The sequence below is a fragment of the Cebidichthys violaceus genome, unplaced genomic scaffold, assembly GCF_023349555.1.
Source record: "Cebidichthys violaceus isolate CVI_PGR_0920_01 unplaced genomic scaffold, fCebVio1.0.p SCAF_30, whole genome shotgun sequence".
NCBI classification, from domain to species: domain Eukaryota; kingdom Metazoa; phylum Chordata; class Actinopteri; order Perciformes; family Stichaeidae; genus Cebidichthys; species Cebidichthys violaceus.
Window position 1 is genome coordinate 1,727,548 of NW_027176484.1, and position 72,089 is coordinate 1,799,636.

Genomic DNA, 72,089 nt, shown 5'->3' on the forward strand with positions numbered 1-72,089 from the left:
AAATGTCGCTCGGCTTGTGGTGCTCAAAGCACCACGAAGAGACAGAACGTTTTTCAGCCGAGTGCCATCTCGTCCTATTATACTGGAGACAAGGCAGACAACTCTACGGCCGATATCACACCAGAACCATCCAGACTGATTAATAGCACCGTGATTTCGGGGTGAACTGTCCTTTTAAGTAAAAGTAATACTCTGTTACAAGTATTCTGCAAATATATTAGTATCAACATATACACAAAGTAGAGTACAGTAAAGTAAAAGCATTCTTTCATTATGCAACATGGCCCAATTCAGAATAATATAAGTTATATAATTGGATTATAATTAATGATGCATTCATGTGTTTGTTACTTTAATGGTGCAGCTGGAAAATGTGGAGCAACTGAAGTAACAGATCAAATAATCTGTTGACAATTTGTATTTTGATCTGAATCTGCAAAGTAATTAGGATACTAAATAAATGTAGTAGGCCTAGAGTAGAAGAATAAAGTATTGGAAAATGAAAAAAAAAAATCAAGTAAACTTTTAGGAGAGAGATGTGGAGCCGACCGAGGTTGAAGCAGACAGGAATCCAACAAGAAACAGACACAAATTAGTAGGTTACAAGGATAGAAGGAAGTCAACTTACTAAGTTTAGCCTGAGTGGGTGAGGTAATGATCTGGTGAGCACTGGGAGGAAAGCCGGGGTTGATGTAACTGTGGAGTTGATGAGTAGATCTCTGACAGGTGAGAACAGAGAGAGCTGATGACCTGATGGATCCAAGGATTCACGGATAATTCACTGTCGTAATGCAACACACGGAATGCAGTAAAATACATGACAAACAAAACAAAAACAGAAGTGCATTCCTGTGCATTTTTTTTTTTAATTTGCATTAACAGCAACAAAAAGATTTCTCTGGCATTAAAAAACTCAACATCGGGGAAACTTCATCCATCAACTTTGACTGTGTGTTTGAGCACCGAGCATCTTTTGAGCCCACCTCCTCTGCGCTCTGGCTGCCCGTCAAGTGAAAGCTTGATGACAGGTGTGGAGGCAGACGGGGCCCAGGAAGACAAGCCGGACTCCGAAACCATGTGGCCTGAGGGGCCGAACCGAAGCCTGGGGTCAGGGGCCGATAGAGGGGGGCGGGTCCGGGAGGCGAAGCCGACGCAGGAAGTGTCTTAGCACTTGCATTCTCTCTACCGACCAGCAGGGGGCGACTCCTCTGGTCGCAAAGAGAAGTCCGGTCGTATGAGAAAACAGCCCTACAGTCCACAGACCAACGGGTGACGTCACGACGACTACGTCCACTTCTGATGTACATCGTCTACGTCTACGATCTTTTCTTTAAAAATCTGTTTTTGTAGCCAGCCTGGTTCTGTGCTGCAGGGGCTCGCACCAACACACTTATCCCTCAAAACATAATGACATTACTTTTTACGAAAGGTATCATACATGAACCGTTGTGAGGATACGTTTGCACAGGGCAACACCGATGTCGGCTCACCGATGTGTATTTGATGGAGGCTAATTGTATAACTGTGGTTCGCGTTGATGTTTGTTTTCTATCGGCTGCTTACAGACACGCTGCTCTGATTTAGAGGCATGTCTGTCTACCTGATCAATCATAATCAAATAGTCATCGGTCTCCTGCAACTAAGAGGAAATATGTCTTCAGCTGCTCAGTCCGTCCGTCTGCCATTTGATGCTGGGCGGGTTGTGTACGGTGGGTTTATCCGAGCTAAAGGAGGCTAAAAGGAGACACCGGGTGAGAACACTCCCTATTCATTTATTTATAAGGATTTAGTTTGGACGAGGAGTCCTACGTCAGCTAACTTTAGCTCGTGTGTGGGTGATGCCAGAGGCTGTTCTGGACCCAGCAGCTCCCCGACGGTACCGACATACTGTACCTGTGTTGGGATGCGTTTAGTCGGGGTTGGAATACAAAAGCTGCACTTTTTTGGGGTTGCTGATACCTCCAAAAAAAAAAACGACGCAGCTCAACGATGAGCTGTGGAGGAGTTGGAAGAAAGTGTGTTAGGATTTACCCCTGAGAGGTTTCAGTGGATGAGAAAAGGGCCTTGCTCAAGGGCACATGAGTCTTAGATTTTGTGGGAAGAAAGAAAGACTGATCCCCCCCCCACCCCCTTATCTCTGCAGACTCGGACCCAGAGGACGGATCCAACAACAGCCTGCTTAAAAGTCTCTGCAAAGCCTCGAAGTAAACTTTCTGCGATTTGTATTCATCATATTAAAATAATGTGCACAGCTGTCCAAGAAGACCTCCGTCTAATTCTGATTTACAGTCTGTCTAGGACTATTCAGCCACAAATTCTATGATTTATGAATTATGAACAGTAGGGCCCTCTTCTAGCAAGAAAATACAAACAGGAAACTCTAGCAGGGGGGCGACTTTTCCCTCAAAGATGCCCCTTCAATCGATAAGTGGCATCACTCAACAGGTGGTTTTAGTCAGGCTGAGACGGCGTCCTGCAGCGCTCGCACTCCAGATAAGATCCATCGCTGGACTACAAGGGCCACGGAGTCTGAGTCTGCACTGAAGCTAAATTCAATAAATCATTTTGCACCTCGACAGTTGAAGTGTCTCCAGGTTTAGCTTCTGTTCTCTGCAGCAGCCTTCGAACGAAAAAAGTGGAAAAAAAAACAACTGAATATATTCAAGTTATTTTTCATGTTCACTGATTTGGTATTCGGTGTAGAAAGAAACTGCATGATGCACGAGGATTATCTTCCTAAAATGACCTGATAATACATGCAGAGTGATATGTGGGAATGTGTGCTTGTGTTGAATAAAATTAAGAAAAGATGTACAAAGGTCGAAGGACGGCGATAGCAGATTATTCAGTTTGAATAATTAGATAAAAAAAATATATTATTAATCAGAAAAATGTGAAGATATTAATTTGTTTCGAGGAAAGAATGCCGGTTCTTCTGTTTTAATGTCGGCCCTGTGCAGCTCTGCAAGTGGAAACTGGTTCAAATGAAGAAACTGTGGAGATGCATTACAGCCCGTAGCCACTCTCAAGTTTCACTGAGCTGCTGCAGCAGAGGTTTTGGGAAAACAGCCCGAATCCTGTTTGACAGCTCTGCGGCAACTACTTAAAAAAAAAACGGAGCTCAGAACCCAAAAGGAAGAAAAAAAACTCTCCATTTTCTTTTCTTTTTTCACTTAATAGCCTGGAGAGTAAAGCGAGGGGTGACGTCTGAGGACCTTCAGAGTGAGTCATATCTCCGACTCTGATGGAGAGAGAGAGAGAGAGAGAGAGAGAGAGAGAGAGAGAGAGAGAGAGAGAGAGAGAGAGAGATGTAGACAATATAGAGAGGAGATAAACACAAGGCAGTTAAACAGAAAGAGAGAGGCCAATACGATAACTCTTCAAGTTCAAAAAAACAGAATGGGATTTTCCGTCTTTCAAAATCAACTAATACAGAAGCTCAGTAATAGAATATAAACTACAAAGAGGAGGAGGCAAGAGTCATCTTTGTGTGGGATTTATTTTTAATTCAAGTTGTTTTACAGACGAGGTTGTACCTGGTGGGTCAGAGGTGAACGTGAAAACAACGTTAGCTTTATAACGTTTGACCGGCTACGGCTCGGTCTACAGAAGACTTTTCTCCGAGGTCTCCGGTTCTGATGAGTGAAGCAGATGCAGAAGTTTCTTTAAAGCTGCATTCTCTCTAGTGTCCACCAGGGGGCGACTCCTCTGGTTGTATAGAAGTCTAGTCTAAAATGACTCTACTTCTCTCTTGATTTATTCCCTCAGTAAACATTGTAAACATGAGTTTATGGTCTCAATCTCTAGTTTACAGTCTTCTTCAATACAGCATGATGTTCGTTTAGTAAATTAAGGTCCCACTGGTAACCCTAACCCAGAGACGTATACAATGGCACTCCTCCACCAAATACGGGCACTTTCGCGCATTAGTTGCGTAAAAAAAACAACATGGCGACGGCCGTAATCCAAGATGGTGACGGCAAAATCACCAAACTCGAGGCTTCAAAACATCAGTCCACGAAGCAATGGATGACGTCACGGTGACTACGTGCACTCCTTAGATATATACTAGTTAATGGTTTGAATATATTAGTCCTGGGCTTTTATTGTGAAGGCTAGAACGAAAGGCTTTGATGCGCTGCTGTTGTTGGAGGAATAAAGTTGTTGCCGTCTTGGTGCAAACTACTCTCAGATTTCGAGTGACGGTTAAAATCTGACATGAAAAAAACACGGTAGAAAGCTAACGTGTTAGCTAGCTAACACGTTAGCTGTCAAATGAGAAGAAAAATGTAAACATAATGCTTCATCTACGCACTCGCCGGGTGAAGCGAATGACACAAATTAAGCCTCAATTACCGGGCTTCCCGCTCTTTTCTAGCAGTCATTTTGAAAAAGCTGCCGCACGGATGTCTGATGGTGCGACGTCACAATTTGCGTAAACTTGGTGGGAACACAACAAAGAGCACTGATGGTTGTTGCGCTTGTTTCTGATGGACGTAGTTCAATGAAGGATGAAAAAAAAGGAGAGCTTGAGAAAAGTTTAAACTCTGCATGAATGTGGAGGTTCCAGACGTCGGTTTGAAGCGTACTGACCCCTTTAACCTGCTGCTGTAACAGACGGCACTCTTCTGGTTTCAGGATTTAATTCAGCTGTTTGATCCGGACTGCAGGGATTCACTCCCGTTGGTGTTGAGCGGGGGGGGTTGAGGTCAGGTTACTTCATCCCAAACAGGGAAAACCATTTCTTTATGGAGCTGGCTTTGTGCACGGGGTCCTTTTCCTGTTGAAACAGGAAAAGGACAAACAACTGGAAGCACACTGTCGTCTAAAATATCACTGTTTTCTGCAGAATTAAGATTCCCCCCTTTTCACTTTAAAAGTGGTGGCGCCCAAACAACCCAAAACTAAGTGGAAACAATCCTCTAATCTAACAGACGAACAGGTGGCCAAAGCTTTGAAATCTGACATGTGAAAGTTGCATTCACAACGTAACTTTTTAATACCAAACTTTCTAATTAATATGCGCATTGAGTTCAGAGAGAAAGACAGAAAAGGGAAACCACAAACACCTCCTGCTCGATTCGGCCGAGTGGCACTCATGGGTGCAAAGTAATAAGAATTGATTTTTTTTTTTGCTTCAGACGTCCAGCGGCTTTTTTATGAATCTGGTTGTGTGGAGGCAGATCTCTATTACGCTGTGGCTCTCCAGAGACTCTCTCAATCAGAGATTCTCTCAATAACAGCAGAGAAACAGCCCGACGGACAGACTGTGATAGTTGTGCTGCTCCTATACTTCCTTTGTAGAGTTTCATGGGACTATTTGGAGGCAGAACATCTAAACCACAACGTTTTACCTAAAAGAAACAAAAATGGTGCCAATGCTGCAATCAAACAACTTGTTTTTTCAAGTCTTTTTATTATTAGACGATGAACGATGTCGTGCAACAAAGGTCCCCTCCAACCGGAGACGATCACACGGTCAGCGCTCTCTGAAATCTTTCTAACCTTTCAATAAGCCAATTTCACCACAACAGAAATTGAATGAGACATATCGGGACGGGCACCGCGATGACTGTATCAATACGTTTCTTATCAATACCGCCCGTAATGGGATTAAAGAACAGGCCTGCCAGGGGCCAAACATGTTAGGGGGCCGCTGGGCTTGAGCCTCTGTCTGAAGTTACTACCATTTCTCGTTTGGGAAGACACAAATGCTAAATATTTCGCATTTTCGAGTCAACCTCCGTTTCTGGAAGGTGAAGCCAATGCTGAAGTGCATTCTCTCTAGTGTCCATCAGGGGGCGACTCCTCTGGTTGTATAGAAGTCTAGTCTAAAATGACTCTACTTCTCTCTTGATTTATTCCCTCAGTAAACATTGTAGACATGAGTTTATGGTCTCAATCTCTAGTTTACAGTCTTCTTCAATACAGCATGATGTTCATTTAGTACATTATGGTCCATTTAGAGTCAAACAGACCATAAAGCAGGGTATGCTTTAGGGGCGGGGCTACCTTGTGATTGACAGGTCAGAGACGTTAAGAGCATCTCTACGTCGATCCTCCTCAGTCCAAATACGGTCACTTCTGTTCAATAGTTGCAAAAAACCAAGATGGCGACGGGCAAAAAGCCGAGCTAGAGGCTTCAAAACATCAGTTCACAACCAAATGGGTGACGTCAGGTCGACGAGGTCCACTTCTTATGAACAGTCTATGGTCACGTCCTCGGTGTGTAAAGGCCTTTTCGCAGCATTAAGTCAATATTCTTCAGGGTTTATATGGAACAAAATCCTATAAATAAAAACAATATAATACGATCTCGAGCTCGAGATTTTGGTAATTTCTTCTCAGTGTTTACTGTGACATTCGGGAGAGTTGGTGGAGACCAAACCAGAGCTAAAAGGAGCGTGAATATTGTACACCAATCTAAATGAAAGCTAATGTTGCTCCATATAATATATCCAGCATATTACCTTAATAAGGTAACAAAGTATATGTCAGTGTTTTTTTCATGTTTTTAAGTAACTGAACAAAACAACCAAACTAATTTCCCTTGTTTAAAATATAGCAAAAAAACTGAAAATGATGTTCACTTTCTTTAAATATGCATCCGTTACTTCAAAATCCACAGAAACTTCTACACATCGGCATGAATTACATTCACCACACGGCACTTAAAACAGGTAATTTTGAAAGCTGCTTCGCCTTTTTCTTCTTCCTAAAGAACACCAGGAGCGAATGCCAGCAGTCGAGTTTTCATTAAAACTTAATTATGACCGTTGTGTTAACAGCAAGCCAAATTAATCAGAGCACACGGGGCCAAAATGGCTCTTAAGTTACCACACGACCGGCTGCTGACGAACAATGTGGAACAATTACAAGGCTATTTTTTGTTAAATGGAGTTCGGCGCGGCGCTCACTCCACATCCAAACACACCGGGGCTACATTACATCACTCAGCAAACTTCACAGATAAAACTGAGGGCAAATTAAACTTAAGATTCCGTAAACACGCACGGTCTGTTTATTCAATAGCTGTTATTCATTTTTCCTCTGAAGGCGTTTTCATTGCTTTAGAGGAAATACATAAAGTGTTGACTGTGTGCAGGAAGCTGTGAATTCTTGGTCGGTGTCATTTTATTCTGTTAACCTCCAGAGGATAAACTGGCTTAATGCAGAAGATCTTCCAAACTCTGACGGCTTAAGTGTTTGTGTTCTTTACCTTGAGCATCACCAACAGTTTGTGTCAGCAGTTACTGAGACATGTTGTCATCTAAGTGAGGGGCGGGACTTGTACTCCTCTAGCTGTCATGTAGGAATATATATTTTATTGTAATTATAACCAGCGGCTCATAACATCTAATGAGTTCTGTTCTGTGGAGGTGGTTCAAAGGCGATGCGGGGGTACGCAGAGAATAATAAAGAAATGCAGACGAGGTCGGTCTCTGAGGCCGAAGTTACATTTTTCTTTTCTTTTTTTTTAATGTGTCTTTTGTGATCCGATGCGCCAGCTGAACACATTTCATTTCCTGTAAAGTTTTCACAATAAAAGTTGCCCGTTATTTCTGCGGCTGACTCTTACAGTGTTAGTAGACTTGTTTTATTGGAGAATAGCCGCCAACAAAGCTGTTTATTCTGTGACCAACATGTTAAAATTCCTATGTTTTTCAAAATAAAAGTCCCCCGTTATTTTTGCGGCTTACTCTTCCTCCTTACATAATCACTAGACTTGTTTTATTGAAGAATAGCTGCTAACAAAGCTGCGCTAATTGGATGATGAACACATTCCATTTCTTGCAATTTCTTTCAAAATAAAAGTTGTTACTTTTTCTTCTTACTCTTCCTTCCTACAGATTTAGTAGACTTGTTTTATTGAAGAATAGCCGGCAACAAAGCTGTTTATTCTGTGACTAACATCTTAAATTTTCTGTTTTTCAAAATAAAAGTCCCCAGTTATTTTTGCTGCTCAGTCTTCCTTCCTGCAGTTGTAGTAGACTTGTTTTATTAAATAGAAGCTAACAAAACTCTGCTTATTTGGATGGATCAACACATTTAATTCCCGATAAATTCTTCACAATAAAAGTCCCCCGTTATGTTTGGTGCTTACTCTTCCTCCCTGTAGTATTAGCAGACTTGTGAAAACATTTTTCCTACAAATTCTTCACAATAAAAGCCCCCAGCAATTTTGTTTATTTGAAAGGTTTTTATATTGAAGCCGGAAAAACAGGAAATATTGGGTTTTTTGTCAGTAGTAACTGAAAATGAGCCAAAACACCTCAGCATGTGGTCTGACTGATTGAATCCCAATACGAGCAAAATACGATCTCGGAGAACTTGACAGTTGATGCGTCCGGCATGATTGGACAAAAAAAGACGAGTGTAAACTGAAGTTAACCGAGATGTAGTGAACGTGATGAATTGATGAAATGTGTCCTGTAGAAGCCACCGCACTAGCCTGTGTTTATCTCAACTGTCTGCGCCACAGAGCAGAGTCCGTCCCCCTCCTCCTGTAGGATCAGCAGCTCCCCTACTGTCTGATGCCCGTGGACCACAATGCACTGCTCTGCACCCTCCGATATGACCACCTCCACCAGCTCCTGTCCCGTCCCCGCAGGCAGCGAGCTGTCGGCGGACAGGCCGTCTGCGTGGACGTAGACGACATGTTGGACGTTACCCGAAGCCTCCTCGTCTCCTCCCGTCCCCGAGGTCTTAGTTTCCTTCCTCGCCTCCTTTTCCTCCACTTTTCCTCGTCCTTTTTTCCGCCTCGCTTGACCCGCCTCCTTCTCTCCTTCCCCCCGAGGAAGCGAGCTCTTCTTGGGTCGGCCTCTGATCGGCTTCTGGTGACCGGCACCAGAAGAAGCCGCCTCCTCCTGCGCCTCCCCCTCCGTCTCCTCTCCGTATCCTTCCTCCGACTCCGCCTTCGCCTTCGCCTCCTCCCGAGTTGCTCCCTCGGCCCTGTGCTGAGCTTGGTGCCTCAGCAGACTCTGTCTCACGGTGTATGAAGCGCCGCAGTGGCAGCCGTACGGCTTCTCCATCAGGTGGGACGACTTTATGTGTCTCCGCAGCTTCGTGGCCAAAGTGTAGCCTGAGAGAAAAACATATAAACATATTCCAGACATTGGACAACAATGAAGCTCTGCGCCTCAGAGAGAGAAGATGCATCATGCTCTGATACACACGATTCTTGTTGGTGAATTAATTGTTAGTTTGGATGAATGAGAAAACTACAGAACATCCTTTCAGTTAAATTGTTTGTGCACGAATCGTGCTATAAAAACCGTAAAATGCCATCTGTGCCCGTTAGTCAGTCACGAGTGATGGAATGCCTCCCGGTCTAAAAGGAGTTCATCAATAATGAAGTTTTCTAAAAAGTTTTCAACCTCGTAATCGGCCGTTTGTCGTCTGCAGAAAAGAACGTCTGAGACAAACCACGACCCCGAGGGGCTTTTTCATTCTACGCTTTTGTCTCAGCTGCAGTTACGGATCTATTTCACACTTAACTAAACGTTAACCGTGACTTAACTCTCTTATTTTAATGACGTGTTACGATCTCACACGTGAAACAGCCGATGACGTGATTCAGATTTGTTGATTTTCTCGGTTTTTAACGCCTTTGATTTTACACATCAACGTATGTCTACAGGTGTTGGGGGAGTCCTACTGCATATATTCTAAAGCCAGTGAGGCGGTACAGAATGTCATGTTTTATTACGTCATCGCCCTAAAAAAAAAAATATGAAATATAGATTCTTTGTTATTGTGTGGTGAAATCATAAAATATCTTTTTGTTCAATACATTTAGACTTTACAACACTCTGGAGTTATTGGAAATGTTTTGATCAGTGGAGCCTGATCTTTATCTGCAGCTGTGCAGAAATACCTGGTTGTGCAGCATTTGAATGTAGATTCAGAGTTCAGATGTCAGTGTTGTGACTGAAGCTTCGAACTGCTCAGTACGGCAATAAACGATATAAAACCAGAGAGAGCAAGTTTAAGACAAGTTTAAAATAAAACTACTATTACTGCCTCGAGGTTGTTTGCCTCCGCCGAACAGTCATGCAACAGTTTACAGCCGTGTCTGTCCAAAATGTCATCCCTTCATCATTTTATTCGTGTGAAATTGTCACAATTAGCAAATGAATTCTTGAGTGTTTTTGTGCGGGTCACAGGGACCTTTGAGCGCCAGGTTCTACTCAGTTCATCCTGAAGTCACAGTGGACGTTTGCGCCAAATTTGAAGAAATTCCCTCCAGGTGTTGCTGAGATATCGCGTTCACGAGAAAAAACCCTGAAAACGTGAGAGACGACATCTCTGGTGCTACCGCGTCGCTTTAGATTTAGTGCCGTCTGGTGAGTAGTGACTTCTCACTACTGCTATTCAAAAACGGGAGCGACTGGACATTGTTGTGCTGTGAAAAGCTGTGAAAACACAGAAATGTTCCAGCTTGTTGTTTGCAGCTTTAAAGCCACTTTGAGTTTGAATTTGAAAACTTTCTAACTTGGCCATCAAAAAAGTGGCCCGCTGCCACAATCCCAGCGATAAGGGCCGTGGTGCTGAGGGGATTTGGCATCCCAAATGGGGGAAGAGAGATTAAAGCACTCGTCCCCCACAGCCAATTTCCTCCCTTGATTTTTCTTCCTCATAATCTTAATGACTTTTAAATTACGCTATCGCGCTCTAACCTTTTCCACAGACGGGGCAGCGATGGGGTCTCTCTCCGGTGTGCAGCCTCTCGTGGGACTTCAGGCTGTGCGGGTCCCTCAGTGATTTCCCGCAGTAGCTGCAGAGGAAACCTCCTCCCGTGTGGGAAAACATGTGGCGACGGAGGTCCGGTTTCTGGGAGAAGCTCTGGTCACACTCGCCGCAGGGATACGGCTTCTCCCCGTTGTGAGTTCTCAAGTGGGACTCCAGGTTCCCTGAGAGACGGACAGAGAGGGGAGCGAGGCGCAGTGAGTATGCATTCGTCCGTGTGAAAAGACTTGTCACTTTGACAAATGAAAACATAAAGTGATGGGAATGGATCACAGCAGGAGACCGGATCGTCTTAGAGCTGCAAAAACAACGGTGCAATAGTCTCTCGCTGAAGATAATCACGTCGAGTTCGCCCACATTCTGTTTTCTGTCTTCCACAGTTAAAGGGATGCTTTGACATTTGGGGGAAATGTGTTTATTTTCTCCCTGTCAGGTGAGAAGATCAACTTCCTCTTTGTGTGTTTGGTAAAGAGGTGACTCTGGGAGGTGATTAGCTTCAGGAGAAAGAGGAGCTAGCCTAGCTCTGTCAAAGGTGACCTTTAACAAATCCAAAGCTTTCTTATTTAGATGTTTGCGTTTGCTTCAGCTCGCCCCGACAAGATGAAACGTAACGAACAAGACATCTCTCCAGATGTTAGAAGAGGTTTCTCTTTTAGTGTCGCGTAGCCGACTATCTTTTAAACTATCTAAGAACCAAAGATGGCATCCAGAACCAATCGGTGAGAACCAATACGAGTACCCTGAAAGTGACACAGAGTATTGAAGAAGACTTGAAACTAGAGATTGAGACCATAAACTCATGTTTACAATGTTTACTGAGGGAATAAATCAAGAGAGAAGTAGAGTCATTTTAGACTAGACTTCTATACAACCAGAGGAGTCGCCCCCTGATGGACACTAGAGAGAATGCAGCTTCAACACATGAAGCATCGGCTTCACTCGGCAGAACTGGAGGTTGTCGCCTGGTTTTAAGTCTGTCGTCTCTTTCATGTAAATTTTTTTTATGTTGTTTTTAACTTTCTGCCGTTTTGTTTATCAATGCTGTTATTTGTGTTTTTATGTGGTGGCTGTCGTTTGTTGAGCTTCTGGACATCATCGTCTTTCACTCGGCTTCAATGATTTTTCGGTAGAATTCGCCGGTTTGTTTAAACCCGACGGGCATCGCGAACGTGAACGCTTCCACCGTGATCCCCAGGCTGGAAAGACAAACCAGAATCCAACTCTGGAGGGAAAAGCTTGAGAATGAAAACCTTCCCCCCTGGACCAGAAGCACCTCAGAACGAGAACGGGACGACGGAAAGCTGCTCTGGTCAGACGGGGCTACGAGACTGAATGTGGAGAAGCAGAGCACGCTACGGAGCGCTGCCTTGTCTGCCCTCTGCTACCCTAACCCTTACTCAAAAGACCTTGCAGTGTTCAGTAGAAATGTGTAAAGAAACGGCAAAACTGTCACACAACCATCACGCTCCAGTGAAACGAAGAGAAGACGATGCGGTGGCCGTGTGGGACAGGACCGCTTTGTAAATGTAATTCAAAAGCTCAATGGGATTATTCTGGCTAAATAAAGGTTCAATGGAATACAGACACGCTCTGCAGTTCAGTTGAGCTCAAATGATTCATCACTTCATACGTTCATTTTGCATCAACGTATCAGAGCAGCCTGCTGGCCCTTCAACAAAGAACTGACCGAGCCGTTTTAACGGCTTCGTTGCAGCTCCGGGATCGGTCTCGGGGGGGGGGGGGGGGGGGGGGGGGGTTTACCTTTCTGACTGAAGCACTTCCCACAGTGCTGACAGACGTGAGGTTTCTCTCCCGTGTGGAGCTTCATGTGGTTCCTCAGAGAGCCGGAGTTAGCCAGCAGCTTTGGGCAAACTGTACACTGCACCTGAGGCAGGAGGAGAGGAAAAAAACTAAATCAAAAAGTCTTTTTCTTTCTCTCTTTTTTTGAATGCTGCCAAGTTCAAACTGCTGTTCCAGGAAGAGAAAAAAAAAAAAAAAAACAAGACCTGCATGCTAATTTAAAGATGTTAAGTGACAGATTTTGAAATCGGGCTGAGCGGTGCAGAGACAGAAACACCATCTTCTTTAGAAACTGCGTTTCAAATTGTGAAATAGCTGCCGGGAAGGTGAAGAGGAGAAATGCTGCACATGAATGAAAAATGAATGAATTAGGCTGCCCACTGTCCTTCTTATTAAAAACAGAAAATAACTTGAAAATGTCACCACACACGAGTGAACAAGCACTTAAAGTGAACCGGTGGTGGTTTTTAATGTAAACAAGCAAAAGTTATATTAGTATTTACTGTAAATCTCCAGACGTCATCGTGTGTTTCCTTCCTCATCAAACACTGATGGAGATGATTTTTAAATCCAGCAGTTTAAAGCAAACTGTTGATTTATTATATATTATACTATAGTTATTCTATATTATACTACATTTTACTTTATTATATTATTATTTAATTATAACACCCATACAATACTGCATTATATATATATATTAAATATTATAGATATTACTATCTTTACAATATCTTACATTTCATAATACATCATAATTTGACATATTATACTATATTATGTTAATATGTTACAGATCTTAAAGCGGTCAATAACAAATTTTTTAAAAACCTGATTAATTAATTAATTATAATTATTTATCTAAAAATATAAATTTTCCTGCACAAACACAAATCAAACATTTAAATTTAGTCCATTACATTTTGACAATCCGTCGGCTCTGTTTAATGTATAATGCGGCACAAAACATTAAATATTAAATAAAGTTATTATAAATTGAGTATTCAAATATCCTCCCTATATTCTTACAGCACACTCACCTGTTTGTAAGAAATTATAAACTCTAGCATTTTTTTGAAAAATGTAAAAGCGGAACTTCAGCGACCACTGAAGTTTGAATTTCACCAGACAGACGTGTTTCCACCGTTAGCTAGCTAGCGTTAGCGTTAGCTCGGATGCAGTGACACAAAGCGAATCGTTTTTGCAACGACAGGGAGACGAACTGCGGCGGTGAAAGCTCTTAATCGCGTGGTGAGGACATGTGAATACATTACATTTTGATTCATAACGGCAGTGACGGGTGAGGTTAAGCAGAATATTTATATTGGTAATTACAGCAGACAGACAGATATTTGATTCTCTATCTTTTATGTTTTTTTGTTCCCTCGTGTATTTAGGAAGCAGTCAGAAGTGGGTCTTAAATTACAAAAGATAGATGCTGGTTTTTGAGGCCCTACACGGTCCGATATCGCTCCTATATATAATAATATATAATTTATATGTTCTTAATGGTTTTAACTCACAGCTCTTATTAATTCTTACATGTCAGTTGCTGATCTATATATGTATATATATCATTTTTATTATTTTATCCAATATACATAATAATATATAATTTATATCCGTACGTCTTAATGGTTTTAACTCACACGTATCCTTTATGCGTCTGTTTTAATTGTGTTCACTTATGTTTTTACTCTCCCCACATTGTGGTCGCTCACGAAATGTTATTTAAATAAAGTTTTGCTTCTTGTATTAACATCATCAGTCTGATGCACACTTTTAACATAGACTTGTTGAAGCTGCTGCTCTTAAACAAATCACTTTACCAATTGTGGTCTCTAAATACTCTTGTATAGTTTTTTTCTATTTTTTTATTACAGTCTCTATTTTTATACACCTATTCATAATTTATTTTAATTTCTCTGTTTTTTGGTACTGTTTCTGTCAAAATCCACTTTTGACAGAAAGGGGGGGGGGGGGGGGGGGGGGGGGAGAAGTGGTTGTAAAGAAGTGACTGACCAAAGGTCCTACAGTTTACGAGGTTAGGAGAAGCAGATCAGGTGTAATTGTATTTGCTTTTGTTAGAGATTAAATACCTTTTGATTGGAACTTGAACCAGCTATTCGGCTTTATTTTGTTGACGGACCAGGAGCGAGGAATGGGGGGGGGGGGGGGGGGCTCTCTCGTTAACGAGAAAGTCTGACCACGACACTCCACTAGAGGTCTGAAGCTCTAAACCTTTACCAGCGCGGTGAACTGGCACCACACCTCCTTACCTTCGGCGGCTGAGCGTAAATCCTCCTGCTGCAGTGAAGCAGGCGGTGGATGCGCAGCGAGGGCCGGCGAGCGAAGGCCTTGCCGCAGTGCTCGCAGACGTAGGGTTTCTCCCCGGTGTGAAGGACCAGGTGCTCCTTCAGGTCCCGCTTCAGCCCGTAGGTCTTCTCACAGTGAGGGCAGGAGAACGGACGCTCGCCGCGGTGACTCATCTGCAGATAACGCCGTTATGTTATTATGATACGCGTTATCGCTACTGTTGCTTCTCACCGGGATGAGCAGATTGCTACTCTGCGAGATGACTAAGCTCGCGGTCGTCAAGGGAGCATTGAGTAAAAGAGAAAACAACGCCACCGGTGACGTTTTGTTGTTTGTCTGAGGCCATTTAGCTGTCAAGTCCTTGTTGGGTTTTTTGTTCTTTTTTTCCTCGGCGAAACACTGAGCTAAGAGGATAATAAAATCATCTTTTGAAAAAGAAGATAAAGAGCAGCCGAGAAAGAGGGAGGAAAACAACAAATATCATCTGACAACGTCGGTGTAAGTGTTACCAAATTAATAACAGGGAATGTCAGCGCACAGATGGTAAGAATGTTTGTGGTAATTTAGAAAGAAATGTCTTCATTACAGTTGTTCCACCTGAGAGCATTGACAAGTTCATTTGTATTAATTGCAGAATGTCCTGCTCAGTATAGTCTTGGAAACAAAGTTAAGGGATTCACATAAACAATGTTTGTTTGTGTGTTTATGTGAAAAATATAATAAATAAATAAATAAATAAAAATAAAAGAAGAGAAAGGCCTTTACACATTGCTTTTCAAATGTACAAAATGTTCATATTAGGCAAAATGTGTCAACTGATGCATACATTTGCAATTACCTTTTGATGACTTTCTTTAACAAGCCAACATTTAGTCCTTTTAATCGTAATTTGTTACGAACGTGCTGATTGTACTCTGCAAGCAAAACCTAAAGTGCGGTCTCTGGTAGAGACCTGTCAATCACAGTAAGCCCCGCCCCTAAAGCAGCCCCTGCTTTATGGTCTGTTTGACTCTAAATGTTCCATAATGTACTAAATGAACATCATGCTGTATTGAAGAAGACTGTAAACTAGAGATTGAGACCATAAATCATGTTTACAATGTTTACTGAGGGAATAAATCAAGAGAGAAGTAGAGTCATTTTAGACTAGACTTCTATACAACCAGAGGAGTCGCCCCCTGATGGACACTAGAGAGAATGCAGGTTTTATGATCCAATCTTTTGATTAACTTTTGGACTGAGGAAAGAAAGAGGTTTTTCTCACATCCTGTACTGTACCTGATGGGCCCTGAAGCTTTCTGCAGAGGTGTAGTTCTTCCCACACTCTTGGCAGCTGAAGGGTTTCTCCTCCGTGTGGCTGAACTGGTGCTTCTTCAGGTGACCGATCTGGTAGAACTTCTTCCCACAGCTGGAGCACCTGTACCGCCTCTCTCTGATCTTCGGATCCCACGAGAGAACCGCCTCCTTGGCAAGGACCTCGTCGAGCCCTGAGGTCCTCCTCTCGGGAACCGCCTCGTCTGGAGGAGACGCGGCGGCGGCGTCCTCGGCGGTGCTCCGGCTCCGTCCCTCCGTCTGTTGCTTCCCGCGGCCGCTCAGACAGTGAACGCGTCGCGGTTTCGCAGCCAGGCGTGAGCTGCAGCGGACGGGGCGGTCTGTGGGTTCACGGTGGGTCTGTCTGTCCACAGCAGCCGGGACACCACATGAGCCGTCTGTCTGTCTGATATTGTCCGTACGACTGTCCGGGGTTTCATCGACTCTCCTGTTCCTCTGGTGTGTGATCCGATGACTCCTCTTGATGCACCTGTGCCGTTCCTCCTCCTCCTCCTCGTCCTCCTCTTCCTCTTGTGTGTCCTCCGTCTCTTGAATGACAGAAACGTAGGCGGCTAAAGTCTCCACCGCGAAATCTGTCCAACGAAAGAAAGAAAAATGACAGTGAAGCCGTGTGAAACGGTTGAGTTGATTTGAGAGACGATGTATCGGCAACAACTTTGATAATCGATTAATCATTGAAGTCGTTTTTTCATGCATCAATTGCAAAACTTGATCAGCTTACAGCTTCTCAAATGACAAGATTTGCCAATTTTCTAGGTTTCACAGCTTCGTAAAGTGAATATTTTGTGTTTTTTGGACTCTTGGTGGGAGAAAGTAGCTTTAAGTGTTTACCCAGGATGAAGTCTCTCTCTCTCTCGCTCTCTCTCTCTCGTTCTTTCATTACTTTGAATTCATTTTAAAGCTTCTTTTTATCTCCTCCTTGTTGTACTTCTTGCCTCTACTGCAGCTTTCTCTTTCTCCCTCCGAAATATAATTAATATTTTCAAGCACGACGACGTAATTTCCCTGCAGGGATCAATTGTTTCTTATCTTATTATCTCTCATTTAGCATCCGCTATTGTTTTTGGAAATGCTTTCATGATTTATAGGCTGAAGCTCGTTGAAATCGTCACTGCAGAAGAGCAAGAGTTTAATAAGACGGAGACCCGCTCTGCTGCTGCTGCTGCTGCTGCTGCTGCTCGGTGGCTGAAGGTCCTCCTTAATGTCCCATCAATCACGGCACATGAATGCTGCTGAAGGGTGAGCGGAGCACATTATTCCTACATGACAAACGTGCTTCAATGATTCGGTTTTTCTTTGTTCAGAGACGATTCATCCTCTGATTAATGAGCTCCAGCCTTCGGGAGCATCTCAGCTGATGGGAGAGGTTCTTCTTCACAGAGCTCTCCGATCGCTCATCTGCTGTGATCTTTGTGTTAACACGCAGGTCATTTCACTTCACTGTAACCATAACACTGGATGGTCAATGTTGCTTCCTCTGAACTCCACCGGAGTCAACGGCCCTCTAGCTCCTCCAGGTGGAGAGCGTGAGAGCGAGAGAATCAGTAATCACACTTTTAGGATGCCAGACGGTGAGAAGAGGAGGACAATTCTGGATTCAATTTACATTAAAAGCATCGTTCAGCTCGTTGGACCTCATGAAAGTATTCTTATCTTAACTTTCTGTTAGGTTGTTTTTTGTAAAGAGACGGAAATATCCCCCAGGAGAGAGGCAAGAGGACTGACGTTCCTCTGGTGGAGACAAACACGAAGACTTTAATACATCAAACGCGTGGGATCCTACAATTAAAAATAATATAAAGTATTTACGCTCTCAAGCTGAGAGAGACTTTAGAAATACAAACATTTTAAGTGTTCCTTGTGACAGGAGAAAGCTCCATTACTTCATGAGATGAGAGCTTTATCATGTCATTATAAGGGCGGATTTAGTTAGCTGAGATGAAGTTAAATGATAATGCTGATTTACTGTACAGCCTGAAGGCCTTTGGACACCGAGTCCGTATTGTTTTGTCCGCAATTGTTGCACTTTTCCATGTGAATGTCCTCAGGCCTGGTCCCTTGGTTTGGTAACACTGAGCTTTTGGGACAATGTTGGATAAATAGATTCCGGCGTTATAATGTTTCATGTTTTATGATTTGTCTGTCTGCCTGTAAACGTCACCTGTGTGTCCGGTGGAGTCGTGTTCGTCTGCTGCCTGACTTTTTCCCACCGTGTCTCCTTCTCCTTCTCCTCCTCCTCCTCCTCCTCCTTCTCCTCCTTCTCCTCCTTCTCCTCCTTCTCCTCCTCCTCCTCCTCCTCCTCCTCCTCCTCCGTACAACAGCAGCTCTGTTCCCGGCCGGATGTCCCGACACACGCGCAGACACGCCTCCGCACACCCGGCCGCACACGCCTCTCCACAGGCGCACTGCTCCGACACGTTCTGCTGCGCTGTGCTTCGCGCCCTGCAGGCAAATCTGAGGGGGGAAATGAACGCAAAAGGAGAGACGTTAAACTGAATGTAAACGTGGTGCACATGTTGATGTGTATGTAATCACAGTCTAGGGTATTTGTATTGGATAGAATGGGGTCTGACGTGAAGAAGGTCAACAGAACAGAAAAGACCTGAGTGCATTGATGCAGATGAAGTCAAATATGACGAGGAGACAATGGACTACATGATCATATTAACAGGTGTTAAAACTCATTGCAGAAAATTATTTGTTTCCCAGTTTCCACTCCCTTATGTTGTATTTTGCATTTTAAAAGTACTCCATGGAACTTTCATTTTGTCATCCCTGTGGACTAAAGTGGTCGTGTTTCACCAGAGTCCCTTTAGAAAACCTCTCATTTTACTGCAGCAGGGTCTGACAGCCTGCTCCTCTCAGTCCTGGTTCTGGTTCTCCCGTGCCTCCCTTCCCTCCAGCTGGGCCAGCAATACGTCCTGGGTCTCCAGCAGCGTGGTGTCGGTGTCGGCTCCCAGAGAGGAGAAACTCTGCTCCTGGAGGAGGAGGAGGAGGAGGAGGAGGAGGAGGAGGAAGAGGAGGAGGAGACGCTGCTGCTGCTGAGCTCTCCTCCTCCCTCCGGAGCTCCAGACTGCAGGTCCAAGGCTGCAGGTGAAGCCGGATCTGAGTCCGTCCACGGTGGACCGGTCTCTGCTGGAGTCTGAGCTGAAGGAGTTCCTGGTGAACCTGCATGACGTCATCTGGTTTCACCAGAATCCGACCCGGTGGCACTGATGACGAGCTTTAAGAACAACTCTATAGAAACAGACCATCTTCTCTCTGATGGTCTCTTTAGTGATGGAGGTCTGATAGAGGATCAGGACTAAACAGAGACTGGTTCAGGACCAGTTAAAAGTTCCTCACAGTCACTGTAAAATAAATACATCAAACCAATCCATGTGCTGATTTGCTATTAAAAAAAGGCTTAAAAATAACTACAAATCAGCTTCAGAGGACAAAGAGCTTCAGTTTCTTTTGTGTGAAGCAGTGAGTCAACTTACTTGATCCAGACGGCTCTTTGTATTAAAGTGTCTTCTTTATTTGCTGCTATTTCCATCAGTGCCTGCAAAACACAACATAGAAGTTTACAAATGTATTATATATATATATATATATATATATATATATATATATATATATATATACACACACACACGGCTGTCAATCAAAATCTGTGCATTCGATTCACCTTCTCTGCATCTGTGCTGTCGGTCTGACGTGTTTCGGATCCGGGGTCCGTCGTGGGTTCTCCGTCTCGGCTGCAGGCCCACTCCGTGTCCCCGTCCCTCCCCAGCAGGGATCCGGCCTCCAGCGAGCGGCCGACCCACCACAGCCCCACCGTGCCCCCGCAGAGCCGCGAGGGCCCCACGGCGAAGCCCCGGGGAAGCAGCGCGGAGAGAAAAGAGGCCAGAGCGGACGGGACGGAGGGGGGAGCGGCACTGTCCATCGACCTGTACAGACAAGCAGAAAGCACAGGAGAGGCAGAGCATGAAGACTCAACATGGTGACGCTACTACCAGCTGAAATCACACTTTGAACACACTTTCTACAAAGTAACAGAAGGTCTGACACTCACCGCAACGCCCTTTAACTACAACATGTCAACGCTTGGTGAACTTCAAGCTGTTTTTACATCTACAATGTCAGATTTATGCAATATTCTTTTTTTTATATCCTGGACATTTTGTCACATTTTTGTCAGATGTCTTTCTTCTTCTTTAGCCAGACACACACACACACACACACACACACACACACACACACACACACACACTCATCAATCTTCCTTAAAATAAAGTCGAGGTACTAATGAAGAGAATCATGTGCAGTAAAGCTCAGGTGTATGCTTTGTAGATGCACGTATGAAGGAGACGAGGACAACAACGCTGGACAAAAAAAGGTATATAATAGACACATGTGTGAAGAAATAAATGCACATATAAATATGATATAAATCTATATAAAAAACTTTAAAATGTAAATAAAACGTCTATATACAAGCAAAGTGCTCTGCAAGCTGTAAACTATACAAATACATATTTATCTATTTACTATAGAAAGTACGATTTATATTGACAGTGACAGATGATATATAAATATGATGTTTTTTTATACATTTTTAAATTTAAATTAGCTAGGTTATTTTACAACAATTTCAAATAATAGTCACGTAACACGCGTTGTTATGAATCGGGGTGTTACAGCTGTCTTACATTAAACTGTATGAACACATCTTCTTCGAGAAAGGCGTCTTCATGCTAACGCAGGAATAACGCTTTAGTGGCCAACATCTTTCTCCGTTAATCACAACATCACGCCACGTGCGTTTCAACACTTACCAAAGCTAACGGTGACACCGTCGATAGTTTCCAGCAACCTTTAACGGAGCGTTATGTTAGCATTGGTTAGCTAACTGGCTCTCGTTTTGCAAAAAAAGACGGTTTTTTATATAAATCACGGTAATAATCACAGTAACTGTGTTACATACTTCCGACGTGCCGGAGTGTTTTTGTATCGGATTGTTTATTGTCATACAACTTTAATTATTCCCAACGTTAACTCAGGGAAAGCCATCGTTATCCAGCTGGAAGAGGCTCCGACGGAAGTCCCCCGTGTTTAGTGGTCCAACCGGAAACAGAGCTGTGGTGTCTTTGGTTCCTGCAAACAGTCAATCGTTTGAGTTTTTAGTCATAATTGTACCTGATGTGAATGTTTATTTATTTATACATGTGTTGATATTGACTACATATATGAAACGTCTCTTAAAGGTCCATTGAGTGATTTCCATTTGGCTAAATGAAGCTCAAACACACCAACAAACAAACAAAGTGCTGCCACTAACCACAGAAGAAGAGGATGTGGACAATGTATTTACTATTAATATAAAATGTAATATAAAATAGACGTTAAAGTTCATGAACACACTTGCCTTGGCCCCTGCCTGAAAATGACTTTCCCAAAATGAATAGAGAGTATCTTTGCAACTACAATTTACTTGAATAATCTTGGTGTCATAATAACGGTGACACGTGGGAGATTTCTGCAAAAGTATATACTATATATACATGTTCCTGGGCCAGAGAAAATGAAGACAATATAGATGAAAGATTTCATTCCCACCAAATAAAACTGTAAAAGAGTGAATATCTCTTTAGAGTGATGCATTTGCAGCCCAAAATCTTAAGTAAACCACTTCACAGCGTCATGATGAAGTGAAGCAGAGCAAAGTTGGAGAGGTTTTAGTAAAAGGATGTTAAGGTGGAATCACCAAATTGGCCATTTGTGTAGATTTGGGCTCCATCTGTGCCATCTAAAATTTCTCAGGTAACTGTGAAACTCATTTAATTTAATTGACATGCCACTATAGGTATTAATTATATGTAAATACAAAACATTTTTGCTTTTGTTTTGAAAAATCAATCAACCAGACCACTATACATGTTGTTATTCAAATAAAACCATAAACCGTTGGTCCATGAGGACGCCTCATGCCTGTATTGATGAGTGCAGTACCACAATTCATCCACTAGATGGAGACATACACCGTGTTTTCACATGTAACGCTGAGGATAGGCTGTTCAATGCTGGAGTGAAGTGTGCAAACGCACCTCCACGCCATGCAAATAAAGAGAGACGGTTGGAACCGACTCAAAAAAGATCCAGAGGCATTGGAGTAACCGTTATTGGAGTGACTTTTTGATCACAAAACAGCAAACGTAAGACATTGTGGTTGTGTGACGTGAAGTTTATTGTTCGGGTGCTGGTTACAGTGAGTTTTGGTCAAAGAGTGATGGAGTTGAAATCAGCGGAGGCCCAGCTTTCATAATGACATATCGTTTGTGCGGGTAGCAGGAAGTAGCAACATTACGTTAACGTTAGCACTCATGCTGACATGCAGCATTAGGGGCTGATCACACAGAGACGCGTTGATACAGACGGCCTACATGAACGTAGCCTACATGAAACTATATAAATTTCCCCCACTTACTCCGTAGCTCTTTCACAGCCCGACCAGCTTACTAGGTAGCTAGCCCCACCACATCTACCGGCATCAAAACAGGAAAGTCAGTCTTAACATAGTAAAGGCCGTAAAACCCATTGGTTTGAGGACTGATGTTTTAAAGCCTCGAGTTTGCTGATTTTGCCGTCGCCATCTTGGATTACGGCCGTCGCTATGTTGTTGTTTTTTTGCAACCGATAAACGGAAGTTACCATATTTGGAATGCGGAGGAGTCACGTAGAGACGTCATGCAGGTCTGGTAGCAGCAGCAACCTGTCAATCACTGTGTAGCCCCGCCCTAAAGCATACCCTGCTTTATGGTCTGTTTGACTCTAAATGGACCATAATGTCCTAAATGAACATCATGCTGTATTGAAGAAGACCTGAAACTAGAGATTGAGACCATAAACTCATGTTTACAATGTTTACTGAGGGAATAAATCAAGAGAGAAGTAGAGTCATTTTAGACTAGACTTCTATACAACCAGAGGAGTCGCCCCCTGGTGGACATTAGAGAGAATGCAGATTAAAGTCACTTCAGTGTCGGCTTCACTACGAAGGGTTGCCTTCGTAAACCTTTAACTGCAGCTGTGAGCTAATGCAAAATAAGAAACAGCTCTCTACAAGTCTGTTTGGTACGAGTTTTGTTTCAATGTCAAAAAGGATTTTCCTTGGGGAGTAAAATATTCAAATTAGATGACAAAAATTAGACACACAACTACTCTTAAAACAGCAACTTGTCGTTGTTACACTTTAAGGACTGAACAAACAAACAATTACCATATTCATTTGTGAGTTTTAGAGATGCTGGTTGGTGGATTTTGTTACATTCAGACAGAGCCAGATGAGCTTGTTCCCCATTTTTCCGGTCTTTGTGGTAGACTTCTCTCTTCATATGTACAGATATGAAAGTAGTATAAATCCTCTCATCAAGCTCTTTGCAAGAAAGCAAATGAGTGCATTTCCCACAATATTGTTCTGTATCTTTTATATAGGCACCTTATTTTTTTATTATTTTAGATTAAAATCCACCAGCCTTCCCATGTACATGTTATTATGTAGATATTTGTGTAACCTCTTTATGTTCTGATATATATATATATTTGTATTGGTCTATGTTGAGATTCAGGGGCCTCTGACACGACAACGTTAGTGTTTCTAATGTGCTGTAATGTGACATCGTTTTCTCACAGCAGACAGCACTTAGCAGTATGTTTTAGGGTACAAAATGTTTTCTGTTTTCTACTAATTAACGAGTGCAAAACACGGCGAGCGAGCGAGCGAGAGAGAGAGAGAGAGAGAGAGAGAGAGAGAGAGAGAGAGAGAGAGAGAGAGAGAGAGAGAGAGAGAGAGGATTCATCCGGAGACCCGGGGCAGAGAGGTGAACCGGTGGAGGTGTGAAGGGTGGAGGTGCAGAGGATCCTTAAAAGAACCCTATTCAGTCACGAGGGACCCACCCTGTTGGGCAAATACAAATTTACCGTAATTTGTATTATTCCTATGAGTCAGCGCCGTGTCCTATTTATCTCGGCCGCATGCCACTGAGCTCACTGAGCGGTGAAAGACCTGTTTGTCTGGAATACCTGGGTGGTGATGTCTGCAGTCTGTTAATTATAGAAGTTTCACACCCGTAAACATCCTCAGGTTGTTGTGCTGAAGGAACGGAGTCATACAAAAAAAAAAAAAGCTGAAGGTATCAACAAAAGTGTTTTAATGTGGCATTGACTGATGTGAGTACAAACACTCAGAGGTGTGAGTTCATTCTGACATCATGCGTTTCTCCTAATTCATATATTATTTCTCTATTTTATATCAGTTTCCTGCATTTATCGTGCAAAGAACCAGTGTTAAATATATATGAATTTATACACCACTGCTTTTAATTGACATGGGGTTTGAATTTTCATTCGAAGTGACATCATTAGACTGGTGTTTAATGGCAGGTCGTGAAACAGTCACTAGATGCAGACTATTGGTGTCTTGTACATGGACACGGATTGTGGCTTTTCTTTGTGTCGCTCAGGACGAAAACAATGCCAATGGAAAGTCAGTTAGGGTCCTTTTTCTTGGTGGACACACACATTAAACACATTGATGGACGCGACTGTCCGAACTAGTGATGTACAGTTAATTGTGGTTCCCGGAAGGGGAGGTGGATAGGTCCATAAAACACGGGACAATCAACCACGAGACCAGGGTTCCACATTACATGTCCCTAACGTTTGGTCTGTCGTCTAAATTTAACATTTGCAACGTTTTTCCTAAACCTAACGTTCATTTTGTTTCCTTAACCTAACATTCATTTTGTTTCCTTAACCTAACGTTCATTTTGTTTCCTAAATCTAATGTTCATTTTGTTTCCTTAACCTAACGTTCATTTTGTTTCCTTAACCTGACATTCATTTTGTTTCCTTAACCTGACGTTCATTTTGTTTCCTAAACCTAACGTTCATTTTGTTTCCTTAACCTGACGTTCATTTTGTTTCCTTAACCTGACGTTCATTTTGTTTCCTTAACCTAACGTTCATTTTGTTTCCTTAACCTGACGTTCATTTTCTTTCCTTAACCTGACGTTCATTTTGTTTCCTTAACCTGATGTTTATTGTTTCCTTAACCTGACGTTCATTTTGTTTCCTTAACCTGACGTTCATTTTGTTTCCTTAACCTGACGTTCATTTTGTTTCCTTAACCTGACGTTTATTGTTTCCTTAACCTGACGTTCATTTTGTTTCCTTAACCTGACGTTTATTGTTTCCTTAACCTGACGTTCATTTTGTTTCCTTAACCTGACGTCGTTTCCTTAACCTGACGTTCATTTTGTTTCCTTAACCTGACGTTCATTTTGTTTCCTTAGCCTGACGTTCATTTTGTTTCCTTAAACTAACGTTCATTTTGTTTCCTTAGCCTGACGTTCATTTTGTTTCCTTAAACTAACGTTCATTTTGTTTCCTTAACCTGACGTTCATTTTGTTTCCTCAACCTGACGTTTATTGTTTCCTTAACCTGACGTTCATTTTGTTTCCTTAACCTGACGTTCATTTTGTTTCCTTAACCTGACGTTCATTTTGTTTCCTTAACCTGACGTTCGTTTTGTTTCCTTAGCCTGACGTTCATTTTGTTTCCTTAAACTAACGTTCATTTTGTTTCCTTAGCCTGACGTTCATTTTGTTTCCTTAACCTAACGTTTACTTTGCAGCCTCAATTTGTTTTGTTGCCTAAACCTAACTTTCGTTGTGTAACGTCATGTCGTCGCGGAAAAAAAGGCTGTTCCGAGCGACACGAGAAAAAAAACGGCCAATAAGTGTCCCTGTACACGAAACCACTAGATTGCATGAACTGTTCTGCTGTAAATCTGAGGGTTTTGTTGCCTAAACCGAAGTTTACAACCATGATATTTTTCCTCAAGTTAACTTAACTAGTTATGTTGCCTAAACCCAAGCAAGTGTTTTTGTTTGAATTCACAACGTTACCATGAGTCGTGCACGGTGTCTTTGGTTTATCATGCAGCTGGTGACAGTATATCATGAAGCGGGCACAGCCCCCAAATACAGAAACAACGACACAAAGCAAGTGCACAAATGAAAGCAGTGAAAGACATCAACAACAGGCATTTCACACTGTAATGTTTTCCTCTGAGGTTACAAACATGAAATAGATACACACAGATACAGATACACTATGCACTGCACAGCGTCGTCGTGGGAGATGATGACAAACTAAAACGCGCAGAAGACAAAAGATTCAAACCAGCCAACATGTCACAGGCAGTTTCACTTCGTCCTCTGCAGATTAAATATAAGAAACCGGAGCTAGCAGAAGTTCATCCAGCCTGACTGTGTGTTACTGATGCTGTAGTCTCGTAACATGAATCTCTCTTGTATTAAGAGGCGGTGGACCTTCATCTCCATGGCTAGAGAGAGAGAATTACTCGATCCCCTTTTGAATTGTGCCATAAATTAAACACATGATTGTTTGTCAATTTAAAAGATCATTTTGCCCGTCAAGGAAGTGGCATTTTTGTCGTAAAACTGTTCAACATGTAAGACGACGAAGTAAGAATTAGACTACACACTGAGAAGCTGAAGCTACGATGCCTGTGTGTTTCAGGTCTCGACAAATCTATGACAAACTGTGTCTTTCTTTGGCTTGATTTTAAAAACATAATTTGTGTAATTCATGGCACAATTCAAACAGGATCAAAAAAATATATTTGTCTTTTGCCGGTGACAAATTTGTTTTCTGAAATAAGGTCCCATGGCGGTCAACAGGAAGGGGCGGGACTTTGGCTTTCAATAACAACCAGCAGAGACTCTGTCGCTGTGTGAAATTAATAAATAACAGGATGTTTATTCACATTGACCAAAAGTCTCTGCTTTAAACTATAGTATAGCTCAGTCTGAATATCATCCACTCAATCTTCTTCTCCTGTTTCCACTCATCTACAGTAGGGAGGCTACTTTAACCAGATATCATGTCCAATGAAACCACTTTAGAGGTGTGAAATAAAACAGAACACATCCAATAACCCGAAACATGTTTCCCTCTGAGCTACTTGTTTTTCCTGTAATGGAGTACATTGAACCAGACAGATGCTGCCTTCTATAAAAAACTCATGTGAACCAAAATATCCCAGCTAAAACTTCAACAAAACAAAAAAAATATATTACAAAACACACCACGCAAATCAACTCAGAGCAATACAATGATCATGTATAATTAAAATATATTATGAGGGACGGGGGATCGAAACACTCCAACGATTTGACCCAAAAATCTGTGCGCTGCAAAAGTTCTTGATTCATTCATTCATTCCTCTTTTCTTTTTTTCCTTTTTAGTGAAGCTTGCTGCCGGCTGCCAGACGCTCGCTGCTCTTCCGCTGTATTCTTTATCTGGCTTTCACTGTGATGGGGGGGGGGGGGGGGGGGGGACACAACAACAGTGAGTTCAAAATAAAATAAGAACGACACACCTGTCCTTACCCGTCACAAAGCTTTTTCTACCAGACTGGGTGAATAACGAGCTCTCACCGTCAGTACATTGCACTTGGGGTTCCTCCCACCGCCCGTCTGCTTTACAGCGAATCGTCGGCGGGTGGCGCTGCGCAAACCCGGGGCTGCACTGATACCGGATGATGGAGTTGACGCGGTATTCCTCCCTCTTCATACCAAACATGTGGGCATTCTTCACCTCTGGCGGGGCGCCACAGAACACTGAGGACAGAACCAGAGTTCCAGTGTTTTGTTTTTTTCATGCACTGATCAGTGGAAAGAAAACGTCCAAGATACACATTCAGGAGTTTATTTCACTACTTTGTCTGTTTTGTGTCTGTAGATTTCTCCTAAATTCCCCAAAAGTTACCATTAGGTAACGCCTCATTTGCATATTTAAACACAACATTTCAGAAAACTTGTAATACAACAAAATGAACCGTCTTCGTGTAAGTAATCAAGTAGGGAAGTTTCACGGTCTATTAGTTTAAAATGTAACTGTCACCTCTAGTGTTTCCCCGTAATCACTATTTTTGATTTGAACATTTAAATCTAATCGTGTGAAAAAAAGGTTCTTCTGCTGAAATGATGGAGAGTTATCATGTACTTCGATAATATTCTCTTTTTTTTTTACCCCTAGTGTCATGTAAATGGGTCAGCACAGCTTTAAAGCCTTCTCGTCCGGACCAACGTACCTGGGCCTTTCTTGCAGGTAAACGGCAGGTGGTATTTGCAGGGCACGTCGTTCCACTGGCCATTCTCATGCCAGACCATCACCACACAGTCCTCTTCAGAGCTGGAGGAATAATCCGGCTGGCCCGGCCTCCAGTTCTCGAATTGCTGAAGAAGAGGAGGAAGTGGACAGATGCCTTTACTACAAGGTAAACGCGGACACTAAAGAACAGGTAAGAGGGACCACAGCGGTTCATTCGAATCTCTTTTGCTTTTCATCGCTTCAAGTTTGCAGTGTTTTGGCCTCAGGTTCATCATTCTAGTACTCAAACTGGTACCGGAAGCAACAGGCGTCCACCAACTCAGCCATGTTATTTTAAACACAGTGCTGTTTCTCATACAAACTCCCAGTAATGAAGTCAATTCATTTTTTTCCGCTTGCACCTGTTTTTGTATAAAGCTGCCTGTGTTGAGGTGGGTTGAGTGGTGCAGCTTGAGCTTGTGTTTATGTTGCAGTGCTATTTTGGAATTCACCTGCTCAGACAACAAACAAGTGCAAACAGCAGTTTTCATTGCTTTAGTTGGCAAAGAAACACGCACAGACGTTTTCAAAGTGAGACCAAAGAAACAGAGACACTTTCAGTCATCATTCATCGATCGTTTTGTGTCTCTTTGGGGTTGTTTTTCGTGTCTTTGGAGTCATTTTGTGTCTCTCTGTGGACATTTTGCATCTTCTTTTAGTAATGTTTTTCTTTGTCGTTGTTTTATGTCTTTTTGTGGTTTTGTTTCTTGTGTTGTGTCTCTTTATAGTTGGTATGTGTCACTTTGTAGTCATACTGTATAATAATAATAATAATAATAATAATAATACTTTAATTTTATATAGCGCTTTTCTAAGTACCCAAAGACACTTTACATAGGGCAGAGACAAACAGAACAAACAAAACTCTCTTTGTGGTTGTTTTGCGTATCTTTGTAGTCATACTGTATCTCTTTATTAGTGTTTTGCATCTCTTTATAGTTGGTCTGTGTCACTTTGTAGTTGTACTGTATCTCTTTGTGATTGTTTTGCGTATCTTTTGTAGTTGTACTGTATCTCTTTGTGATTGTTTTGCGTATCTTTTGTAGTTGTACTGTATCTCTTTGTGATTGTTTTGCGTATCTTTTGTAGTTGTACTGTATCTCTTTGTGATTGTTTTGCGTATCTTTTGTAGTTGTACTGTATCTCTTTGTGGTTGTTTTGCGTATCTTTTGTAGTTGTACTGTATCTCTTTGTGGTTGTTTTGCATCTCTTTATAGTCATATGTCTCTTTGTGGTTGTTTTGTGTCTCTTTGTATTCGTAGTGTATCTCTTTGTAGTTGTTTTGCGTCTCTTTATAGTCATACATTGTCTCTTTGTGGTTGTTTTGTGTCTCTTTGTATTCGTAGTGTATCTCTCTGTAGTTGTTTTGCATCTCTTTATAGTCATACATTGTCTCTTTGTGGTTGTTTTGCGTCTCTTTGTAGTCATATATTGTCACTTTGTGGTTGTTTTGAAGAGAAGAGTATCAAAACAAAACCTTCTGTACCCAAAGTGTCATAAGTAGACTTTGTTTTAAGGGTTTACAAACCAAACAGCTTGGGAACCACCGCACTACACCATACTCTACTATACTTTTGCCCTTCCTATAATGGGAGCAACACACCAGTACAAAGCCCTCACTCACCAGTGGAGTGCCATCTGTCCAGCGGAAATCATTCTCTACTGTCTTGTCATTCAACCCGATCCACTGGTAGTCCTGTCCGTTTGCTATGGGAGAAAAAAAAGTGTTGAGACTTTATTTTTCACCATCTCCATCTCTACGAAAACAAACACACACACACACACACACACACACACACACACACACACACACACACACACACACACACACACACACACACACACACACACACACATTATGCACTCACAGTTGACAAAGTCTTGCTCCTCCGGCGTGATGATGCTGACCAGGTGGGCGTTCAGGTCCCGGCAGCGCTGCTCTGCGTCCAGCCACATCTCTCTTTTAGAGATGATCAGGTAGCAGTTCCCCTGAAACTTAGTCCAACCGTCCTCACACCGCTGCTCATCTGCAGCCGCAACACCAAAGAGTCAACGCTCATTCAATCAACGGCACTCCGAACACACGTTCACCTAAATATACACGTGTGCGTATATTCAGTATTGTTTAGTATTTCTTACATTTTTTTTTAGGCCTCGGAGACTCAGACAACTACGAATGGGTTGGAAAACTAAAGCACAGCATCTGATGATGAGAAGCTCTTCTGTATTCTTATCATTCTTTCTGTGTTTGAGCAGCTGATAAAGTGCTTGATATTGTCCACAACCCATGTAGTGTTTCAGTTTCAGCTAAATATTCAGTCTTTGTGAGTCAGCGATGATCATATTTTTCCACTACGATGCCCTCAGTCAGTCTGACGCACAAAACAAACGTCCCAATGCAGAATGGAAAATGATATATAATGCTTCACTTCAGCAGAGAGAGCCCAGCCCAACAGTAATGCAATTGTGAATTTCCCTTTTTTTTCCCCCTTTTACTGTAACATTCAAATGCTTCATTCATTCATTCTCTTGCTCCACCTTAATGACTTTGTTTATTTTAAAGGATCAGTTCACCCAGATTACATTAAAAGATATTTTCAGATTTACCCAATTTTTGTCTAAACACACCTTAATTCACCCCTCACAAATTACCATTAGTATAGCAATTACTCACCCAGTGTTACTTTTTCTATCATGCCTCCACGGTGTATGAAGAATGAAACATGGGGAAAAGTCTTGATGAATTTAAGTAGATTGTGGTGGCGTTTTAAAAGCCAGCAAAACTTTATCAAAAGATCTGTTTACAAACTGTCACGCAATTAGCCTACTGGATTACTTGATGAGCAAAGCTGATGTTGTGATTGGGGTGAACTGGCCCTTTAGTTTGCTTTTATGGACCCATATAGACCCTTTTACAGCCGGCGTCACGATTGTGTCACAGTGTTAGCTGAGTGAAGTGGGTAAAGTTACACATTCAAAATGTCATCTTGATGTGTTGTTGGGCACCTCAATTGATGTTGCATACAAGTGAGACGATAAACTGTGATTTAAGGCTCTAGCGAGCAACGATATCGGTAACGGTACTAATAGTTTAGCTTAGCTTTCTGCTAACCTCCTCAGCGGCCACGGCCGATGCGCCGCAGTAGAAGGCTAAACTATTAGAGATATCGAAAGATGGCCGCCGTTGGACTCATCCTCTGTAACCAGTGCAGCACCAAAGCATGGCGGAACCAGCAAACCAACCAGCAGGCGGCTGGCTGCTTAGCTAGAGGGCTAATTCCCCCGTATGCTTCCACACAACACTGGTCACAGAAAACGATCAGAACACAGTTTATTTTGGTGCTTGTAATGTGCTTTCCAAAGCTGTGACGTGACATACAACATTACATTACATTACGGTCATTTAGCAGACGCTTTTATCCAAAGCGACTTACAATTCAGTATCTATCTACACACCGTAGACGCAGCTACGGGAGCAATCTTTGGGTTTAAGTGCCTTGCTCAAGGACACACTGACATGAGACTAGTAGAGCAGGAGCCGGGGATCAAACCACCGACCCTCTGATTGAAAGGCGGCCCTGCTCTCCATTTAGCCACGGTCACAATGTTTGCTGAGGTAATGAATCAAGAGAGAAGTAGAGTGTCGGAGGAGTATTGATGTTTAGCATCTCTCTCTCTCTCTCCCTCCCTCTCTCTCTCTCTCTCTCTTCGGTTGTTTTTGAGAGGCTGTTGTTAGTACGTTATTAGCTGAAGCTGATCCCATACCGATCTCACAGCGTTCCCCTCCATAGCTGGGCAGGCATAAGCATTTGTAAGAGTCTGCGCTCTCCACACAGGTGGCTCCATTGGCACAAGGGTTGGGATGGCACACATCTACCTCTGCAAGAAAGGGGGGCGGGTGACACTAGTGTTTCAGCGTGGGGTGGGGGATGGGAGGTTGGCCAGCAAGGCGAGGGAGATAAATCTGTGATAGACGGACTATCACACCTCAGGACTGACAAAGTAAGTGAACAACACTGTAGCTGCTGCAACCCTCTGATGCAAACTAAGGCTTACTGCACACTTTTGATAAATCTTGTTACTTGAGGCCAAACGATAAAGACATTCACTGAAACTGAAAAAATTTCTGAAAAGAGAACAGCTAATAATCGTAATATCTGCAATAAGTCTATGTTTGAATCTGTGGTTGCAGCAGAAGATCAGTATTTATTTTGCAGCGGGATGAGAGCGCCCATATGGTGCCAGAAAGCACATATGTTGCCCCCGGGGGTTAAGCATGCATACAGCAGAGCGGAGGCGACGTACTGGCACAGCAAACCAAAAACAACATACAGGCTTGAAGGCAATTGTGGTAAGACGTGTGACACAGAGGCCGTGCAACCTCAAGCAAACATTCAGTCTGCCACACGAAGACAGAGACCCAAAGCAAAGATGGACAAGATGAATACAAGGAAATCAAGGGAACACAAAACATAGCAAAAAATGATGAGGCAAAACACATCAGGACAGAACAGCAGGGAGAGAAAACAGAGTTTTGGTCAGTCTAGTAATACTGATTGAAGAAATACAATCACAACCAGTTAAATACGTATCTGAAAATATAACTGACAAGCTGATTAATGAACAGAATGCAGACCGACAATACAAAACGTGCAAAGTGCTCAACAGCAGAGACATTCAGAGAAACGCGACCGGTGAAGTCTGTTAAACCAAAACATCCTCACACAGTATTGAATTCAGTCGTTTTCGGAGAAAGAAAGAAGAAAAAGAAAATGACTTGCAACCGTTTTTTGGGACTTACCATGGCAGAGAGAAAAACATGTGAAATTATTCAATGGCACACACTAGTACTGCTTTCAAAAGAGAGGTTCAAGTTTGAGCTGAACTGGAGTACTGTTCAGCTTATACCATGGTCACTTATCACAGAAAGAAAATGAAGACCATTTACTTATATTTGAATGCGTTTTGCAACGATTTCTTTGTTTTTTCTTTTGTTTATCGTTATCTAGAATTACGGCCGTCGCCATGTTGTTTTTTTCACAGCCAACGAACAAAAGTTACCATATTTGTAACGCGGTGGAGTGACGTAGAGACGCCGTATACGTCTCTGGTAGCGGTCCTGTCAATCACAAGGTAGCCCCGCCCCTAAAGCATCCCCTGCTTTATGGTCTGTTTGACTCTAAATGGACCATAATGTACTAAATGAACATCATGCTGTATTGAAGAAGACTTGAAACTAGAGATTGAGACCATAAACTCATGTTTACAATGTTTACTGAGGGAATAAATCAAGAGAGAAGTAGAGTCATTTTAGACTAGACTTCTATACAACCAGAGGAGTCGCCCCCTGATGGACACTAGAGAGAATGCAGGTTTTAAGACATGAAGCATTGGCTTCATTCGGCAGAAATCGGAAATTGCTGCCTGCTAATGACAAAAATAATTAAGAATAGGTTGACCTACCCTTCACTGTAGCTGCAGTGGGAGGAGCAGACAATCCTGCAGGGGCAAGCACAGGTTGGGGAGTTCCACTGACGTCACCAGGGGTCTGTGACAGTTCACCCCCACTAAGGGCCTCCTCTGGTCCTGTGGAGCTTTCTGTTGATGCCCGCTCACTGGATGGAGTGGGCAGCACCACCTGTGGCAGCTCTCCAGAGGGAGCTTCTGAGCCGCTGGTTGTGGGCGGGTGGTTGTCTCCGCTGCCAGAGGAGAAGCCACTGGTGCTACTGCTTCCTTCTCCGCTGTACTCCACTGACCCCTGTCCAAGCTCCATAGACAGTGTCGTGTTCTCAGATACCTCTGTCAAAAAATCCCCAGAGACAAACGTAACACTTCCTTCTTCTCCGCTCGCTGAGGACTCAGAACCAAACATTCCTGATCCAGATCCAGAGATGAAACTTGAGCTTCCAAATCCAGACAACTGTCCACCACTTCCCTGTTCAGAGCTGTAGAACAAAATTCCAGAGGCCTCCTGCTCTCCAGAGGATGATCCTGTAAGGTCAGCGAACCCTGACCCAACAAGGGTCACACCCGAGAAGAACCCAGAGCCACTTCCAGAGCCGCTGAGACTCCCAGATCCTGAAATGTCTCCAGAGCCACTGAACGCCAGAGGGCCTCCACCAAGTTCATTCTCCTTGTGGGTAACAGAGGTGGACGCATTGACGAGTTCATCATCGATCAGTAAGATCTGTGCATCCCCACTACCAGAAAGCTCTCCTGAGTCTCCACTAGCACTTGACCCAGAGCCGTCTATGGAAGAGCCATTCTCCCCAGAGCAGAAACCGGATCCAGATCCGGACACGTCCCCGCTACCACTGAGCTCTCCAGAGCCTTCTTCAGATGAGGGGAAGATAAAGATCCCTGTGCTTCCCTCTGCAGCTTCTTGGAGTCCACCTGAAGCCGAGCCCTCTCCAGAAAAAGTGCTGTTGATGCTCGGAAATACAACATCGATGCCGGATCCGTTTCCACTGACAGCTGATCCAGAAGAATCTGTACTGCTGAGACCTGATTCTCCACTGGGCAGCTCAGCAATGGCACTGCCGGCCATGTCCCCAGATCCAGACAAGTCTCCAGATCCAGACATGTCTCCAGATCCAGACACGTTTCCTGAGCCAGACAGATCACCAGAGATAATCTCGTCTCCAGGACCAGACATGTCTCCAGATCCAGACTGGTCTCCAGAGGGACCCCCAGAGGCACCATCAACTGTAAACCCTGAGCCAAAGTCTGGTGAGCCAGAGCCAGAGCCCGAAGTCTCCACAGGTAGAGGAGAGACGATGGAAGAAACAACTAAAGAGACATAGAAGAAAAGAGTGAGGCACATTGGAAATAAAATGAGGCAATGAGGTATTTCAGGGAATTCTCCTTCCGATCCCGAAGTCCATCCCTCTCACTTCAACATGCAACTGGACATTATGCAGTTATCCTAACATGCGTCAGCAGTTCAGTATTACTGACCAGTTGGAGACGTCACAGAGCCGTTGCTGGGCTCTCTTCCTATATCGGGCCGAGCGATGGCTGGTTCTATCATGTCAATGACGAACTCTGTGACGTTTGGCGGCTGAGACAGCAGCAGCCCGGTAGTGCTCTCTGTGAAGTTAAAGTCCACAACGGTAGGCTGCTGAGTCTCCACCTCTCCGACCGCCTCGCTCTCTGTGGTCGTCTGCCTGAAGTTCACCTCTGGGCTGCGTGTCACCGCGGCAACACTCAGCACGCCGCTTCCCTCGTCTATGATGGCCAAACCGCCCTCATCGGGGGACTCTGGAGGTGATTGAGGAGAGAGAGAGATTAGTGATCAATCGCTGCTGTAGCTCTGGTTATGTTGGTTTTGTGTCCACCTGATGAATGTAGGTCCAATATTACGACTAAACCAAACCAGTAAACCAAAAAACCTAAATATTGAGCTCAAAGATACTTTCACAGCTCCCTCCGCCACCCCAGACTTTAGTGTCAGTGTCATGTATTTGTTGATTAAGGGGGAATTTTTCTAAACGATGGCCCACCTGTGTAGCAGAAGGCGCCGTAGCGGGACTCAGGAAGTGGGTAACCTGTCTGGTTTGTGTGGAGGTAAACAGTTCGCACCCCCAGCAGACCCCCTCCACATTGCGGCCGACGGGTGTTGATGGGGTAGCGGACGCTCCTGTCTCCCAGCCAGCCGGCGTTACAGACATCCAACCCACCCTGCCAGGCCAGGTAGAGCTGACCAGTAGTGGCCAACTGAGCTACCTGATCGGAGCACGCCTCCACCGCCTCAGAGTAGGTGAACTTTTTTGCAGAAGCGGTGTAGAAAACTCTGCCTGTATCAAATAAGAGAGGTCCATTAAAGTAAATGAGTAAAATAAGGATTGAGCTTATTAACGTCCCCAAACCTGAAAATGTAAGAGAATTCCCACAACAATCACAGACAGAATCATTGCGGTGTTGATCTCAGTGTACCTGTCATATTCTCAGTGTAGCAGTAGACGTCATAAGTCTCACTGAGGTCCCTCACTCCGTATGTTCTGACCCCAGGCAGATTCTCTTTGTCGCCAAAGCAGTTCGCACGAGAATCACGGATCGGGTACCTTCGGTTAAATGGAAATGAGCTTTGGTGTCTTCAATACAAAATACGGTATGTCTTTCAAAACAAAAACTCTCAAGCACAAACTAGCCGTGTTGCAATTCAACTACCAAACAAATTTTATGCAAACATTTTTGTACAATTTAGGAAGTTTTAGCAAACTTTTCCATTTCCATAAAGCTTTTCTAAGAGGAGACTTCAAAGTGCACATAGAGTACAAGAATGGGAACACTGCATCTTCTATGTGGCATCTACTGTTGACCTGCTGTCTCCCCTAAAGATCCCCTGTCCCCCCCCAAAAGAGACAAAAACTGGTCTATGCGGGTCTCTTGGAGTTGTAAAACAGTGTCAAAGTATTTTAGCACTTGTGATGAATAGATATAGTAAAGCATTGTTGTTGCCCATCATATGACAAACTGACCTGACTGTGTGGTCAGAGAGCCAGCCGGCGTCGCACTGGTGGAGTCCATCGTCGTAGGCCGCTTGAAGCTGTCCGGCTGAAGCTACGACGGCGCTGTTCTGGCTGCATGCTGCCTTGGCCTTTTCAAAGGTCAAAGTGTAGCGGCCCATGATTGCCCGGTAGTGGAACACCATACCTACAGCGTTAAACAAGGACTTTAGTTCTACTGAGAATGAATTAAGTATCATCTTTTGATGATCAATACCACAAAACTAGGCAGTACTACCTGCCACTTATAGGCAGGATAACAACACATTTTGCTGAATCGCTTGGAGCAGATTTGTGCACTTGTCGTGACTTCAAGAGTTATGGCAGTTTATGTCAAGTAGGCCATTTTCTCACCTTGAACCTGCACATGGACAATGTCGTGGCTGTCCTCGATGCCGTGCTGAACCTCACAGCGGTAGACTCCTGTGTCACTGGACCGCAGCTCGGATATCTTGATGCTAGCGTCCGTGGAAATCATGGGGTAGTCCACCAGCTGAACTCTGTCCAGGTAGCTCTCGCTGACGCGCACCTTTCCCTGCAAGGCCACTAAGATAGTCGTGGTTTTTTCTTTGGTGACGAGGCTCCATTTGATGCGATAAGCGAGGGGAGCGATGGTGGGAGCTCCAGGGTCCTGGACGACATGGTCCTACGTAGGAAACAACAACACAGTTCACCACCAGTTTCATTTTTCACATCTGAGAACTAATTTTTTTTTTTTTTTGTATGTGACAGTGATGCAACCGGACAGGCTTTTGTCGATTACTTTCCGTGCTTGATTGTATGAGGATACATTGGGATGTGAGCTGTTTGATTGTAGACGGTGAAGCTTGAGCCCACAATGTCATACAATATGAAAATCTATCATTTGGAAATGTCCTATCTGGTAATGTCAAGAATCTTTTAAAATAATTCTTGGACCTGCGCCAAAAACTTGTAACTTCTCACCAAATTTCAAAACAGTCTGTTACAACCTCCTGTTCTGAAAAGTGAAGCCAATGCGGAAGTGCCTTAAACTTGCATTCTCTCTAGTGTCCATCAGGGGGCGACTCCTCTGGTTGTATAGAAGTCTAGTCTAAAATGACTCTACTTCTCTCTTGATTTATTCCCTCAGTAAACAATGTAAACATGACTTTATGGTCTGTGGTCTTGTGGTCCTACTTGGGAAACAACAACACCATTGAGAAAACACAAAGAGGAGAAATATAAATATGTGTTTTGGATTTTGGGGTGCACTGTCCCTTTAAAGTATATAAATAAATAAATAAATAAATATATATATATATATATATATATATATATATATAAAATATACAGCGGGAAAACATACTGGTTTTCAAAACAAACCGACATAAAGTAAAAGCTCATGATTACTCACCTCAAAGGAACAGGGTAGTACCAACGTGGCTCCCAGTAGAGGGAGCTGTGGCTCCTCCAGAGGAATGACTACACTCAGCAGCCCAACCTCTGGGTCTGTGGAAGAGACCAGCAAGAGTTTTCTGGTGAATACACTCCAAAGACTAGACCGCTGGTTATGGCAATGACATGCATGGAAGAGAAGATGCACCGAGCTCCAATGATTTTTATCACTTATATGTTTCTACCATCTAATTAAAATAATTATATATTATTTCTTACCCAGAGAGGAGAGGTCTTCATAAACGTAATCAAATGCTGCTGAGATTGCGTGTAAACACACAGACAGCAACACAATCCTCCTTATCATGTTTTACCTGAAATTAAATAAAGGAACATTAGCAAAAATCCAAGTCAGTAAAAACTCTTTGTAACATCATCAGAACACAGAACATTAAGAATTTAATAGATGTCATCTAAGAAGTGTTATTTTCCTGCAGGTTTTATATTTATAAAAAAATCTCTTTTAAGTGTAGTAGTGCATGAAACAATGATGGTTTTAAAATAATAATAAATAAAGGTTTGAATCTGATTTATTTTCTTTGATAGGGACGATGTAGTTCAACATATACAGTTCCATATACAGAGCATGAAAATGATGTGTTGCACAGTCAGTTGTAGCTAATTTCCAACTCCTTTACATGTACAGTGTAGTTAAAAAATACAACTTTTAGTATTATTAAACCACAATAGACTACAAATATGGAAAAACAATAAAATACATAATACATCTTTGTAATTTAACTGTAATGAATTGCTGTAAATTTACGGTGGATTAAAAACGGTATCTTACAGTATTTCATAATGACTGTAACATGCAGTTAAATGTTCATCCCTCGTATGTAAATTAACAGTCAATGCCGTCAATTAACCATAACAGCAGACTACTGTAATTTATCAGCATGATACAGTATTTTTTGTGAAGTGAATACGGTTCTCTATACGAGTTCAGTGAATCACGATCCATCTACATCGTACTGTCTATTGTAGGTTAATGTGTCCGTTATGATGATAGAATAAACTGTTCATTGTCTTCATGATTATTGAACTGTTAACATCTCAGATAATGTTTCACTTAGTCTGTTTCGTTACATCAGGTTGCTAATATTGGTGGAGCTAACGTTAGCTCTGTGACGTTAGCTAGTTCGAGCTCAATTAGTTAGCTAGCTAACAACATAGCAAGTTAAGTTAACATAAATAAAGTTAATCACCAATTACAGTGTTAAGATGTAACGTTAACCTAACTCGTGTTTACTTGTGCTCTTATTGAACCGACTGTAGGACCGCAAACGGGACGATTATTAAAAGAGAGAGGGGACCAGAAATCACCAACGTGTTCAAGACGATGAACAGTTGAGGTAACGCTAAAAGTAACGTTAGTATGTGTTATCACAGGAGCAACATTAAAACCAGATTAAACTCATTTTAGTGTTGAACGTTAGTCCATTGTGGTCCATTGTCTTAGCTTCATTTCTTCACCTAACGTAATCAGCTCATCACATAGGCATGTCTGTTGATTTAAACTGTGTGGTATTGTTGTATTCGCTTTTTGCAAAGACTTGCACTGATATGTTAACATATGAGAGAAAAAATAAATTAAAGCTTCTTTTAAGTGTGTATATCCTGGATGTCATAGAACTTTCCAGAAGTTCAGAACATTGTGTTTCTACATTTTTTATTTTGTTTGTTTTACAGTCACTCGTCATCAGAGTTTGAGGATACCAGCCAGACGCTGCAGTCAAGTCCTCTTTCAAGGTGTTCTCTCTCCTTATTGTTTTCATTCATGTGTGAGTTCATGCAGTTCAAATTAACTACAAATGTGTATAAAACCTGTTAACAAGCTAGACTGTGATGCAGTTCTATTACACTGTTCATGATTCTATAATTCAGGGTTTCGCTCTTAATAATGTTATTTTAATTCAGCGTCTGAGGGAGTGACGGCGAGATCCAAAAGTGGCCGATGCTATTCTACTGGTTCAGCGGTATGTACCTATCCCTGCAGTGGTATGCTGCTGTTGTTCAGGGTTAGATACCAATACCTGGAGTGTATGCTACTGGAGTTCTGCGGTGTACCTATCCCTGGAGTGGTATGCCAGCTGATCAATTGACAAAGAGCAGTTTGTTTAAAAAGTTAATTATTTGTTGAAGGGTGCTTGTGTCATTTTAACCAGATATTTTACTCTGCCAGTGGTGTATCACAAAGACCGTCTATACGAAGTGGACGCAGTCACCGTGACGTCACCCATTGGTTTGTGGACTGATGTTTTGAAGCCTCGAGTTTGGCGATTTTGCTGTCGCCATCTTGGATTACGGCAGTTGCCTGTCAATCACTGTGTAGCCACGCCCTAAAGTGTACTCTGCTTTATGGTCTATTACATTAGAGAGAATGCAGCTTTTAAGATACTTCAGCTTTGGCTGTTCTGGAGGTTGCCGCCTGCTACAAATACACACTAAACACATAGAAGTCCTCCATGAAGTTACATCTAGTCATTGGAAACACATACGAGCAGTTTGAACGCCGGCCTGAATGCCTGCTCTGTCTTTATGAATATGCTTCTGGTTCTGACAACATTCTTCCTCTCTTGCCTTGTAAATCACAACAGTCCAATCCAAATGATTCATGTTGCTTAAATTCTAAGTTCTTCCATCTTGTTTTAAGTCCAAAACTCCACTTATAGAGTCTCAGACAGACATGATTCCAGTTTTCCAAAGCAAAAGCTACACAGCAACGACATTTCCCAAAATAAAACATGTCCAGGTCCAGGTCCAGTGACTACAACTCTCTCTAACAGCCAGCGCTCTTATTTCGTCACAGGAAAACAAGGCGCTCCAGTTCTTTCAACAAGAGTAAATGTTTGCTGTTATTCCATCTGACTAACACTTCCTGCACCTCCCTCCTTCCACACTGAAAGTTCCCAAATTCGGTTTGTGTATTTGTTCAGATCACATCATTGATAAAAAAAATGCACTGAAGGACACGGCCTTGATCTTCAGTCTCAGCACAATAACAACAAAATAATTGTTTGTTACCTTTACTTGATTCTTTTAAAGCCTCTGAAAACTTGGTTTCAAATCTTAAGGTTTAAGCCCCTGGAAATGTAGCTTCCCAGCTACAACACACTATGTTCTGTGGACTACTTGCACAGATTAGGATTACAATCTGATGACAGTTTCTGGGTTATGCTTTACTACTTCCACTCATTAAATGCAGTCTATGGAAACAACCAAAGCTGTTCGAACTTCGGCAGAAAAAATTCTCACTCAGTGAGAAACTGACTGCGACAACATTTTGTTTCCAGGATGGAGTACTTTCCTCCACTTCTGCACATGAGATGACTAGACTACTGCTAAATACTTCCTCTGATAGTTAAGACATGCAGACTGAAGAATTGAAAACTCACAAAGTTTTCTGAGCTGCAGAAACACAACACAACTTTCTACGTCGTGAACAAATTGCTCACAGAGACGGGACGACGTCCCTCCCATCACCTCACCTGATTTCTACCTGGCAGACAGAACAAGGTAAAAATCACAAAGGTAGCCCCGCCCTCAACCATCCCCTGCTTTATGACTCTAAATGGACCATAATTAACTAAATGAACATCATGCTGTGTTGAAGAAGACTTGAAACTAGAGATTGAGACCATAAACTCATGTTTACAATGTTTACTGAGGGAATGAATCAAGAGAGAAGTAGAGTCATTTTCTCATTCATCCAACTTTCACTTTCCAGCTTCTTCAACGCCTCTTTATTTTTCTTCTCACACTGTGAAAAGTGTTTGAAACCCTGGAGGGAGTGTCTCTCCAGGACTGAGCTGCGGTGTCTGGACTTCAGTGACAGTTCATTAGCAGCGGTGTGAGTGAGCCGACTCCACACTGAGCTCATTCAGCCGCTGGCGAGGTCCACTCCCAGAGAGACCGGGGGCCCATAAGACCAGATCTGTTCCCCCTGAAGCCCCTATTATGGCAGCTCTGACGACACCAGGGCCTGTGTAAACAGCAGCCTTTCCATCACGTCTCCACACTGCTGACATTCAGGCCGGACACTCGGAGGAGTGTGAAACACGATGGGAGGAGTCGAGGGCCGAAGGTGTGTGGTCGTGACGGAGCTTTAATCCTCACCTGTTTGTGTTTTGCTCTCTACATGAGTCTCAAAGTTTGATTTCATCACGTTTGATTATTTACAGTCAGAAGTAAACTGTCCATTTAATTAATTAGACACAACTCCCTAATAATAATACTCCTGTAACAGGGATGTAGAATATGTTAATGATCTTTTATCTTCATTTTAGTTTCATTTTATAATTAACTTAAATATACAAGTCTGTGGTACTCCGTAGTGAGTTGTACCGCCTTTATGGTACTTTACCAAACAATATACTTTGATATGACGTTGTTTGTCTCGTATCAAGTGATTGTGTTTTTCAGATTTGGTTCAAATTTGGTTTTAGTTTGTTTGTTTTTTTAGCTATTGTGAACTGTATTTTTATTCTAATATTAGTATTCTATAAATTACACAGATATGATACTGAGTTACTGATTATGAGCACAAGTAGAGACGATGGAATAAGTAGACTCAAACATAATCCAGCTTTTTAGAATAAGATTTTTACAATATAAAGGGTCTTAAAATAACATCACAAGGATATGAATTAGCATATATTAAGGTTAAAAAGACAACACTGTTTTAATAAAGCACATAGGTGATGGAAACAACCTTTTCATAACTTCTGCATTTCCTCATAAAATATGCCAAAACAAAAGAATAAAACAAAGTATTTCGCCCACCTGTTGGAGAAGTACCTTCAAACTCTTCTTCGGTGGTGTGTTTTCGGTGGTCAGCTGAGCTCCGGGGTTGTGAGTTTTGTAAAAGTCCCAGTGAGCAGCAGCTGAGGATGCTCGGCCGTGTGCAGAGCAAAGAGACTGGGACCAGGTCTGGTTGTCACACCTCTGAGGGGAACACCGTCACGCTGCTCACAGTGAGGTATGAGGTGTGCTGCTTTCAAAATAAAAGCAGACTGCTGCTTCAAAGATTTCTGCAAAGTGTGGTTGAGTCACGCACAGTGTGCTGCTGGGTTAAAGGAGTTCACATGATGGAATTCAATGTTTGTGAAAGTGAAACCAAGCATTCAAATGCATCCAAGTAGAGCTGAGTCACTGTAAATGTAAAAAAAAAACACGTAAAACCTACAGCCTAGATACGTGTTTTCTAATATCTTTGCCATATCTATAAATAATGAGAAGAGTGGATTTTAGGCTAAATAAATGTTTGACATTTTATTGTCATTTCTGCATCACCTCATATTATCTAGAACAGGTAAATCAGCCATTTAGAAGAGATGTATACGTTTGATAAATCACAACTTTGTTTTAAGCACGTGTTGTTGAAAACATAAACACACGTTAAATACTTCATAAATGAGACCAAATAAATACATTTAACTGAAATTAAATTTTTTTCTCTCTCTCATCAGTCAAACAAACATAATGTAAGCCTTTTATATTCGATCAATAATAAAAGTAGGCAACAATTATCAGAACGATAGGGACATTCAGGCTCCCTAATGTGGCTCACAGGTGCACTGAAGATAGAAATGTTAAATTAAAGACCATGGAAGGAATTCTGCGAACTTTATTTGGCGACCCCAGCTAGTCTTTGGCCTAAATAACACGTCGTCAGAAACACTGGACCTCCTGCAAGAACATATTACAGTCTGAGAACATTCTGATCTTAACTGTCTCTCTCTACCCCGTCTCACTCCGGGTGGTCAGCGCCAATGACACTTTTCATATTGGTGTCTGTTAAAACAAATAGAACTAATAGGGCTAAAGAAAGCAAAAGAAAACAAAAATACAGAGATCATTGTTGTTGTCACCTTTCAACATGCTCTGTCATTTCTAGTACATATTTTTCAAATTGGGCAAATGTTCTGCTTTTATTTTGAAGGAAACGTAACTGGGGCTGTTTGGCATACTTGACTCATGTATGCCAGCGGGTGGAACGGTACACGCCCTGCGTGCCGTGAAATGAGGTAATGATGTTCTTTGAATAATCAGACATGAGCTTTTGAATCGGATGAAACACAACATTGTATTTACTGTACATACAATCACAATATATACAATTTATACTACTGCATTTCTACAGGGGTTCATATTTAATGCACTGCTTTTAAAGACACAAGCTTTTAATAACTTTATTGCTCTGTGTAGTATTTCTTTGTATCCATCATCACCTCCTAATTGATCAGTCTGTTTAACAAAAACAGTATATATAATTACATCCTGCCGTCACCACATCTCACGCCTCACCACCTTTAACTCACTTTCACTCCTTTAAAAAAAGAAAAGAAAACTGAAGACAAAGCTGCTCTTTCACTCATCAGGTACCACTGAGAACAGGAAGCAGCAACATGTGCAACTACAGACACCTGAATGTGTTACGGACGCAAATGACCCCCCCCCCCCACTTAACTTATAAAGGGAGTCCAGGTTGAGTTTAAGTGGGACATAATGACAGGAACGATCCATTTCCAACAGCAGCACACACACACACACACACACACACACACACACACACACATATATGTTCCACTTCAGTTTCTTATCCAGGAACGGGGGGAATGCATCGCTCCAGAGGGTTGGACTTGTTCTCTTATAGTGTGCAGTGACTGAACCACCTGGACCGGGCCTCAGAGACACTCGGACCTGTCCCACATTCACTCTGAGATGTTTCGATTTTGTTTGTCGAGAGGGTTTGAGTCGAGGTGTGGCTACAAACTGGGCTATTTATGCTGGACGCAGGGTTCAAGGGAAATTACTAAATTGTTCAACAAATTTTTCAGCTAGCTGTTTTGCAGTGACATAAGAATAACGGTTAGCTGTACGTTACTCGCGTGTCAGAGGCTGTTTTTGAGGCAGATTATATTGGTGTAGGTGGTCTTCTGTCTTCATCAGCGTTGAACTGAAGCCACCCACAGCGATGGAGACAGAATCCTCGGGGATCAGCAGACATTTCCTCATTCACACAAAGAAAAAGGTCACTTTCTGTTCATGAAAAGTGCTGCAGTCATGAACAATGAAGGCTATTGTTTGATGAAGTTTGCATGGGAGAAATTGACCGAGGCGAACCTGTAAGGGCTAGATGAAATTCTATTTTGTTTTGAAAAATGACTTCAAATATGGTTAAGGGGAAAAAAGGGTTTTGTGAAACAATAGTGTATTGAGCGGAGAGAAAACTCCCCATTAAGCTCCACAATAGAAGGAGGTATGATTCCTAAAACCCGGAAATGAGTCAGCATTTTTGTTCTTCCAGTTCCATCGTCTCAAATCAACGTGTTTATAAAGAGATTTCAACGTTTTGTTCTACGATAAGAAAATAGTCTAAATCACTTTTAAATCACTTCTTAAAACACATTTTTACAAACTGGCTTTTATGTGATGTCGTCGCTTTTCTGTTTCATTTTTATTTGTTGATTTTACTAAATTATTTTACAAAATGTTATTATTGCTTTGCTTTTGCTGCTTTATCTGTCAACGCACTTTGAAAACTGTTTTTAAAAGGTGCCGTATAAATAAAGTTATTATTATTATTATAAATGAGACGACTGGACGTCCTCACTAGAACACTAGTCCTCCTTTATCTTAGTGGAGGAGACGTGAAGTCATGTGACCGTGGTGGAGTTCCTTTACAGCCTAACGTTAGCTTTTTATGCTACACTTCAAACATCATGAAAGTGCAGCTCACTTGTCAAGATTGTCTTGAACTAAATGTGTGAGTATTATAAACTTTTGTTTGACAGAGATTATTTTCTGCAATAATCCAAAATTCGATGGAGAAGAAATCTCATTTGCAGAGAGACTATCCAGAGGTCAGATGAGTGGCTGATTCATAACCAGCAATGACTCATGAGGAAAGTGGTCAGAATGTCGATTCACAGACATTTATCTGTTAATAATGAATTAGTCGGTAATTATTAAAGTACCCAGGAACTCATAATAATCTACTGCATACCTTTCACCTGGAAGTGTGTCAGTGTTAATTGTTGTGTTTGTATAGACAGGGAGTTCCCAAGCTGATGGACTTCTCGTAACTACCATTAATAACTTTTTCCTCATACCCGAAAAGCTTCCCTGCAGACGGGAAGTCGGCCCTCCACCCGCTGAAAGAATTTAGTTAGAACCCTCTGAGGAGAACATGTTTTGAAAGCAGCGTGTGTTTATTTTTCTCTCCTCGCACACATGAATGACTTCTGTGTTCTACCTGCTGAACAGAACTGAGTCTGCAGCCTCAGCTTGTACAGGAGGTCAGAAACAAGCTCCTGACTCCTGCTGCACGTGAGACGTTTCAAATATCTACGCGTTGAACATGCTGCACGGTGTTTATGTTGGGGAAAAAAACTAATTGTAGGCGTGGATACATCCTGGATTTTGGTGTTAAGAGGAAAAACAAATAATCTTGCAGATAAGCCCAAGTTTAAACCCACAGGAGCACAAACTTTAAGCTTCAGAATTGTCCGATAAGTGCATTTGGATTTTGGTAAAGTAGATGAGATGAGAGGAAACTAATCTTCTGTATACAGGCCAAAAACCAAGAGTACATCTCAAGACATGTCAACGACGAGTCAAAGGTTTTTACATGTTAGATATCACTCTAAAAATCAGAACATACTGAACTCCAAGAATTTCACCAAGTCTTTTATTTAACAGTAATATGTGCAGTTCACCTTAGAGCCACATGAGGGAGCCTGAATGTTGTTGTGATATCATCGACAGGATTCTCCTCAATGAGGATCAGTAATATTACTTGTCATTGATTATTCTTATCTTATCTAATAATTATTATATCACTTTTTAAAAATGTATTAATTCACAACTTAGTCTATGAAATGTTTTTATAAATAATGAAAAATGTCAAAGGAGACAACTTATTGGTTGTATGTGTTGTTGAGTATTAATGTTTATTAATGTCTTGATTATCATAATTTATTTTTTTTAATCGATGAGCCAACTTATTGTTTGAGCTCCAGATAACCTACTTAATAACGTTCGTATTTCGAAAGCTTGATTCACCAAATGTATGTAATCTAGCTACAGAATCGTCATAACTGTTTCATGTTATAGTAGAGTTTCCCAGATATTAGTTTTAATGTACTGCAGATTTGGGAAAATCTCTCTGTAATCAGAACTCATGAATTCTCGTTTCACAGTCACATTTGAACTGAACCACTAAAAGTAATTTCTTCTTTAAGATGCTGCCTAGACTGAGAGGAGGATGCTTGAACCATGAAATAATATCTTGGTATAAGATGTTAGAAAGACCTTCTTCCAAATGTAACATTATATCACAACACCACCGTGGTTCATGTACCATAGCTCATTCCTCATATGCAGTGGCCTCCAGCTCTCTAATATTCTTGGATTTTCTGTGGGCTTTAAGTCAGGCAACTGTGATGGCCACTCTAAAATCTTCCAGGACCTTTTCTGAAACCAAGCCTTGGTGGACTTTGAGTTCAAAGTTAAAGGACCACTGGCTACACTACCTGGACGTGGCAGAAAGAGGAAGAAATCGACAACTGCCACCAGATTTCTGAGGAGGCAGGTGGCCAAAAGCCCTCGAGTGACCGCCAAAGACCTGCAGCAAGACTTGGTGGCAGCGGGCACTGAGGTTTCAGTTTCATACTAAATGCTGAAGGTCTCCATGTCCGAACTCCAAGACGTACACCACTACTGACCCAAAAGCACAAGAAAAGTTGGCTCTAATATGTTCAAAACCAAATTATTAAGCCACAGAAGTTTTGGGATTCTGTGAAGTGAAGCGACGAAACAAAACTGGAACTTTTCGAGCCTATGGATCAGCGGTATATGTCTGGGCTGACGATGGAGCACAGTTGTGTAGTAAGAAGAGCGGCAGGGAAGAGAGGAAAACAGTGGAAGCGTGCAGTGGTCATTCACATTTTGAAACCTGGCAAAGAAGTTGATCATCCTGGATCATGCAGACCAATTGTCCTTGTAGCCCATTGGAAAATATATAATATTTAGGATTATCTCCTTTCATGATCATTATTTTACTTGAAAAATGACCACATCTTTTATTTTATTCTGTATTTAATTTACCATTTAGTTTTAGCTCAAAGGTCTTATTTTGCATTTGTAAGTGTTCTATTGGAAGAAAGGTTGAATAAGTGATTTTTATTGGTGCAAAACGGCCCGCCTCCTTCGCTCAGGCTAGAGAGACACGCAATGAAATACTACACATTTTGTGTTGAAACTATTTGAACAAGTAATAGTTCAGATATTGAAAGACCTGAGAAAACCGGACCCTCATTTTATTCTGTTCTTTTCTCGGTGAGTTCTGAACATCTGAGCACTTTGCCGCCATTAGCCGTTAGCCGCGTGCTACTAGCTCTGTGCCGTAGCATAGCCCTCGTGGTGCTTTAGCCACTGAGTTGTAGCACAAAGTTAACAATAGAGGGGAATGAGAATATTTGTGTGTAATATGAGTATTTATGTGTGTTAATTACATTGTGTGAACATTCTGTACATCACTGAGCTGCCGCTGTGCAGTGAGCGCGAGGTGTCAGTATTGTGACGGGGAGATTTATATGTGAAATATGTTGGCAGTGGTTTCGGTTTGACCATGGAGTAGTTAGACGCAGAGTGAAACCGTGCTCCCAGATATATCGCGATTTACCCACGAAAAAACTCGTAAAATCGATATTTATCAGTGAAAGGGATAGATGAGTGGGAAAAGAAACACCAGAAGTCATCAAGGAGAAGAAAAAATGCCCAAAACTCAAGATAAAGGCACCTCGGCGGCGAAAGCTAGCAACATCGAAGCAGATCAAGCTAGCAATCAAAGTGAAGCAGCTGAAGGCCGGCGGAGCCCCGGAACGAGCATATATCCCGGAGACATAATTAGGGCGATAAAGGAGCTAATAAACGATCTCAAGGGGGACAATGACTGCCTGAGACAGGAAATGAATCACTTGGGACAAGAAATCAACGGCAAACTTGACAACCTGGTGAGAGGTCTGGGCGGTGGAGGCGATCGGAGCGCTCTGTACCTGTCTGGAACAGCAAAGAATCCAGCAGCAAAAACTAACGGACTTAAAGAGTCCCGGTCCAGAAACAGAAAGTTGAGCAGATGGCAGCTAGCCAGATCGCTCCACAACAGTATTTTTTCTGTGCTAACAAAACACAAGAAAAAGCCACAATAGCAGCTATGAGGTAGTTCAACTCATCAGAGGCTGACTTCATAAAACAGTGCCTCACTAAAGTCCAAGTAGAAAAAATGCAGGAATTCAGTTGTGATGCGAATCAAAGACTTGTCAGCTAACCATCACGTGTCGGATAAAGCTTGCGCTTTGGATTTTTACTCGATAGCGTGCGATGACAGCACAGACGCAACAGACACCGCACAGCTGTTGATTTTTCTGCGGGGAGTTGATGATATCTTTTTCATTACGGAGGAGCTGCTAAAGAGCACAACGGGTAGGGACACTTTTGAAGCTGTGTCAGATGCGATTGACAAGATGGGACTTAATGGGACACGCTGTGTGGACTTACAACGGATGGGGCTCCAGCTATGAAAGGCGGGAGCAAAAGGAATGGCCTCTGTGGCGTGCGCCACGGTGCCAGAGAGCGGAGGTGAGGCTGTTAAAATGCACTGTATCATCCAGCAAGAAGTCCTCTGTGCCAAGACAGTCCAGCTTGGCGATGGGATGAGAAATCGACCAGTTTTTGAAAGAGAAGGACCGACATCTTCATGAGCTGAGTGAACCCCTCTGGTTGGCAGATCTGGCATTTTCCCCCCTTCATACAGTGGCTGTGAAGGGGATCACCATCATGACTATGAAGCAATCAGAGCCTGCTGTTTTGAGAATGAGCTGCCAACCCTATTTACCTACATTTGATTGATTTTGCTAACTTTAATACGCTAGAAGTGAGGCGATATACCACGCCTTTAGTGAGTGTGCCCAGCCCTTCGTATATTTTTCTGTATGTGGCCCTTAGTGAAAAAAGTTTGGACACCCCTGGTCTAGAGTCTGATCCTGATCCTTCTGTAACTTCTGAGTTACCTCTAGATAAGGTGTCCACTACTCTTAAGAAGACGGCATATACCGGGTTGGAGCTGCACGCTTTGTCACAAAGTTAGACCTACTCAAAGTTTACTTGCATGTGCCTTTAAATAAGTCATTTCATACAGGAAAGAGAAGGGCCCTAAAAAGGTCCATGGGGAGCGACGGGGAAAGGGAGGTCGAGGAGCATCTTCTAGAGGAGCGTCTCCTAGAGACCTCGAGGAGAAGAGCCTCCACTACTCCACCAGCACCCCTTCAACTTGGGCATGAACGAGCGCGTGAATTTCATGGCCCCGCTCACGCTCCTCCAGGTGTGCACCGGGAAACCGGAGCGATCACGAAGGTATGCACACACAATACACACAAGGTCTACACACGTATCATCGCCCAGACACCGAGGAAGCACTGATGTCAAAAAATCCCTGGTCTATGGCTCCGTACCAGACAATCACGAGCATTGAATGTGAAACTTTCAGGGTTTAACCCACTGGTACCACGGCCACTTGCCAACTGAATGCCATATTTAATCAAATTAAAAATATAGATTTCTTTAAGTTTGTTTGATACATTAGTGCTGTCCATCCTGAATTAAGAGAGGTAGGCTCCACTGTTCTTATCAAAATTTGTGTTGAATTCAGATGAAAAACTCCAAACATTAAAGAAACAATTAAAGACAACCCTAACCCCCTTGAATTCCCAATTACTTGGGATAAATTGACCACACAGACAAAATCTCCCCGGGCCGAGGAAAGCTTGTGGTCCAGACAGCATCAAAAATGAAATGCTCAAATGCAGCACCCCAGAGATGAAGGGTGCAGTGTTGAAGTTGTTCAATATCGTGTTACAGTCGGGATGTTTTCCTGACATCTGGAGCAAAGGGCTCATTTCCCCTCGTTCATTAGAGTGGAGACAAATCAGACCCTAGTCACCGTGGCATCTGACATCTGTGTCAGCAGTTGTCTAGGTAAATTATTCTGTAGTATGTATATGTAGTATATATAGTGTATTCTAAATACAAGAATACTACATTTCCTTGACGAACACTCCATCTTGAATAAAAATCAAATTGGCTTCCTCCCAAAACACCGCACCACGTGTATATACCCTTCACACTTTAATTAACAAACATGTACACCAATGTTGTTGATTTCAAGAATGCTTTCGACTCTATTTGGCATGAAGGGCTTTATTACAGACTTCTACAATGTGGGATAGGGGGCAAAATGTATGATCTGGTTAAATCAATGTATTTGGTAAATAGGCGTGCTGTTTAAAATTGGAGCATAATGAAAAATCCTGTCCTCAAAGCCCGAAGCCCCCTACTCAAAGCCCCCACCACTCCATATATGTGTGGTGGTGGTTGAGGACCAGCCCAGGGTGATACGCTGGGACTTCCAGGATGGGAAAGTAAAGGCAGCTTCCACTAAAGAAAATGCAGTTATGGTAATTTCTGATGGCCAATTTTTTGCCAAAGTGACCCTGTACGAAGAGTACAGAACCAAGGTTCTGGGGTATAACTTAAGGGGACAGTCACCCCCTTACCTTTTTAATGTGACTCACTGCAGTCACGCTGCATGCCAGGCTACGATGCTTCTTCTTGTCCAAGACACAGAGAAGTGTGAAATGTCTCGACATGACTGACCTAGCTTTTGAATGCCGAAGACCAGGCATTCTTGATTAACATGATCTTTCAGTCACAACTGCAGCACCCTCGAGAAGAATTCCATTCAGCGTGGATCGGGCTGCTTGGACCACCTCTCATGGGTGTCTCCAATATACTTCACCTCCTTTGTGATCATGGCCCAGTTTGTGCTGGTGAACCTGGTGGTGGCAGTGATCAAGCAAGCTATGGATGATAGCAACAAGGTGAAAGTAATGCACAGCTCAAGAAAGCTGTAATCTCCTAATATGTGATGTACCTGTGATGTAGATGTGATGGTTACACTCAATTTGAGTCACTGGAGAGGAGGGCTGCCTAGACCACCTCTCATGGGTCTCTCTCCGATATACTTCAATCTCCTTTGTGGTCATGACCTGACTGACAAGACCTGTATTGTAACTGTATGTTGTTGTTTAAGATGATGTGAGGGGAAGTTTGAGTCACTGGTGTAGTTTTTCAGAATCGTTTTTTTAAATGTTGAATTTCTCTTTGTGTATTTCTTTGAGTGTTAAAAAAAAAAAAAATTCCAATAGATAAATAACCTGAATGTGTTATGAATGCGTAAATAGTAATGATTGTGTCCCCCTTAAAGTTCAAACAAATAAATGATCAGTTCTTTTACAGAATGGATTACTGGATTACAAATTCTTGTTTTGTTGCCTTATTTTAATGGCGACCAAGGTGGCATTACTAGCTTAAATAGCTAAATATTAAATATTTCATACTGCAGTATGAAATATTTAACTTTTATTTCATTAGTAGAAATGAAATCTAGATATTAAATAGCTACATATAACTATGTTTATGTTCATGAAGTCTTTACAGAGAAAGAAAACTATGTTGAAATTAAACTTTTCAACGTTTTCTCTATGACAGCTACCTGACCTTAAAATAATCTATCAAGTGTCAGAATAATAAAGTTGAAGTAGTACATATTACTTTCTACCCAGTGAGCACAAACTGGGATTTCAACGTTGATTTCTGGTTGAAATTTGGTCCGAACTTCTAAGACCAAGACCACCTGGAACCAATTTTGAACGTCTTATCAGCGGTGGCCAAAGACGTCTTTTAAACGGTAAAATGCTCGCTGGGTACACTGAAATAAAACAAGTTCTTGAAGTCACAAAAGTAATAGTAACGTTAATCACAATTTAAAAAAAACACCAACCAGTGAGTGTTCGCCATAAAATAAAACTACAACCAGTGAGTGTTAGCCTAACGTTAACATCAATGTTTTTAATGTATAATCTTAATCTGTGAGAGTGACAAATCCCAGTGAGCACCAATGTTGACTTCTGGTTAAAAACTGGTTGAAATTGGGTCTGAACGTCTAATACGGGGTGTCAAACTCAAGGCCCGCGGGCCAAATCCGGCGGGCCGCCATGTCATTTTATGTGGCCCGCAAATCCGTCAAAAAAAAGAAGTTTAAAAAAATATATATATATATAAAATATCCCCATAGTCGAAATTATGAGATAGAAAGTCGAAGTTATGAGTTACTTAAACACAACAGTCATAGGAAATGGATTGTGAGTACATAGAAGACTACTTTAAACGTGGCTTTACAACAGATGAAATATTTCACGTGGGATTGTGCAAACGCACCCTGGAAAAAAATGCACAACTTGTTCAGTTGTAGGTTGAAAGAGACACGATATTGGTTACTTTGAACGTATTTCTCCAAAATCATATTACGCTGGTCGGTGAAATGTGGTCTTCACTCCTGGTCTCCTTTTCTTTTGCATTATGTTTTGATGCTTTTAATGGTTTTAAGTGAAGCACTTTGAATTGCTTTGTTGTTGAAATGTGCTATACAAATAAACTTGCCTTGCCTTCACAAAGACGTGATTTCAACGTATTTGATCTTTCATATAAAATGTCATAAATATGGAACTATAGACTGTGTGCTGCCAACAAGAACCTCCCAGGACATCGTAATGAGAGCAGTGTACATTCTGTCTGTATATTCATGTAAAATATGTGTGTTTACTGCTGGAACTTAGGCTCAGAAATCTTCTAAAACTATGAAAGTTGTACTGGTCTGGAAACTCGGCACCAGATTTGCGGAGGGAAGTGAACGAGCTGACGGAATGAACGTGAGGCTTCACGATAACGAAATACTTTGTAAGTACTTGAACTACTGGATTCCAATAATGCAAACCAAAATTAGCACCATTAGTATCATTTTATGCTGCTAACTATGTTGGAGAGGTTGCTATTACTACATATTTAACTGTGAGCATTTCAATGTTTAAAACATGGTGATGTTTAAAATCACACATTTGCAATATTGGCTTCAACTAAGAATGTGGATCCGATTTTTAGTGAACCTCCTAAAATGATATACTATTATTAGCACAATGTCAAGGCCAAAAAATACTAGTGTTGGAAATCCAGTTGAATCTGGTCTAAACGTCAATGTTTAATCAACGTCTTCACATAGTCATTGAAAAAACCTTCACTTTTGAACCAATTTTGAGCGTCTTTTCAACGGTGGCCATAGACGTCTTTTAAACGGAAAAATGCTCGCTGGGTACTATTAAATAAGAAAGTTCTTTAAGTCAAAAAAGTAATAGTGACGTTACTCACAATTTAAAAAAAACAACAACCAGCGAGTGTTAGCCAAGCGTTCACGTCAATGTTTTGAATGTGTAATCTTATTCTGTGAGTGAAAAGTTCCAGTGAGCACCAACTGGGATTTCAACGTTGATTTCTGGTTGAAATTCGATCTGAATGTCCAAGACCTCTTTTCACCGTCTTTTCTCACGGTTAAAAATGTGTTTGCAACATCAACATGTCTTAAAACACAAATTTGTTTTAAAAAATGTATGGTTTAATCAGTTGTAGGTTGAAAGAGACACGATATTGGTTACCGTGAACGTAATTCTCCAAAATCATAGTAACACTGGTCGGTGAAAGGTGTTCTACACAAAGACGTGATTTCAAGGCATTTGATCTTTCATACAAAATGTCATAAATATGGAACTATAGACTGTCTGCTGTCGACAAGAAGCTCCCAGGACATCGTAATGAGGGCAGAGGATATTCTGTCTGTACATTCATGTATAATATGAGTGTGTTTACTGCTGGAACACACATGCGCAGGAAATTCTTCTAAAACTTTTAAAGTAGCACAGGTCTGGAAACTCAGCACAGGACTTGCAGAGCAAAGTGAATGAGCTGACGGTATAAAAGTGAGGCTTCACGCTAACGACATACTTTGTAAGTACTTGGAATTAATTTATTTCAATAATGCAAACCGAAATGAGCACCATCATTGTTTGCTGCTCACGATGCGGGCAAGGCTGCTAGCTAGTAACGTTAGCTTGTAGCTACAGCAGCGTGGGCTAACACTATTAAATAAAAACAGTTCTTTAAGTCACAAAAATAAAAGTAACATTACTCACAATTTAAAAAAAACAACAACCAGTGAGTGTTAACCATGAGTTAATGTTTTTAATGTATAATCTTAATCTGTCAGAGTGACAAGTAGCTGTCATTTCAACGGTAAAACAGACAGCAACACAGACAGCTAGTTTGTCTTTTCATAGGCAGCATAGCGGCCCACTGTGACCCTGAAGAGTTCACAGCAGCAGCATTTGGTCTGAGAGTCTGGAAGTTCTCAAGGACGTAACATGGGCTCTCCACTTCACAAAGGGTTTTTTTTTGGTTTTTTTAAAGGCCCACTAGCTACTGTACGGTCTCAAATGCCCAAAGAGAGAGAGCCTATGAAGGCAAATCACTGTCAAAATCCGAGAGCGCAAATGGATCCCTAACATGTGAATTCCATCACTGCTCTTCTGCTTGCAAATCTTTTACCTCCTCCCTCGCGAGAAGTATTTATTTTAGACAGTAAGTGGGCGGAGCCAGTCACCATTGTGTATAGATTTAATTGGTTACAATCTTTGTCTTTGGATTGGCCAGATACCACTCTGACAGACGCTAGGTGGCGGTACAGAGGTGGTTATCAATAATTAAATATTATACTTTTTACTTCACCACATGTTAGAGGTAAATATTGTACTTTTAACTTGATTAAATCACAGAGGTAAATATTGTACTTTTATTGTTCTACATCTCAGAGGTAGATATTGTACTTTTTACTTGATTAAAAAAACAGAGATAAATATTGTACTTTTTACTCCACTACATCTTTTGAACCAACTTTGAACGTCTTTTCAACGGTGGCCATAGATGTCTTTTAAACGGAAAAATGCTCGCTGGGTACTATTTAATAAAAAAGTTCTTGAAGTCACGAAAGTAATAGTAACGTTACTCACAATTTAAAAAAACAACAACCAGTGAGTGTTAGCCAAATGTTAACGTTAACGTCAATGTGTAATCTTAATCTGTGAGAGTGAAAAGTCCCAGTGAGCACCAACCGGGATTTCAACGTTGATTTATAGTTGAAAACTAGTTGAAATTTGATCTGAACGTCTAAGACCTCTTTTCACTGTCTTTTCACCCAGCTAAAAATGTGTTTGCAACATCAACATGTCTTAAAAGACAAATTTGTTTAAAAAATTGTATGGTTTGTTCAGTTGTAGGTTGAAAGAGACACGATATTGGTTACCGTGAACGTAATTCTCCAAAATCATAGTAACACTGGTCGGTGAAAGGTGTTCTACACAAAGACGTGATTTCAAGGCATTTGATCTTTCATACAAAATGTCATAAATATGGAACTATAGACTGTCTGCTGTCGACAAGAAGCTCCCAGGACATCGTAATGAGGGCAGAGGATATTCTGTCTGTACATTCATGTATAATATGAGTGTGTTTACTGCTGGAACACACATGCGCAGGAAATTCTTCTAAAACTTTTAAAGTAGCACAGGTCTGGAAACTCAGCACAGGACTTGCAGAGCAAAGTGAATGAGCTGACGGTATAAAAGTGAGGCTTCACGCTAACGACATACTTTGTAAGTACTTGGAATTAATTTATTTCAATAATGCAAACCGAAATGAGCACCATCATTGTTTGCTGCTCACGATGCGGGCAAGGCTGCTAGTTAGTAACGTTAGCTTGTAGCTACAGCAGTGTGGGCTAACACTATTAAATAAAAACAGTTCTTTAAGTCACAAAAATAAAAGTAACATTACTCACAATTTAAAAAAACAACAACCAGTGAGTGTTAGCCAAGTGTTAACGTTAACGTCAGTGTTTTAATCTGTGAGAGTGACAACTCCCAGTGAGCACCAACTGGGATTTCAACGTTGATTTCTGGTTGAAAACTGTTTGAATGAGGTAAATATAGTACTTTTTACTCCGCTACATCACAGTGGTAAATATTGTACTTTTTACTCCACTACATCTCAGAGGTAAATATTCAGAGGTAATATCTTACAGGTCAGTGGTAACGACTTGGCAACGAGTCCGGGCTGGTGTAGTACACCCTACCTACCACCCCCGATTAATATCTCACCCCCTAAAGTAGTTTCAACACTGGGTGGGAATGTCGGGCGGGCATCAGGCGGAGAACAGCAGGTCTGGGATATTTCTCAGAAATGTATGGTGGGTGATAAGAGGCTGGAGGCAGAATAAAAATAAAAACAAGTGAGGCAACAGTCGTGGCTGAGAGGTGCCTAAAGCTGTTGGACAACAACCAACAAGAAAAATGCAAACATTTTCTTTAAAAAAAAGCCTCAAGTAAAAACTAGATGCCTCCAAAACATTTTTAGGTGCATAAAAAGCAAAATATTCCCCAATTTCTACATCCAACTGGCAACTAACATCAAGTGCGCGGACGGTCCACATAAACAGATAGTTTCGCTGTTGTTTATTTGACTGAAGTGAGTCATCGCTCAGCAGCGCTGGGACTCGCCTTCCAGATCAGCGCGCTCTCGTTTCCCTGGCAAAAAAAACACAAAAAACTAAAATTAGGCGAAATTTTTCCCGTGCCAGCAGAAAGTGTCTCTCCACAGAACAGCTCTATTTTGAGAGGTATCCCTCTCATCTAATGTGCTGCAGGCATCTGCACACTCACACACATGGGTACTAATGTGTACAGACAAACACCAGCATTCCCTACAGTGTCTGAGTGTGTGTGTGTGTGTGTGTGTGAGAGAGAGAGAGAGTCTGAGCACGAGGTGGATATTTTCTACAGCCTTTAGTCTCTTGGTAAATATTACACGACTACTGAGCCCATGTGATCAATGGTTTTCTGGGGCGTGTTTCCTCATAAGCAACATTAATAACTCAGTGATTATTAAAACTAGGAAGATTTGGGCGACACATCAGTGCTGTTTCAATGTTTAGAACAAAAGACTGTGTCTTCTGCAAACAAGCTGATCAATTGACAAAGAGCAGTTTGTTTTGAAAGTTAATTATTTGTTGAAGGGCGCTTGTGTCATTTTAACTAGATGTTTTACTCTGCTAATGGTGTATCACAAAGACCATCTATAAGAAGTGCACGAGGTCACCGTCACCCGTTGTGGACCGATGTTTTGAAGCCTCAAGTTTGGCGATTTTGCTGTCGCCATCTTGGATTACGGCCGTTGTCATGTTGCTTTTTTTGCAAACGATAAACGGAAGTGACCATATTTGGAATGAGTGACGTAGAGACGCCGTATACATCTCTGGTAGAGACCTGTCAATCACAAGGTAGCCCCGCCCTAAAGCACCCCCTGCTTTATGGCCTGTTTGACTCTAAATGGACCATCATTTACTAAATGAACATCATGCTCGATTGAAGAAGACTTGAAACTAGAGATTGAGATCATAAACTCAGGTTTACAATGTTTACAGAGGACAGTACAACTCATTAGCATAATATATCCCATGAGCCTTCACCACTCGCTCGCTGTCAAAGCCTCATGGGAGTTTTTATCTCCACGTATTGGATTTCTACTTGCTGAGTGTCTTTAGACAAACATTTTAATGGAGAACTGGTGTACGGTGGCATTTTGTTTAATGAGTTATGGGATGTAAATGTTGTCGTTTGAAGCATCTCAGCTGCTCTCAGGTCAGTTGTGACGCTCTTGTTTAATTTGTCTCCAGGTTGAAGGAGGCGGGAATGTGTCTGCAGGCGAGTGGGAGGGAAAAAAAACACCTTTCAAACTGACCTTTAAGGTGACTGTGGAGGTATGATTTATACAGGTGTGTGTGTGTGTGTGTGTGTGTGTCAAGGATAGTCAGGAGGTTGGGAGAAACATCTTTCTCTCTCTCACACACACACACACAAGGGCTGGTTGTGTGTGGAGGAGTAAAGATGAGCGGCTGGTATCTTAGCAACAGCACGTTAAAGAAAGGAGGAGAGGGGAGAATGAAGGTGGATGATGTACCAAACTACTGATACTCTGCATCAATACAAACACACACACTCACACACACACTCATTCATGTCAAGACTCAGCACTAATGGGGTATTTTGTAGCCGGAGCCCCTGGACAGCAGACAAAAGGTTTGTTGTTCGGATCTGAGCCACAGACTTGTTTCATGTTTTCAGGACTTTTGCACAAATTTTGAAAGCTGATACCGACAGCTCTTTGGTCAAAAAGCTGGATGGATCTATCTATTCCTATTTATGCCATAATATTACAAGAATTTAGTGCAAAATCCCTCTGAAACCAATTCCAAATATCAGCTGAGGTAGAGCAGTTTGTGCATCGATAAAAACGACACAGACCTTAATTTAGCAAATAGCTCAAATTCCACCAGCATACACCAAAGCGGCAACCTCTGGTTCTGCCAAGTGAAGCCAAAGGTGAAGTGTCTTAAAACCTGCATTCTCTCTAGTGTCCATCAGGGGGCGACTCCTCTGGTTGTGTAGAAGTATATGAGAAAATGACTCATTTCACTCGATATCTCTGCAACACAACACACAGACGTCTTTGACAGAACTACAACACAGTAACGTCTTCCCACTCTCTTCACAATGGCAGTTCTTTTCTTTTTACTATTTAAAACTAAATTCTGGCCAAATCTTACACATTGCACCTTTGAAAATGGGTCATGCAGTCAACATCAAAAGAAATGTAATGGCAACTTTAAAAGCTGCATCATTACTGCACCACAGGAGTATAGTCATTAATATTCAATACAGCCATGTAAATCACAGAAGTAGGTTCAGCTGTGTCTGAAAAGAGAGTGAGGAACCTTCTATGTACTGTTGTTTAGGCATTAAAGATGCATCTGACTTTGGATAATATGTTGTATGTTCTCTGTTTACTTTTGGACCGTTGGACTTTCTTTTGCAGTGACTTCTGCTTCAGGAATGGTTAGATGTGGAAATTGAGAAGTAAGATAAACTAACCCTTTATTATTGGGGATATTTGCGGGATTACCGCAGCAGAGTGGACAGTGCAAACGAACAAGACACATAGGTTTAAAACAACAAGAACAAAGCAAGCATAATAAACAAGTAATTACACAGTAAAGATATAATGAATAAGTACAAAATTTAAAATAAAATAAAAAATGACAATTGGATTGAATGGTTGTTCATTGACTCCACATAGAGAAAGGAGGTTAAACCTCGCTGATTTACATGTTATATCACATTTGTTTGATCCATACACACAATTAAAACTGTATCACCTTGTGATTGACATGCTCCTCCTGTCATCACTGACATCCTGCCGTTGATGAATCAGTAAATAAATGCTGTATCCGTCTGTGTTCACCCAGAGCTCTACGATACCTCATGTTAATAGAGGCTGGACCAAACTACATAAACTATAAATGTGTGTGTGTAAACCATACGGTACAATCAATGAAAAAGACGCTGCCGTATTTACGCCGAGGTTATGTCGGTTATGTTGAGTGTTGATGGAGCTGCTACAATGTTAACTTAGCCTAGCACCGATCGATCCGAGCTCCATTCAGAAAACAAGTATTTTAAAAGTAATTTGCTCGTCGTCTTGCGGAGAGAACTAACGAAACATGATTTCAAACTTTTTACAAATCGGCATCATTACGTAGTTATTTGTCCCTTTTTGTCCGTTCATTGCAGTTAAATCACAGCAAAATCAGTTTATTTAGTGTTCAGCTGTAGTAAACCAGCTAGACACGGTGAACACAGCTCGATGAAATCCACGGAGCTCCTCCGGACCAATGATATGAACCCAGACAAGACGGCGTTTAGTTTCAACAAGTACTAAGCAGAAATAGAGGGTATTTTTCTTCCATGGTTGATGGCGGACATAAATGGCATAAGTTAACAACGGCTTCATGGGCAATAAGCCACGCCCCCCTCTTTAGCGCGATTCACGCGAATGACCTCAAATGGTCCCCCTCAAGTGGCGCGGCGCGAGTGACATAATTAATGTGGCGCGAATAATTCACGTTTGGTGTGAACGCAGCATTATACACCGTCTCTAGGAAGCAAATGTGCAAATCCAAATGTTGAACTAGTCCTGTTGATGAACAACAAGGACTGAATATCAGTAGGAGGAGTGTCTTTGGTCACTGGATCACACTCAGAGAACAGGGAACCAGCTGCTATTAAAAATAGAGTCTGACATCTTTTTTTTTTCTTCTTCTCTAAACCACTTCCCATCGTTTTCGTCGTCTTTTTTTCTAGTTCTGTGAAATCTAAATGAGTGCCTTTTGGCCCGTCTCGTCTGGATGATGCCTCTTCACCTATATATCGCTGTCTGTCTCACTTTCTCCATCTCACACCCTCACACACACTTCTGAGAGGTGTTTCTCTCTTCCAGGGTGTGAATGGGATTGGCTTCACGAGGGACCAGAAAAGATACATGGGCGTATGAACTGAGAGATGACGGAGGGAGGAGATTGATGGAGATGGCGGTAAAGAGGGGAGGGAGAGAGAGAGAGAGAGAAAAAAGAGGTTTTGTGAGACTGGGGTCTGACCTGAATCTGTACCGCGAATACGACTTGGAAACTAAAAAGGAGAGAGGAAGAACAAGAAAGAAGGTGCAGAAACAAAAAGAAAACCTAAGCACAGATACTCCACTTGCCTCTACCAATGCAGAGAACGTCATTATGACATTATAGCTTCCTGATAGATCAAGAACAAGCACAAGAAGTAGGTCAGGCAGACAAAGTGACACTTTGAAACACGATGAACTGATAACGAACAAAGAAACTGGGCTGGCTTAAGTCGAGCAGGATCCAATGAGAGGTACTGGGAAGCAGGTGGGTGATTGGGTGAAGGAGGTTAGGAAAAAGGTTAGGAAAAGTCCTTTTTGCTTAGGAAAGTTCCTAACTGAGTGAAAGGACCCAGAAGGATCTAAGTGGCCAAAGAGTTCACTCGGCAGAACCGGAGACGAGAGGCCAGAACGTAGAGGGACAATATCTGTTTAAAAAAGATATCTGTACAGCTGTAGACAGGGCCCTCAATCTGCTGGAGGATATATGCTGATGACATCTGAGGAATGTGTATAGAGGAAGGGATGCTGAGGGAGACGGAGGCCGAAGGGGCAGAGTGACAGTTAGTGTAAAAGATATATCAAAGTGAGGTGGGACGGTGAGGAGTGAGGATGAGAAGCAGAGAGGAAGAAGGGTCCTTGGCACTGAGCAATATCCTTTTCCCACTTGGTGTCATTACAGACTCTCAGCCTCTGAGCAGCGGCTTTAAGGACTCCACAGGGCCAAACGGCGCTGAGCCCGGACACGATCACACCACTAAGTATTAAAACATCATATCTGTGACCTCCAGTCTTTGCCACGTTCGTCTGTCGATGCTTTTGGTGAGGGCACAGAAGCAGAACAAAGATAGACTTCATTTTTAAGGTAAATTAACGAGACCGAGAGTCAACAGCCACGCTAGCCGCGCTGTGAGGCACAGTGGTGGCTAACGTAGTTTTAAGTTTTAGCATGCTAACGTTTGCTAATTAGCACTGAACACAATGTACAGCTGAAGTGTTATTTTTTATTCCGTTTGAGTTGTGCCCTGAATTATACACGTGATGTTTGTCAATTTTAAAAGATAATTTTTCAAGTCGAGAAAGTCTTCTTTTGTTGTAAAACTGTTGAATTATAAGACTGTGAAAATACGTAATTAGAGAGACTACACACCCTAAAGTGTCCTAAGTGACGTCTCTCTGAAGCTACGATGTCTGTGTGTTTCATACCAGGATGTTCTCACAACCACAGACGGCTCTCAGTCGTTCATTCATCTTCCCCGCTGATAAAAAGAGTCGCTGAATAAAAACACATCAGGTAAGATAACGTTACATTTGTGCGTGGAACATTGCTAAGTTAGCTAGCTAGCAAGGCAAGCTAACAGCCATGTTGGTGTGGTACATTGTGTGAGACGAGATGTAGTTCATTGAGCCGTTTCACAGAGAATGAAATTATACTAGGACAAATATGATATAGTGAGAATTTCTTGACGCGCAAAATATTCTTTTAAATTGACATTATGTGTAATGCACGGCACAATTCAAACGGGATCAGAAAAATATTCGTCAGTCGCCGTTGACTACCGTACATATTTTTTTCAGATATAAGGTCACATTGGGGAACACCGGAAGGGGCGGGACTTCGCCTCTCTATATACACTACATAAGTCGTGGATTTAGTCAATGTGACATCGCCGTGATGTCACTCGTCAGTTTGTGGATACAGGTTTTGGAAGCATCCAGTTGGGCATTTTGGTCGTCGCCATCTTGGTTTTTGGTTTAATTCGATTTTGGTGGTCAAACCAAAACACAAAACACGTTGTTTTTTTTAGCCATAACTCAAGAATTCATATGATGCTTATGACAGTTTAACGCAAATGTTGACATTTTGGATAGAAGTTGGATCACTTTTTAAGACCCATTTATACAGACTGGCTTTCATGTGATGTCATCTTTTTACCGTGTTACCGCTTTATTTTATTATTGTTACTAAAATGTATTTATTTGTTTATTTGTTTGATTTCTTAGTCTGTTGTTATAGTATTGATTGGTTTGATTGTTTCATCTATTGTACTGTTTAATCAGGGTTTAACTCTTATCTTAGTTTGTTGGGCGTATAAATAAAGTTAATATTATTATTATTACGTAAACTGCACCATGACTGGTTGGCGGAGGGATACAACCGCATGGCGGTAATTCCACTTTCTTTTTTGGAAACGGTGATTTGTAACAGCTTCAGAAGGCGTCGGATCAGAAAATGGGTCGTTCCGGGATGTATTTTGTCGTTTAATTAGGAGGATTTATTGATGATTCAGGCTGTCAAACTGAATATAAGCCCTGCAGCAATTGGTAAATCACATTATAAGTATATAAATACATGTAGCAGTAGATGTATTTGTATATATGAGGTGATTTTCCTCCCTTAGCGTGCGCCATTAAATACATTTCTGCCTCGTTAACTAACCGTATGAGGGGAAATGACAGTGAACAACAATGCAGTGGCACAACATGCCTCGTTACATTTGTACAAATCATCTTCCCTGTGTGTGTGTGTGTGTGTGCATGTGTGTGTGTGTGTGTGTGTGTGTGCGCGCGCCCATGCGTTTCTCCGGGTCTACGCGAGTGTGTGTGGGTGTCAGAGCGAGGATGAGAGGAGGTGGCTGGATCTGGGGGCTTGATCTGCAACACAGTCTGTCTGCTCACACAACACACACTCTGTAATTGGACTCAGAGGAGCGAGGAGATCCGCCCGCAGGCTTTGGATTATGCTGATATATGGAATATATTGCTAACATTCCTATCTCATATCTGGCTCCGTTGTCAGTACACCGGCAAAGTGAATTAAGGGCGAGAGGAGAAACGCAGTCGGCCCCCCGGAAAAAAAAAAAACCCCAACGGAGCATCGGGGGCTGACCGTCAAGTCGGAGGCAATCTGACACAAGTCAGCTTGGAGCTTGTTGCGTTTCATCTTCGGAGACATTTTTAAAAATCAAACAACAGATCGCTCCTCTGGGGCGTAACACACACAATCACAGACACACACACAGACACACACACACACACACACACACACTCAAAAGGCTCATTCATCACAGGCAATTTGATTTAGTTTTCCCTATCATGCTAGCTCAGAATCAAAAGCAACATTTTAGGAAACACTCATCAGCCCGGATGTGGAAGGGTACGAAGTCTCAGATGTGCCAATGTTGCTAAAAAGTGAAATCAATCAATGGTGTTAATAAATCATGACCAGTGGACTGAGAAACATTGATACTTATTTCTGATATTTCTAATCTTTTTTTAACTCCATATTCTATCTCAACGTATCCTCAAGTTATTTCATTAGTTTTTGTAAATTTCATAAACGTTATTCTGCGATAATCCCCCCCAAAAAATCTCATAGAATAATCCCATTATCTTTTTGTTGAGGGAACTAGTGCGATGATAACTTCCTGGTTTGGCCTTTAAAATTACCCTATCCATGTAGAACTTGGGTAAATTTAAACCAAATTTTTTTTTATATATATAATACGCACGTACTTGGGTTAGGTTTAGAAAAATATTGTGGTTAAAGGTAAGTACATAGGTGGCGTTACTTAAGTACGTAAATGATGTATTTAAACGTAACCTTTACTTCGGGTTTCACTCAGGACACAGTTTTTGTCTCCTGGGTTGAAGTCCTGTGTCTTTAAACCCGTCCTCCTACATGGACTGTGTCTCTCTTTACACTACGTCAGCCGTCCTGGCTCAAGATCACGTGGATTCACATACAGATTGATTAGGTGGGTTGTATACGAACTATAGTGCATTACTTTCCGTAGGTATAGCTACAGTGAGTGTATGATAACAGCCAGCTTATCTATATATTGAGCTCTTAAAAGGTTCTGCTGTTCATTCTCAGAACATAATAAAACCTTCAATATCGTGGGACAACCTTCAGTATCAGGTCCACAGCTTCTTACTGTAAATTGGGATTTTTATTCTAATAATTTATTAACCTATTAACTGGGGGAAATACCTGCACTGATGTGCTAATTTGCACAAACAGGTTTTATACACAGCCTTATACAGATCAATGAGATCCACGATCAGCAGATGGATATATTTAGTAGTTTAGCTCTTGAAATCTTGCTTTAATCACGTCTGCGATCATGAAATCATGTGACTGGTTTGTTTGCAGAGACCCACCTTTTCAGGTGGTCTTGGTTTGTAAATGTTGGTCCGCGCCAGGGTTTGATTGACAGCTGTCACACCGGCCCATACAAATCTACAAACCACATTTACCGGGCAAAAATGGCTGACTTCATTTAAACATTTGTGTTATGTTTGTTGCGATTCTCTTTACATCCTGGCAGCAAGTAATAAATCAAGAGTTTTGGAGCTGCTACTTTCATTGGAAAAGAGTTGGCAACTCTAGGCTGGGTTCTTCGGTTAGATCATTTTTATAATTTTGCATCTTCTTCTAGTCCCAAGTCCTACACATCCACGGTGTGGAGTGAGAGATAAATGACAGCACCGGAGCTCGTAAGTACAGGATCTTTTCTTGTCATTAAAATATAGCAACTCATAATTACAATAAAAGGTGTATTCATTTTTCTTTTGTGAACGCTTGCGTTCAAATCTGATATATTACCAACATTGTAATTATAAATATTTAATTCCGCAACCAAAAGGTCTCCTGTGATTATCTATATTCCACACACCTGATACATTATGGACAAATCAGACTCGGTGTCCTTGTCGAATCCGTTTGACGTGATGCTAATGTCAGAGAGGATTCACGCAGCGAGCTCTGCAGCTCACGACACAAATGTGAAGCCACCAGGTGTCTGATGTCTGAGCCGCTCGCTCTCCATCACGTCCGGCCTTTCACTTAAAATTCAACTCCTGTGGTTGTCCATTAATTTGTGGGAATGGAGGTCTTTGTGTGTGTGTGTGTGTGTGTGTGTGTGTGTGTGTGTGTGTGTGTGTGTGTGTGTGTGTGTGTCTTATGGCTGTGTTCAGTATTCACTCGTTGTCATGGGATGCAAAGTGTTGCCATAGAAGAGAGAGCAATTCATTTGAGCTCATTATGTGGCTGAGGTGGGCCATCATTAGTCTCCGGTGGAGGTAATGAGAGCAGAATTTCTTCTCTACGGAGCTCTTTAAAACCTGGAGGGGGGGGGGGGATTCTGTTAAAATATATATATACACATTGTAGATTCAAAGATAAACTCGTAAAAATATTAAAAACATAAATAAAGCGCTGATGCCTGGTCCCTAACGCAAGAAAAAATTGGTACAAAATCCAATAAAGCTTCACAGAATTAAAGTATTTCTCCTTATATGGCCGAGGCGGGCTGAAGTATTTGAAAGCTACTTCACTTATTGCATTAAAGTTACTAAAAGGAACTTTCATGATGTGTTGAGTTTAGAAAACCTCTCATTTTACTGCAGCAGGGTCTGAGAGTCTGCCCCTCTCAGTTCTGGTTCTGGTTCTCCCGTGCCTGGAGGAGTTTCTGGTGAACCTGCATGATGTCATCTGGTTTCACCAGAATCCGACCCGGTGGCTCCGATGACGAGCTTTAAGAACAACTCTATAGAAACAGACCATCTTCTCTCTGATGGACTTGTTTACTGATGAAGGTCAGTTAAAAAAAGTTACTTTTAGTGTCTTAAAGCTGCATTCTCTCTAGTGTCCATCAGGGGGCGACTCCTCTGGTTGTATAGAAGTCTAGTCTAAAATGACTCTACTTCTCTCTTGATTTATTCCCTCAGTAAACATTGTAAACATGAGTTTATGGTCTCAATCTCTAGTTTCAAGTCTTCTTCAATACAGCATGATGTTCATTTAGTACATTATGCTCCATTTAGAGTCAAACAGACCATACAGCAGGGGATGATTTAGGGCGGGGCTTACTGTGATTGACAGGTCTCTACCAGAGACGTATACAGCGTTTCTACGTTACTCCCCGCTTTCCAAATGGTCACTTCCGTGCGCTGGGTGCAAAAAAAACAAGATGAACCCGACCAAAACGCCGAACTCGAGACTTCAAAACGTCATCACGATGACTACGTCCACTTCTTATATACGGTCTGTGGAAAAAGATCTGAATATTTGCCACCATTGACAACGATTTATTATATTTCCAGAGCAGCTGCAGTTGAGTGATCAGACATGTCTCAGGGATCTAGAATTTGGATTTAGTCTGTCTGAATCAAAGAGCGAGGAGCTTCTATCTGTGTTAAATCACACTGGGAGAAATCCATCTGAGAACACACGCTGAACAATTTCTACCTCCACAGGGGGTTAGGAAAGGGACCAGAATGCAATGTGGCTTTAGCCAGCATGTTGTTAATAATGTGTGAAATGCAATAACCTCTCTGGTGACATTTGAGTAATTTGAAAAAAAACAAGCAGCAAACAGCCTCAAAACTTATTCTCACTGTCTCCACCTCGACGTAAAGCCCGCCTGTGTTCGGATTGACAATAATGGATGTAACCATGCAGAAGCAGAGCAGGCGGGGGTTCTGAGGGGAAATCGAACAAACCTGCTCTGAATTTCCTGAATGGGGTGTGGCACAACATTTAGATGTAGATTTGGATTCCACTGCAAAGACTTGTGGCTTTTGTGTCTGTGCGTTTGCGCAAAAGATCAATTTATTTGCCCGAGAGACTCGATGACCAGCCAGTCGATAGTTGCCGGACCAGGAGCTGAGGCTCAGCAGCTTTAGAAGCTCCTGTCAGCTCTGATCAGTGTGATGGAGCAGAACGTAGGCGGACAGGCCAACAATGGGCCACAAGGGTTACTGCAGTACCAGGAAAACCAATATCTGTCTTTGCCGAGTCTTCGCTCGGGGGATTTAATGCTGGTCTCCTGGGAAACTTTTTTTACTGCTCTTATTATTTTCATTTGATATAAGCTGAAGTTGTGCTCTGCGACGGGTTGAAATAATAATAAAAAAAAAAAAAGAGAGATCCTGCTACTCTCCTCAAAGTCATTTTTTTTAATATGACCCCGAATCATACATTTTCCTCCCAGGGCCTGTGATGGTGGAGTAAATGTTGAGATGTAGAGTTGACGCCTCTGTGAGCAGGATGTTCCTCAAACGATACGTTTAATTTCTTGGCACCCTACTGCACAACTCGCTGCTCTGGTTGGGGCCAGAGTTTATTTTTTCATTAAAGATGATCTGGGATGTTTGAGTAATACATCAATAATGGTTTAAATGTTTCAATTAAATTGAAGTTTAAAACCAAAGACTGAATATAAGAACCGGACGTCACCCATCGGTTTGTGGACTGACGATTTTGAAGCCTCTAGTTTGGCATTTTGGCCGTCGACCATCTTGGATTTTTGCCGTTGCCATTGCTGTTGTTGTTTTTTTTTTTTGCAACCGGAGTGAGACCGAGGTAGACACGCCCTGTATGGCTCTGGTAGTCACCTGTCAATCATGCTTTATCGTCTATTTAACTCTAAATGGACCATAATTTACTTAATGAACGACATGGATTGTATTAGTTGGGCCTAATCAGCCTCATGAAACAAATTACTCCATGTCAGTTTTTCAATCATGCCAAGCCATATTGAGCAGTATATTTATCTACTCCACGTTGTTCTTCTACCATTCTGGCAAAGTTAACGCAGCGCTCAGATGCACCATGTGTTGCGCGGCGTTCGAGCCGATCTGTCTTTGTTATCATTAATTCACGCGGTAACACGTTGGCACAGAGCCAGCCTATCAGAGAGCCCCCGGAGAGCAGCTCGGGAGCTCCGTCTTTACTCAATACCAGCAGAGACGAGCACGCTCCACTGACCTTAAGAAAACGTGTGGAATTTTCCTCCTGTATCCGTGTGGTTCGCTGCACATGTTCCTGCGGATCAAAAGACATCCTAGAGATATTATTTCAGCACCGATCTGCTTCCATTTAAAACAGCCGAAGGGTCCCGACATTCTCTCTACGGGAATCTATTTTAGATATCACAAGAAGAGATCAAATAAAAAATGTGAAAGTATAAGTGAGATAAAAGTGGCACAAAAACTGCAATAGTCAGCAGGGAATTGACTAAATCTCTCCACCCAATCAGCAACCATAACCAGAGCATGGCAGGTCTCTCAACATGCCGTTTGTCTTTTCTAAAGCCAAATATACGAGAACTAAAGTGTAGCTAACTAGCTAACCTCACTTTAAAGCACGGTAATCAACGTATCCTCATGCAACGAAAAGTTATCGGGTTTTTTTCTTGCCTTTTCCTACAAATGTCCAGCAACAGCTGAAGTGTTTAGGCAACAAAACTATGGTTTGGGTTAAAATAAGGAGGCTTGAAAAAGAGGGAATGAGTCCTGAAACCAGGAAATGAGTCAGCTTTTTTTGCACTTTACTTTTCCTTGGTTTCGAGTCAATGTTTTTTTTTTGGAAATGTCTGAAATAAAGTCCGTGTTTAACACAAGATGAAGAGATTCTAGTTCTCTGGTATAAAGTCTGTCAGTAAAAACCCCTCTGGTGAATTTAGAAGCTTCTTCGTGTATTAAAAAAAAGAGTGTAAATGAGACGACTAAGCATCCTCACTAGAACACTAGTCCTCCTTTATCTTAGTGGAGGAGACGTGAAGTCATGTGACCCTGATGGAGTTCCTTTATAGACTAACGTTAGCTTTTTAAGCTACACTTCAAACATAAAAGTGGAGTTCATTTGTGAAGATTATCTTGATGAACAACACCGCTTTTTGCCACAGATCTTATTTTTTGCAATAATCTAATTACGTCCATACTTCCATTATGAACACTGATTATCTTTATTAAGTAACATTTGATGTAAAAATGAATGTTTAAATTTGAAGATAAGAAAATCAAATATAACTTTCACGTACAAAATTAATTCAACAATTCATCTGCCAGTTTGTTTGTTTGTTGCTCGTGAGTTGCTTTAGTCACAGCTGCTTTCGTCTCTGTTTGCTGCAAGTCGTGCCAGCTCTTCTTTCTGACGCGGTACAGATGTCCAACTGGACCAACAGGGCCGGGGCTGCGAGCCAACAGGACAGGTGTTTCTCCTCAAAAAAACAAAAAAAAATGGCATCAGCAGGCTGCATGGAGGAATGAATTAATCAGCTGACCTGTAAACAAGTCTTAGCTCAGTGCATACCAATTTATTTTTCTGCACCTGTGAGTAGTCCAGAAGCAGCTCCTCCCAACATTTAAATGAACTAATTCACAGATTTATTCTGCCTGATTTCTGGCCAATAATGAATCATTTTGTTGAATAAACCCTCTAAAAATACGTAATTTTCTATTTATCAATCTAGATTGTTTGGGTGTGATATGCCTACTGCTGCAGATATCGACCGCAGTGATGTCTGCCTTCTCTCCAATAATACAAAAAAATATTTTAAAAGATTCATAGCAATGTGTTCCCAGTAATCATGACCCAGTGACGCAAGATAATCCAAAAATCTCATTGTGATCTGTATTGAAGAAGACTTGAAACTAGAGATTGAGACCATAAACTCATGTTTACAATGTTTACTGAGGGAATAAATCAAGAGAGAAGTAGAGTCATTTTAGACTAGACTTCTATACAACCAGAGGAGTCGCCCCCTGATGGTCATTAGAGAGAATGCAGCTTTAACACATGAAGCATCGGCTTCACTTTGGTAGACCCAGAGGTTGCCGCCTAGTCTGAACAAGGTAAGGACTTCTGTGCCACCCTGAAGTTTGTCCTGTAGGTTTATTTACAGGACAAAACACTGATAACTGCTGTTCACATGACTGACAGGACGTAGACGACGGAATGTTTTTAACTCAAACTCCTGAAGCAACACAAGCGCTTCAACTAAACTTAAAACATTTTTGCACAGAACGAGGATTGTGGATTTTCTCCCACATTATTTACACTGTTGCCTCTCCATGACTCCATGCAGCCTCAACCGGCAGGTTCCATTTCCGTTTTGGTAATGGAACCTTTCATGGATTTCAGGGTTGTCTCGGTGTGTTCCTTCTGTATTTACTCGGTTGTTAAATATGTGCTCCTCAATGAAAAATATAAATTGTTCCCTCCCAAAAATCAACTACAGGGAAAGACAGAGGCTCTCAACAAGATAATAAAAAATAAATGCAGCACAAAGAATTGCGAGGGATTGCAATATGTGTGACCCGCCAGCAATAAACACCAACTTCTTGGGTCACGTGTATAAAACTGTAAAGATTCACGACCAAAACT

General features: G+C 41.9%; 2 protein-coding genes across 3 annotated transcripts; both read right to left on the reverse strand.

Moving 5' to 3' along the window:
• Positions 1-3,648: 3,648 nt before the first annotated feature.
• Positions 3,649-21,273, reverse strand: znf408 (zinc finger protein 408). Its single transcript, XM_068724273.1, has 9 exons — positions 21,018-21,273; positions 19,868-20,129; positions 19,680-19,741; positions 18,359-18,651; positions 16,144-16,769; positions 14,829-15,038; positions 12,511-12,634; positions 10,680-10,913; positions 3,649-9,082 (listed from the first exon to the last, which is right to left on the reverse strand). The coding sequence occupies exons 2-9, from the start codon at positions 20,123-20,125 to the stop codon at positions 8,448-8,450; spliced, it is 2,442 nt and encodes an 813-aa protein (XP_068580374.1). The 5' UTR covers positions 20,126-20,129; positions 21,018-21,273; the 3' UTR covers positions 3,649-8,447.
• Positions 21,274-24,372: 3,099 nt separating this feature from the next.
• LOC137882151 (brevican core protein-like) lies at positions 24,373-43,255 on the reverse strand. 2 transcript variants are annotated; one of them, XM_068724299.1, is made up of 14 exons: positions 43,130-43,255; positions 38,564-38,658; positions 38,304-38,398; positions 37,283-37,574; positions 36,902-37,076; positions 36,357-36,484; positions 35,924-36,217; positions 35,379-35,681; positions 33,885-35,210; positions 30,290-30,448; positions 30,046-30,128; positions 28,363-28,507; positions 27,707-27,889; positions 24,373-27,578 (listed from the first exon to the last, which is right to left on the reverse strand). In XM_068724299.1, exons 2-14 carry the CDS (start codon positions 38,649-38,651, stop codon positions 27,565-27,567), a joined length of 3,285 nt encoding a protein of 1,094 aa, XP_068580400.1. In that variant the 5' UTR covers positions 38,652-38,658; positions 43,130-43,255; the 3' UTR covers positions 24,373-27,564. The 2 variants fall into 2 exon arrangements, 1 of the variants encoding a protein (XP_068580400.1); XR_011103915.1 differs by lacking the exons at positions 24,373-27,578; positions 27,707-27,889; positions 28,363-28,507; positions 30,046-30,128; positions 30,290-30,448 and adding exons at positions 32,231-32,300; positions 32,754-32,820.
• Between the last annotated feature and the right edge of the window lie 28,834 nt (positions 43,256-72,089).

Coding starts and splice junctions, on each gene's coding strand:
- znf408 (XM_068724273.1), bottom strand. CDS start 20,125: ATGGACAGTGCCGCTCCCCCCTCCGTCCCGTCCGCTCTGGCCTCTTTT. Junction 19,742..19,867: donor ACAGCACAGATGCAGAGAAG/GTGAATCGAATG, acceptor TGTGTTTTGCAG/GCACTGATGGAAATAGCAGC. Junction 15,039..16,143: donor AAAGCTTCAGGGCCCATCAG/GTACAGTACAGG, acceptor CGTTATCTGCAG/ATGAGTCACCGCGGCGAGCG.
- LOC137882151 (XM_068724299.1), bottom strand. CDS start 38,651: ATGATAAGGAGGATTGTGTTGCTGTCTGTGTGTTTACACGCAATCTCA. Junction 37,077..37,282: donor TGTCCATGTGCAGGTTCAAG/GTGAGAAAATGG, acceptor TTAACGCTGTAG/GTATGGTGTTCCACTACCGG. Junction 35,682..35,923: donor CGGCGCCTTCTGCTACACAG/GTGGGCCATCGT, acceptor AATCACCTCCAG/AGTCCCCCGATGAGGGCGGT.